The sequence below is a fragment of the Budorcas taxicolor genome, chromosome 1 (genome assembly GCF_023091745.1).
Source record: "Budorcas taxicolor isolate Tak-1 chromosome 1, Takin1.1, whole genome shotgun sequence".
Classification (NCBI taxonomy): domain Eukaryota; kingdom Metazoa; phylum Chordata; class Mammalia; order Artiodactyla; family Bovidae; genus Budorcas; species Budorcas taxicolor.
In genome coordinates this window covers 120,713,376-120,785,464 of record NC_068910.1, presented here as the reverse complement: position 1 = coordinate 120,785,464, position 72,089 = coordinate 120,713,376, and positions in this window count along the sequence as shown.

Sequence of the window (72,089 nt, the reverse complement as noted above, 5' to 3'; positions counted from 1 at the left end):
TTTAAAGGAAGGAGAATAGAGTGTGCAGAAGAGGATTTGCTGGTAGTTTATCTGAGCCTGAGCAATAGAGAAAGCAGTTTTTATACTTGCTGGCTTTCATTTCCACAAGGCCTGGTTACAGTGGTTCCCATCCTCAGGTCCCTACGTGAGCTCTGTATCCTTACAATGCCCTCCCACCTTTACTTGATCTGATCTGACTGGGTCTTTGTGCCTTGAAAATGAGGCAGCCCTGACTGAACAGGAATGAAATGCAAACATCCCAAGTGTACAGCTGGAGAATCCAATTTACAGAATGGGACTTGAATTAAGAACACAGAGAGCTATATTTAGCACTAGCAACTGAAACCCTTCTAATCTCCATTTTTGTTGTTATTCATTTGTTCAGTCATGTCTGACTCTTTGTGACCCCAAGGACTGCAGCAGGCTAGACTTCCCTGTCCTTCACCATCTCCCAGAGCTTGCTCAAACTCGTGTCCATTTAGTTGGTGATGCCATCCAACCATCTAGTCCTCTGTCGTCCCCTTCTCCCCCATTTTAGTTCTATTTTATATGGGCTAATTTCAGTTACAGAGATTGTTTTGTATACTTTTATGCATAAAAAAGGAAGAGATCAAATTAAAAGAGATTAACTATGGCTCTATTCAGCCTGTGTGGTTCAGAGAGCAAGTATCTGCATATAAAGAATTCAGTGCACTTCACACCACAGATCATCCCCAGGAACTTGGTCTATTTCACAGTAAGATGCTGGTTCAACATGCAACTTGTCCCTGTTTCATACTCAGGATGAGCAGCAGTTTAGACTAATGTTAGGAAGCCCCGCTTCACATGAACAGAATCACAGAGCATATGGAAACATACTCGGGAAATCCTCCTCACACACCTCTCATCTGTGGATGGGCTGGAATTCTAGGAGGATAGATGGTGCCTGATTGAGGGACAGTGGGGCAAATGAGGGACAGAACTGGCTTTGACTACTGGGAGGGGAAGCTATAGATGACATTGGAGAATCACTGGTTTGGAACATGATTCATAGTATTTTCCAAAAGGGAGTTCGTACCACATAGTGCACAATTTTACACCATGCAATATGTATTCATCTTCCCTTCCTTCTCCATTCTATTACAGACTTTTAATGAGTCATTCTTGACACACGTTGTATTGTTTCAGACACCAGGTATTTTGGAAAACAGTGTGGAATAAAATGCTTTCTCATTACTTCATCCCTAGGAGCTATTGGTTATTTCATTTGGTTTGTAATATTTCTTTTTTTGGTTCATAAAATAAATCATTCAGTGAAGCCCCAAGGTAATCATGCATGAAAATAAAAACATTTGACAGCAAAAATTCACCTCACAAAATTCTTATTTTATTTATGCCCAAGTGCAGTTTTTTGGGAATTATAGGAGGAAGTAAAAAGTGGGAGAGAAAAAGACAAAGACTTCATAGTTAAAGTGATTTCTAACAGGCACAGGATTAAAAAAAAAAAAAAAAGGCAGAAATTACATTCAGCCACCAAAGCAAAAAGGCAGAGCGAAATGAATCGCAGAAACGTCTGCTCAGAATCTGAAAATTAAAATATTGCTCTGAATAAAACAGATATGATTCCCAATTGAACAATGAGCTGAAATCCAGGAAGCTTTCAAAAATAAATAGAAGGTAATCACAGTGAAGAATAAAGATAAGTGCACCTTCTCATTTACATAAGCGGACAGTAGTTCCACAGACACTTGCTTATTAAAATGGATTGTTACCCAGACTGCAAGGAGCAAAGTGAAATGGATCATAAAGTTGCTCATTTTAATGCTACAATCTCTCAATGAAAATGTATTTTCAAATTAAGATATAATATACAAGATGAAATCTCAACATCTGAGTGATCAAAGAATCACTGAGAGGGATTTTGAATTAACCAACATGTACTGTTCGGGGCAAAGAGAATTTTTGTCTAAGTGACCCACCCATCATTATAATTCAAGGGCTTGTTAGGGGATTTCCATATATCCTTCTCTCATAGACAATTACTATTCTTACCTTTCCTGGATAGTTGTATCACTGCCCTTGTTGTTGCAGAGTGACTGGGTCAGCCATGAAGTTACTTATCTAGGCACCAGGATATAAGCCCTACCTTCAGTGAGTTTACATATCTGTGAATAAGTTATTTCTTGCTATTTAACAATCTATTCCAAACTTAACGACTTAATTTACTGATTTATGATTCTACAATTTTAGCTCGACTCAGCTGGGCAGTTCTTTGCTCATCTTTCTGAGTGGTGGATGATCTGAAGTGGCCTTATTTAACTAGATCTGTGGTTCTCAGTTCTCTTCCACATGACCTTTCCATGTTTCTAACATAAAGGAAACAGCTGTCCACAACAGCCTCCAAATACTCAAGTACATACCAAACCTCTGTCTGCATCATTTTTATCGATGTTCCACTGGCCAAAATCACATGGCAAGCGACACAGCCAACCCCAGAACCAATGTGGGAGAGAAATCACACCAAATCCTGAAATTCTAAAAGTCACTATTCATAGGGCTATTAATGCAACAATACATTAAAACTCCTATTTTCGCTTGAGCATAGAATAAAGTACAAAGTACTTAGCCTGACATTTCTACATATTGTTACCCCAAATCACCTTTTCTTGTCCCATAGAAATGTTACAGTAGCAAAAATAACCACAGGTTTCCACATAAAGACAAATGCCATACCCAGAATCTGTCCTTTTGAGTGCTGAAATACACTATTATGGTCTCCACTCTCTCTGCCCAGGTCCTTCCATCTACTGAGAATCCTGGCCATCCTTCAAGGTCCAGATTAGAGGTTGCCCATTCTGTGAACACTTCCATCATTGTTCCTACAAATGAGTAATTTCTCCCTTCTCTGAACTCAGTATCAAGATGGCACCACGTAGTGCAAATGACCGACTTTGGAATCAGACATACTTACTTCCAAACCCCAGTTCTTCTAGTTATTAGTTTGTGATTATGATCATATTACTTCAGCTTCCTGCTTTACTTTATATCCTCTTATTTTGAGAACCTGTCAAATAATGTGAATCTTTAAAGACACAAATAAGTATCAACACCTTTTTATTGCCCCAGTCTACCTCCCAGTCTACAGTCTACCCCCTGTACACAGGTCAGGAAGCAACAGTTAGAACTGGACAAGGAACAAATAGGAAATAGGGGTACATCAAGGCTGTGTATTGTCACCCTGCTTATTTAGCTTATATGCAGAGTACATCATGAGAAACTCTGGGCTGGAAGAAGCATAAGCTGGAATCAAGATTGCCGGGAGAAATATCAATAACCTCAGATATGCAGATGACACCACCCTTATGGCAGAAAGTGAAGAGGAGCTAAAGAGCCTCTTGATGTAGTGAAAGAAGAGAGTGAAAAAGTTGGCTTAAAGCTCAACATTCAGAAAACGAAGATCATGGCATCTGGTCTCATCACTTCATGGCAAATAGATGGGGAAACAGTGGGAACAGTGGCTGACTTTATTTTTCTGGGCTCCAAAATCACTGTAGATGGTGATTGCAGCCATGAAATTAAAAGACACTTGCTTCTTGGAAGGAAAGTTACGACCAACCTAGACAGTGTATTAAAAAGCAGAGACATTACTTTGCCGACAAAGGTCTGTCTAGTCAAGGCTATGGTTTTTCCAGTGGTCATGTATGGATGTGAGAGTTGGACTATAAAGAAAGCTGAGCGCCGAAGAACTGATGCTTTTGAACTGTGGTGTTGGAGAAGACTCTTGAGAGTCCCTTGGACAGCAAGGAGATCCAACCAGTCCATCCTAAAGGAGATCAGTCCTGGGTGTTCATTGGAGGGACTGATGTTGAAGCTGAAACTCCAATACTTTGGCCACCTCATTCAGAGAGCTGACTCATTTGAAAAGACCGTGATGCTGGGAAAGATTGAGGGCAGGAGGAGACAACAGAGGATGAGATGATTGGATGGCATCACCGACACAATGCACATGGGTTTGGGTGGACTTTGGGAGTTGGTGCTGGACAGGGAGGCCTGGTGTACTGCGGTTCATGGGGTCGGTTCATGGGGTTGCAAAGAGTCAGACAAAACTGAGTAACTGAACTGAACTGAACTGAACCTCCCAGTCACTTCTGTATGTAGTGTTTATTCAATGTTAGCTGAAGGCAGAAAAAGAAGAAAGAAGGAAAAATAGAGAGGGAAGGATGGTATACATTACTTCTTAAAGCAAATGGTGTCAGTTGTAGTACCTCTCTTTGTGAAGGGCAAAGTTGCTGATCATCACTGGTAATTATTCAAACTGCTAAACTGCTAAGACATACTAAATTTCACTGTAGAAAAACATTTTTCTAACCATAATAGGTCTATTTGATAAGTAAAAATATCATGGATTTATAGACCTAGAATAGATGCTAAGAAATTGTTTAACCTAGCTTCTATCTTCAAACAGAACTGCCCCCAATTTATAAAGACAAAGGTGAAGCTTGTCCTCACACTGGAGGAAAGGAAAGACTCTGCTGAAAGGAGGTGTGGCAGGCCTATCACGTAACCAGGCTCCCACTGCTGAGATACCCTGAGGAAGATGCTGATGGTGGATATGTAATTTCTAGCAAGTCACTATTAAAACAATTTACTTTTTCCCAGTCACAAGGGTGTGTCTATGAGCCTGGTTTAGAGCAGTGTAAGAAAGTCACTGGAGAGATAATGGGAGACAGTGAAGATGACATTCAGGGAAACTTAGGACAATGTGATTTGAGTCAAATAAAGAGAAACGAGTAAATGATTTTAAATGTTGCCATCAGAAGAAAGGAGTTGTCAAGAGTTAGGGATGGGGTGAGGAGGAAGTCAATGTAGCTATAAGGGGTAGCTGGAGGGATCTTCATAACAGAACTGCTTTTTATCTTGACTGTGTCAATATTGATACCCTGGTCATTATATTGTACCATAATTTGCAAGATATCATTGGGAAAACTGGATAAGTGGAATATAGAAATCTTCTCTGTATTATTTCTTAACAACTGCACATGAATCTACCTGTATTCAAAATTAAATGTGTGATTTAAGAAAACTTCTAGAGATGCAAATAAATCAGTTGAGTTGAGAATCAAGTATAGAATACAGAGTTTGTTGTCAGAACAAGTTTTCAGTCCCAAGTCCATCCTTAGTAGTTGTTTGATCTTGGCCAATGTCTTAATCACACTGAACCAGAAAACTCTTGTCCTTTGAATAGGCTTAGTATTAATATTAGCACCTCTCTCAGAGGGATATGCAAGAATTTAATGAGTTAAGATATAGAAAGTCTTATCCCAGAGCCAGGCACATGGTAAGTACTCCATAGATGCCATTTCTAATTATTACTTCACATTTCCTCTCTCTCAATACAGTCCATATCATTTTAGGAACACAGGAGAAATAATAAGATACAAAAATAGGAAGACTTGGTTTTTATTACACTGAAGCTGGGTAAAGACTTAGTGTGAATATCTCAAATGCATAAATTATAATGAGACACAAAATGCAGTTATAATTAAACTAAGCAATTTTTATGAACTAGAAACAAAGTCACTGCCCAGGTTTATGCATCTCCTTTTTCTTTTTTTATGAAACAGAGAACCAATTAAACAGCCTGTGTGGAATTTCTGAATTAGCATTAAACAGAGGCACAAAAGTGATAAAGATAATTCCTTGCTAGTTTCCCAAATTACTAGCAATAATAACTAAAATCAATTAAAGTTTCCCTAAGATCTTTCCCTGAGAAAAAAATTTCTGAGATGTTCACACTTCTATGAATTCAATTACCTGTTTTTGTGCTTTTTCCTTTAAGGAATATTCTTTTCAAAATCAGGAGAGGTTGTAAGGACATGTGGGCCCTCTCTTTTCCAGAACAGTGGTGGATGGGGATAATACAGGCAATCGAAGTCCCTTGGAAAAAAATCTAGATTTGTGATACTAACTATTTTGGTCTTCTTCTCTAATAAGCAGGTAACCATCAACCATATGGACTAACTAGCATTTTTGGTTGACCTGATCACCAGTTGCTAAAAAAGAGAGGAAAAGAAACACTCAAGGTCAGAATAAAATATAAGCAGTCTATAGAGTTGAGGATATGGGTTTCCCTGGTGATTCAGTGGTAAAGAATTCACCTGTAATCCTGGAAACATGGGTTCAATCTCTGGGTTGAGAAGATTCCCTGGAGAAGGAAGTGGCACCCCACACCAGTATCCTTGCCTGGGAAATCCCATGGACAGAGAAGCATGGCAGACCACAGTCCATGGGGTCAAAAAAGAGTTAGACACGACCTAGCAACTAAACAATAATAAGAGCCAAGGATACCATGCAACCTTGGCACTTTAAATCACCATGGATTCAAGATTTCATAGAAGACAAAAACTGAACTATGAAATAGAAAACAAAAGAATTCAGCAGAACATGGAAAATATGATTTTCCTAACAAGGTTTCACTATGAAATGATGAATCTATCACCCTGGTGAAATGGACAGAACACACACACTGAAATAAGCTAAACTTTAGTCAAAACCCAAGGTCCAATGATTACTTGCTGTGGGACTTTAGACAAGTTACTAATGTCTTCAAGCTGCAACTTTTTCATTTGTAAAACTGGAGTTATAGTAGCTGTCTTGCTGGTGGCTCTGGACCCAAATGAGAGCACGTTCATGACATGCACATCTCAGTGCGTGGTGCAACAGGAGCTGAGGGTAGTATTAGATCCCTTCCTTCTTTGCTCTTGTATCTTCTGTTTCTCTTGCTATTGCGGCTTATTCTTGGATTCAAGTTACTCCCCACTACTGATTATGAAACTGTTCCTTAAGGACAAACCCTGACTCCTCAAGGCAACACTGAAGATAGATATCTTGACTGTCAAGTCTGGATATTCCATTCCAGGTTGTTACTGACAAGTAAATCCTTCTGAATCAACTGCAATACACACATACTAAAAAAAAGCTCACATACAGTTATTCTTTGGAATATTAAAAAGGAAAGAGAAATAGGTAAATGGAATGGGGCTTGGAGAAGAGCTCAATTCCAACGACAGGGGACACTTCATAGATCCATGGGTTCATTCTCATAATCTTGCAGAATGGTCTCACCCATCACCTTAAGCAAAGGCCCCTGACTCATGCAGAGAAGCTTGAAGGCCTGTGTCTAACGCAGTTTCAGTCACTAAAACATCAGAAAACTGATAAAGTGGTTGTCTCTTGAGAGAGAGAAGTTAGGTGGGTCTCTCATGGGCCAAGAAGCAGGAATCTAGGTTTAAGCAAAGGTTGAAGTCTCCTTTGATTACTTATCCATTATGCCTTCACTTCACTTATGCCTTAATTTTTTCCTAATTGAATAGAAGAAATGTACCATTGTAAGATGTATTCTGACATGAAAAAATGTTAGTAATAGTGTGCATGAAATAGTACAGGGTTAGACAACTCTGATCCTTTTATATATTTCTAGTTGCCTATGATAGATTGCTACAATAATGGCTCCAATGAATGACGCTCTCCTGTATCAACTTCCCTTTGCAGTGTGACCTGCGACTCCTCCTACCAAGTAGAATCTATTTCCCCATCATGTGAATGTAAGCTGGGCTTGTGACTTTCTTGGACCAAGAGAATGTGGTAAAGTGATAGTGTGTGACTTCCAAGGCTAAGCCTGAAAATGCTTTGCAGCTTGTGGAGAGGCCCCATCGAGAGCCAACACCAACCATCAGTCAAGTGAATGAGGTCATCCATGAATGCCCCCGCCCCGAGTTCACCAACCAACACTCTGAGAACATGTGAAGGAGTCCAGCCAACCCTAGAGGAGCAAGAGGGTTTCCCAGCTGAGTCTAGCCCTATGACACTATGATTCATCATAAGAAACTGGTTGTGCCTCATGTTTCTGGTCGTTGTTTAGTCTGCTGAATCATAATGTTTCTGGTACAGAACTCCTAAAGCCCTTGGAATTTCCTAAGTGATAAAAGTAATAGGGGTGTCTTTCATCATGTTAGTGAGGCCGTAATGGAATTGCACCTAAAGGTCGAGACTGGTTGTCAGGAAAATCAAACAGTTTGGTTAGAGGATTGAAAGCTTTCAGTTCCACCCTTCTGGTTTCCCAGGAGTGAAAAAGGGCTGGAGGTTGAGTCAGTTGCCTGTTGCCAATGGCCAGTGATTTAGTCAATTTTGCTTGTGTAATGAAGCCTCCATAAATATCCAAAAGGATAGGGTTTAAAGAGCTTACAGGCCATGAAGACATGAAGGTGTGGGGAGAATGGTCTGCTGGAGATGGCATAGAAGCTCCATACCTCTCCCCCACACCTTGCCCTAAGCATCTCTTACAGCGTTGCTGAGCTATAGTCTTTCATAATAAACCGGTATTTCTCTGAGATCTGTGAACTACTCCAACAAATTGATCACACCCAAGGAGAAGGCTGTTGGAACCTTCAGCCTATAAGTGGCCCAACAAGTGCTCAGGTGATAAACTGGACACGTGACTGGCGTCTCAAGGGGGGGCCTGCAGCTTTACAGGACTGAGAACATGACACCATCTCCAGGCACACAGTGTCAGAATCTAGTTAGACTGTAGGACACTCAGCTGGTGTCAGAGAACTGCTTTGTGGTGTGGGGAAAAAACCCACACATTGTAAATGGGTATAGAATCATAAGCCCAGACTGTTCATGCACGGAACTGTGACCAAATACACAGCTTCGTTTTAAGCTACTAATTTCTGGCTTGGATTCTTATCCAGTAACGGATAACCAAAACACAAGGTAAAAGGACCTAGAGAGGCAAACTCCTGACACAAAATAAAAATGAAGCTCAGAAAACTAGTCACCGCACCTCCCATTTTTTTACATCCAGTTGCCTGCTTTTCATTCTTTTTTTCCCCTTGGTACTTCTGCAGCTTTTAAGATGTCTAGCCACCCTTTTGGGAGATGTCTCCGTAATTCCCTTCACAGCTTTCCTGGGCGTTACACAACCTCCTCCCTCTCCATCGCCTTTTCCAGCTTCTTTTCCTCTAGACTCAGCATCCCAGTTCTTGACTTCCTGTTCTTATCTCCCACCCACTCATGTAGCTTTCTCCTGCAAATAATCTCCTCTATTCTGATGATATGCAAGCGTTTAACTGTTGCCTTGATCTCTCTATACCTTTCAATAAGTCCCTGCAATATGGTTTTCACATGGTTTCATATGGAGAAAAATACACACGCTGACTGTGACTCTCAGAGTTACATTTGACAACACCAAAAGCATCTGAAAATCTATTTGTTGTTTTCAGTCACTAAGTTGGATCCCAGCCCTTTGCAACTTTTAAAGGGTTCTGATTTCAAGAGACAATTTCCCACCTGACTGTGAAAATCTGCTGTATTATATTGGGGTCAAAATATTTCCCATCCTAAATGAGGATGACAAAAAAAAAAAGCCAGTAGGAGTTCAACTCTTATTGTACACCCAAAGACACAAGATGAATGAAAGATTCAAGTATTAAATACTCACATGTCACTGCGGCTTAAATACCTTCAGCATTCAAAGATGCTTCTGACAGTTCCAAATAGGAATCCACATGTAGCTCTGGGCTTCAAAGAATGAAACAAAACAATAATTTCAATTTCTAAGTCCTCAGAGTGAAAACAACTGAGAATGTAGCCTTTTTCTGGCTGTTGTGTGTTCCAATCCCTGCTGGCCAATTAAGTTATTTCAAAGCCCCAGCAAGGGCTTGAAGGTTAATTAAAATGTGTGATTTAGGGAAAAAGAGAAAAACCAAACTAAGGATGCTGTAAAGGCACACACTCTACCAGCTGCTTTGGAAGCGACATTTAATTAACTAGCAGTGAAGCGAAGCGCCTGCACCGTCCATCTCAGCACAGACACCGTGGCTGCAGGGGCCAAGGTCTCGGTAGGTGATGTTTGCAAAGACGGCAAACAGGATGTCTCTCCATTCCCCACCCCCAACTCTGTCCCCTCCTCTTATAGACAGGGATCCTGCTTTTTATTGTCTTTATCATCAAAACTGTATAAGACTCCCTCCCACAAATCTTTCCCCAATGACTCTCCTCTAAAGCCCCACAGAGAAAATTTTCTCATCTCTTCTGTTCTCCCCTCTACACACAACTTGCCCATCTATTTTCTGCTCTTCAGAGTGGCAACTACTTGGTTAAGTAACTAATGACCTGTTAATATGTTAACCTGCTCTGGAAACACATACGTCTTAAATGAAGGACCCACAGGGCTTGAAAGACTATCACTGGAAAGGGGTGGCCAGCCTCAGAGACACCCCCAATGACCTCTGCCTCTTGGTATGCACACATCCCCTCCCACATTTTACCAGGGTTGGTCTGAGTGATCAATAACATATAACCATAGTAATACTATGTCATTTCCAAAAGCAGGTTATGAAAAAAAGAAAAACTTCCATCTTAGGTTTTCTCTCTCTTACTAGTTCCTTTGGGGGAAACACAGAGTAAGAGCCCTGTGAAGAGACCTTCACAGCAAGGAAATGAAGAGTCACATGAGTGAGCTTGGCAGTGGTCCCTTCAGCCCCAGTGAAGCCTCAGAGACTGCAGGCTTGATGGATTGCTTGACTGTGACTTCATGAGAGATATTGGTCTAGGGCCACCCAGCTAAGTTGCTCCCAGATTCCTAACCCACAGAAACTGCGACATACCCCATGGACTCTAGCCTGTCAGACTTCTCTTTCCATGCAATTTTCCAGGCAAGAACTCTAGAGTGGGGTGCATTTCCTACTCCAGGGGATTTTCCTGACCCGGGGATCAAACCCACATCTCTTTTTGTCTCCTGCTTTGGCAGATGGGTTCTTTACCACTAGCGCCATCTGGGAAGCCCCAGAAGGAACTTATCTCAAAACAGTAAAGGCCACAGTTAACATCATGGTAAAAACGGAAAGCTTTTCCACTAAGTTCAGCAGCAAGCTAAGGATGTATACTCTCACTACTTCTATTCAACATAGTTCAGGAAGTCCTAGCCACTACAATCAGTCAAGAAAAAGAAATGAGTTCAAATTGGAAAAGAGAAAGTAAAGTTATCTCTGTTTACAGATGACATGATCCTGTATCTAGATAACTTTAGACTCCACACACACACACACACACACACACACACACACACACACACACACATACACACACACACGTATTAGAACTAATAAATTAATTCAGTAGAATTTTAAGATACAAAATTAATATAACAGCTGCATTTCTATGGCTTTCAAGCATGATAGATGAGTGGCAGTGGGTTGCTTTGATTAGTGGAAGATGTCACTGGACTGAACCTCAGATAAAGAAAGGCTGCCTCCCACCTCTGGTATTTTATAACTGGTATTGGGTGCAGGTCTTGTTTTTGGGGGAGAGGTGCAGGTGTTTTAAATAAAGCATTGGGTGATAGAAAGAGCATGGACTTCACTGTCAGGCAGACCTGAGTTGAAGTTCTCTTCCTAGCACTCCATAGTTTCTGACTGTGAGAAAGCTATTTTGTCTCCTTTGCTTCTCATCTGTAAAATGAGACTATTAATATTTACTTACAGACTTGTCAAAATGAGATATGATATGGTGTATATGAATATAGAATGCTTAAAATTTAGTTAAGTTCCATAAAATTTTGCTGTGAATGGTGGCAATAGGAGAATAAGTAGTCACAGTAAAATCAAAAGTATTTATCAAGCGCTCAAACCTTATATAAGAATTCGTCCCTCTGAATGCCCAGACTTTTGAGACACTACTCCTTTCTCAAATTTCTCAGAAGCTCTAAACAGAAGAGAGGGTGTGAGTATTTCAGTGTAGAGAGGGGAACACAGGTAACAAATACATCTACTCCCCATGGTACTCTTGAACTTGGCCAAAGCCATGGTAGCTTCCACGGTTTGTGACCGAGAAGCAATATGGAAGAGTTGAAAATGCGTGTTTTGGCACCAGATGCCTCTGGGGTCTAATGTATTCTCTGCAGCTTACCAGTGGTGTCAGGTGGGTAATTCCTCTGAGCCCTGGATCACTCATCTATAGAATGGGAATGATGTCTAGCTCATTAGCGTATTGGAAATGAGATAATATACATAGGTCTCCAAACACAGTTCCAGGAATCTGGAGAATGTTCACCAAATACTAATGTCCCTTCTTTCCAGTCTCTCATCTGAATCATTCAGAGCAACTCTAATAACTCCCAAGGATTTAAAAAGAACTCTGGGGTCTATTTCATGAGTCAAGAGAAATGAGAGGTGTATTATAATTCTTATGAACGTGCAATCACTTTTGAAGAAAGAGGAAATCATATGTATGCCTTAATTTTCAGGTTATTTTTGTTCCACCTCCAGATAATACTTAAAATACACGATTCAAATAAATTTACAAAATTATTCAAACCACAGATGAAGCAAATGTGAATATTTAACTGTTATTGATAGGCCAAGGACTAGCTCTATGAAAAAGATTTCAAGATGAAAGGGGACTTAGAGCACATGCAGGCTAAGTGCATACTCCACAGGGAAGTCCCACCTAGAACACCTTTAGAGACAGAACAGTACTGGAATACCTGGATTCAAACCCCAGCTCTGCCACTCATTAGCCGTGTGACCATGGGCAACAAACTCTCTGAGCCTTGGTCTCCTAATCTCTAGAATGGGAATAATTGTAATACTTGACTTTTAGGGTTATTGTGAGAATTAATTATATCTATTATATATACATATATCAACAGTGGGCTGCCCTGGCGATTCAGATGGTAAAGAATCTTCCTGTAATACAGGAGACTTGAGTTTGATCCCTGAGTTGGGAAGATCCCCTGGAAAAAGGAATGGCTACCCAATCCAGTATTCTTGCCTAAAGAAGTCCATCGACAGAGGAGCCTGGTGGGCTGTAGTCCCATAGGGTCGCGAAGAGTTGGACACAACTAAGTGACTAACACTTTCATGCCAACAGTGCCTATTTATACTAATACCTGGTAATGACTAAATATAAGTGGTCACTGCCATTTTCAAGCAGCTATTGAGCTCTAGCTTGAACTTCAGGAAAACTCAGGAAACTTAGCCCCTGATAAGGCAGATCTTCCACTGTTTGATAGCACTGGTTCCATGTTCTGGGACAGAATAAAGCAAGGCTACTCTATCCAGACAGGCCAGCCTCCTGATACTCAGGGGCAGCTAGGGCCACGCTCTTCACTGTGTCTCCCGTCATGAAGGATTTCCAGATCGTCCAGTCCCTGGGTGGCCTCTTCTAACTGCCCCCAGTTTGTCAGTGATCTTTCTGGAGTGTGTCATGTAGAATTAACTCAGTACTACAGATATGATTAGCATCAATAAAATGGGACTAAGATTTCCATTAACAAAGACTAACTCTGTACCTTTACTAAAACAGAATCACATTATGCTAGGGTTTTTTGTCTGTTTATTTTTGTTGTAGTATTATAAGATAAAGCTTGTGTTCTGTGTTCAGTTGCTTCAGTCATGTCCAGCTGTTTGTGGCCCATGGACTGTAGCCGACCAGGGTCCTCTGTCCACGGAATTTTTCAGGCAAGAATACTGGAGTGGGTTTTCATTTCCTTCTCCAGGGGATCTTCCCTACCCAGGGACTGAACCTGTGTCTCTTGCCTCTCCTACACTGGCAAGCGGATTCTTTACCACTAGCGCCACCTGGGAAGCCCCAAATCAAGCTTGTTTAGTACTGAATATAGGTCTTTATCTGCTGGATTTTACCTTATTACTGTGATTCCAGTATTCTAGCTATTCTAGTCTAGTACTAGCACTTTGAATTCTTTCTGTTTTTCCCACTTTTGTAGCTTTGTCAGCTACAAAGCTACAAACTGACAAGAAGCCTTCACCCAAGTGAAGGAAAAGGGTTTTTTCTTATACAGCTGCTAGTAAGCAAGGAGCACTCCCCTGTCTCAGAGTGTGAAACAGGGTAACGCGATGGGCGTCTCTTGGATCCAACGTGACCGTGGATGGTGTGGCCTCGAGGGTGGTGTGGCCTCCAAGCTTTGCAAGGAGACAAAAGCTACTAAACACAGCAAAATCAATCAATCAATAGATCATTAAGGAGAGGCCCAGAAGAAGAAAAATCCAGACCAAAATTCACATTGAGCAAGACATGACCAATATTAGATACTCTGGAGAAAAAATAATTTTTTTGAGAAAGGTAACTGTATTCCTAAACAGGGTAGGAAAATAAGTTATTCAAAAGAAGAAACATTCAGAGACTTCCCTGTGGTCCAGTGGCTAAGATTCTGCCCTCCCAATAGAGGAGGCCCTGGTTCTATCCCTGGTCAGGAACTAGATTCCACCTTATGCAACTAAGAGTTTACATGCTGCAATTAAAAAAATAAGATCTTGAACGCTGCAAAGAAGATCAAAGACCCCCATGCTGCAACTAAGACCCGCCCAGCCAAGTAAATAAATACTTAGAAAGAAGAGCTATTCAATAGAAACTTCAGTTAGTTCATAAAACAAGCAGACTCTCTTTCCTAGAAATTTTGAGGCAAAAGGCTTTCTTGTCTCAGTAAAGCCTTTCAGATCACATGATTTACACCTTTCACAAATGCAAATAACAAATAACTAAGAGATACAAAGGACACAAACTCCTTAACCTGAGGAATTTGCTTTAGAATTAGAAGAGTGAATGAAAACTTGTAAAGAGAACATAGCAATATTAAACAGCAACAAGAAGCTATGGGAAAAAATGAAAAGAAAATGTAAAGTAAACCAAAACATTTTTGAGAGCCTACTCTATCCCAAGTGCTTTCCACACATGATCTCTTTCATTCCTTCCCAAGACTCCTTAGTGTAAATAATCCATCGTTTTTTTAATAGATGAGAGAAGTAATTTTCTCAAGACTTTCAGGTAATAAGAAGCCAAATGTGACTCAAACCAGATTTGCTAGACTAAACTATGCTCCCTCAGTGCAACACATTGCCTCCTTGGGTTTTAGTCTATTTGGGGGAAAGTAGATAAATACAAATCGAAGAAAACAAATTATGCCAATGATCACTGAATTGATCGTTGACAATATTGATAACTTTTGTAGCATGGATTAGAACTTGTTTTGAAGTTTGAAAGCAAAGAAAACCTAAGAAATCTAGACAGGACAGAGAAGGAGGCTTCATAGGAAGGTTGACCCTTAAAGGGTGAGTATAGAACTTGAGTGGTTGTGGGGAGAGGGGAAAGGCAACAGAAGACGTCGTAGGAAGATAAGGAGAGCCATTTCTTAAGAAAATGTGTTAGGACCTAGCGTGGCACGTGATATGGAGTGTGAAGGATAGAGAAGAAAAAATGACAACTGCAAAGTGTAACGGTGGTCCCACTGACAAGGGTCAAAAGAAAGTAAAGAGAAAAGACGCTTTTAGATGAAAGAAGATAAATTCTTTTCAGGATTGCTGAATTTAAGATGACAGAGAAGCACACAAACTAAAATCTGAGTAGAGGAAACGGACTAAAACTAGTGAGAAAATTGGGCTTGAAATACATATCTGAAGGGTACTTTACCATTGAGGTGATAATTGCATTTAAAGATATTATTAATGAAGACCAGACCACAGTCGGAGAAGAGACTGGAGAAGGCAATGGCACCCCACTCCAGTACTCTTGCCTGGAAAACCCCATGGATGGAGGAGCCTGGTAGGCTACAGTCCATGGGGTCGCTAAGAGTTGGACACGACTGAGTGACTTCACTTTCACTTTTCACTTTTATGCACTGGAGAAGGAAATGGCAACCCACTCCAGTGTTCTTGCCTGGAGAATCCCATGGACGGGGGAGCCTGATGGGCTGCCGTCTGTGGGGTCGCACAGAGTCGGACACGACTGAAGTGACTCAGCAGCAGCAGCAGCAGCAGACCACAGTACAAGCAACAAGGGTATTGCTGAAAATCCATAGTTACACACAGAGGATCCAGTGAAAGGTCACTGGAGTTCAGAACAGTATAGAGTCACAAAAGCCAGAGTGGAAGAGAGTCTCGGGCATGGTACCCTGAATGACTGGCTTCAATTCCCTGCATGCAGCCTCTGCAGCGGCCTCACTAGAAGCGAATGTACCATTCCTGCCCATGACTTTGGGTTTACCCAAATGACTTGTTCTGAGCAACAGTGGGAAAAAGTGACATGGTTCCAGCTCCAAGACTCTAAGAAGATTTCCATGTTTCCACTTAGCGTTTCTTCCCTGGTAGCTCAGATGGTAAAGCGTCCACTCACAATGCGGAAGACCCGGGTTCGATCCCTGGGTTGAGAAGATCCCCTGGAGAAGGAAATGGCAACCCACTCCAGTATTCTTGCCTGGAGAATCCCATGGACAGAGGACCCTGATAGGCTACAGTCCGTGGGGTCACAAAGAGTCGGACACGAGGGAGCGACTTCACTTTCAGCTTGCTCACTGATCATGGGAAGAGGATAGGAGAAACATGGGAAAGAGCCTCCCTGGCTGAACCTAAGTGTACAGCAGGGCTATGCCAGCAGCCATAGCCCAAAGCAAGAGACACCAGCCAAAGCCATCCTCTATCAGACAAATGCCTAACAACCTGCAAACCTGTATGAGCAATAACATCTGATGGTTGTTTTAGATCAATGAATTTGGGGTTGGTTTGTTATGCAGCTATGGCTAAGCATCAGGATTGCTGACCTGAGCAAATATGTCAGAGATGATAAAGAGAAAAGGACTACCGAGCCTGGAAACAGGGCAGCCCATAGCGATTTTTAAGAATAAATGATGTTGTAGTTGTAATATTTCTCTGACTATGAAACACAATTGCAGTAGGCTGGCAGTGTATGAAGACTAGCTTTTGAGAAGGACAAGGAGCTGAATCTGAATATATCATCAGATTCTGAACCTATTGCCGGCTGAATACAAATTGTTGTTGCAGGCTGGATTACCTGATGACAGAGCTTTCTTAATAAGCTCTCTTGAATAAAAAGTGTATGTTCTCCTGAATCAGTGCTGTAGGTACAGAATTATTTAGACATGCAGAAATGTTATCATTTAAGAGCATATGGTCTGAAATGACTCTAAAGGAACATCCTGTGATGGGCAATGAAAATGTGTGTGACTCTCAAAAAAAAAAAAAAAAAAGATGTTTCAGGAGAACTGCAAGTGCCAAAACTAGATTTCAAGGAATAAATAACAGTGGGAAGGATTGGGAAACGCACTTATAAGTAGAGATCACTTAGCTGAGAAGCTTTAAGGTTAAAGTAAAAAGGAGAACTATTAGCAAGATACTCAAATATCATATCCCAAAGTGACTTGTACATATCTGGAAGCACAGGGAAGGAATCTGTGAAGGTGGGTTGGTGTGGGTGGGGGGGAGGGGGAAGGAGGCTGATGATTGTGGAGGATGAGAGCCTCATTGTGGAAGGAAGGGTCCCCAGAAATCAGAGGGAATGGTGAACAGCACAGAGTGTAAAATGATTCCGCACTCTCCAAGGTGACATGATGAAGGAACTGAAGTCAGGTCCTGAATCAATAGACCACAGAGAGGAGGAGTATATTTTCAGTGAAATTCTTAGATTGTAACTTGATAGCAATGATGAGGATGTGAAAAAGTATTGCACACTTGCTTGTGAAATTTATTTTCTTTGTATTGAATAGGATTCTGTAGAGTCAAATATCTAATCAAGAGATACATCCAAAGAGTTCTTCAGTTTCTGAAGAGAGAGTTTGACCCTACATAAAATTCAAGTGCATGGCTTTGAGCGTCTTTAGGTACTTCATAGTGAACAATCATGGTGTCAAATGGGGAAGAGGAAGTTCGCGGGATCACTATCTGAGGAGGGAAGCATGTTGTCTTGGAGGGAAGTATGATGCACTGATGCTCCAAGAAGTCACTGGATCATTCTAGGCTAATGAGAGTACTGCTACCTTCGTGTTCCTATGACCCAGGAGGTCATGAGATTTCCTTTCACTGTCCTGACTTCCCAATCTCCAGCCAAATAAATGAATGTATCTGTCTAAAGGCCTTTCAAATTGACATAATAAGGCTACAAAAAAAGGTCTGAGAGCAATTCATGGATGAGGATGGTTCTATTTTTGAACACTAGTTTGTAGCAGTGTGCCCCAAACTAGCTGAGACCAACATGCCAGAGCCACTTGAGTGAGCAAAATGGAATAGGACCTATTCCTGGCATGGCAGCTGCTGACTCGCCAGGAGAGGTAGTGAGCGCCCCAGCAACTGTGCCGTCGCTGTACGCTGTCTGCCTCATTGCTGCTCTAATGGTGAGGCAGAATGATATTTACTCTGCCTGCTCTGACCCCAGTGGAGTGTCATCAAGGCTGCCCTCCCTCTCAGGCTGCGTCTGGACTGTCAGGGAAACTCTGAGGCCTACATACTCAGAGCCACTGGCCTACTGGCTGCAGGCACACCAGAAAGCAACCAAAGCCAAGGTTATTCCAGGGCACCTGTCAGAGGTTAGGAGCACTGGCAGGAAAGGATTAGTACAAGAAGGTGGAGGGAAGCATCTTCTGGGTCTTCCAGCGAAGGAAAAACAAGTGAACGGTACTCTGAGGAAAAGGGCACCCAGCATCTGGCCTGCTCCAAGACACTCAGTCTGGAGCCACGTCTGGAAATGCTACGTGAAGCAAGGAAAATGCAGACAGGGTGGATCTAGGGACATTATCCAGGACACTCCCTACTCCCCTAGGTTCAGATTTTAAAGTTGGCCATTACAGTATGTCAGGAGACTTATGATCAGTGCGATAGACTCTGCCCACCATAAGCTCCTCATCAGTGAACAAACTGTGCTAGATATTGTTGGTTGAAAATCAGACCCTTTCTACCTGTCTAAGCTCTCCTCTGTACTGCAGGGAGGAGAAGCTCAAATCCCACAGTTTCCAAGCTCCCTGGCCAGGAGACCCAGTTAGGTTTGGCCAGCATTTTGAGATTTTGAGGACAGAAGAGAAGAGCCAGTTGTTCCCCAAGCAGCAGCTGCAGACCAAGATGTGGGTATCAGTAGATGACACACATGGCAAGGATTTTACCCTAGGCTTCCACGCATCCTCCTGGGAGCCATCCACTTCTCCATGTGAGGCCGTGGTGATGGCTTCTTGTGAGCCTGTTCTTCCTGGTTCCTGTGTTGAAATTTTGCTTGCCTTTACTCCCCCAGCCTCCCAACTGAAGGCTCCAGTTATGCCAACTCCAGTTCTTCTTATTCAGCTTCTTCCTACTTCAGATACCTGGGGTGTCTTCTGTTTTACTGATGAACCCTGACTCATACACTCATAAAATCATATACACTCATTCATATACTCATTAGAATCTGCACGCTTCTAATTGAAGAAGGCTTGCACATATTGACATCTCTGGCTTTTTTTGACCAAAACTAATGGCAACCCCCTCCAGTACTCTTGCCTGGAAAATCCCATGGACGGAGGAGCCTGGTAGGCTGCAGTCCATGGGGTCGCTGAGGGTCGGACACGACTGAGCCACTTCACTTTCACTTTTCACTTTCATGTATTGGAGAAGGAAATGGCAACCCACTCCAGTGTTCTTTCCTGGAGAATCCCAGGGAGTGTGGAGCCTGCTGGGCTGCTGTCTATGGGGTCGCACAGCATCAGACACGACTGAAGCGACTTAGCAGCAGTAGCAGCAAGCCCCAGGAAGCCACACCCTCATCTGAGTTGTAAAACACAGAATGAGATGGGAAACTGCTAGCTAGTTTTGAGCATGTGTGGCTTCTATGCTGAGGAGAAAAGAAAACTTGTTTTTAAAACAATAGAACTTTAATAGGTACTCCACCAAAGAAGATATACAGATGTCAGATAAGCCTATGAAAAGATGCCCCACATCATATGCCATTAGGGAAACCCAAATTAAAACAAGATACCATCCCACGTATTAGAATGACAAAATTCAGAATCATGACAACACCAAATGCTGGTAAGGATGCAAGGCAACAGGAACTCTCATTCACTGAAGACGGAAATGCAAAATGATACAGCCACTTCAGAAGACAGTGGTCATTTGTTACAAACCCAAACATATGGTCCAGCATTCATATTCTTTAGTATTTACTAGAAGGAGTTGAAAACTCATATCCACATTAAAATATGAATACAGATGTTTATAGCAGCTTTATTCAAATTTGCCAAAACTTGGAAGCAACCAAGATGTTGTACAGTAGGTGAAATGATAAACTATGAGATATCCAGACAATGAAATGTTATTTGCTATTAAAAAAGAAACAAGCTACAAAGACATAGAAAGCCATGGAGGAACCTTAAAGGCATAAGTGAAAGAAGCTAGTGTGAAAACAATAATCTGTATGATTCCAACTATATGACATTCTGGAAAAAGCAGAACTATCAATACAATAAAAAAATCAATGGGTTGCCAGGGGTTGTGGGGAGGGAGGAATGAATGAGCAAAGCAGAAAAGACTTTTAGGCCAGTGAAAATACTCTGTATGATACTATAATGGTGGACATATGTCTTTGTATACAATTTTTTGAAACCCATAGAATGTACAGGACCAAGAATGAAACTTGACATAAACTATAGACTTTGGATAATAATGATGCATCAATATAGGTTCATCAATTGTAAAAATATACCACTCTGGTGGGGCATGCTGGTGATGGAGGGGTGAGCTATGTATAGGTGGGGCCAAGGTGTAAATGGAAACCTCAGAACCTTCTACTCAATACTGCTGTAAACCTAGCATCACTCTTAAAAATAAAGACTATTAAAATATAGAGCTTGAGAAAAGACAGACACAGCATTCATTCTCTCCCTGAAAGCCACAGTGCCCTGTTTCCCACTGGCCAACTGCTCCTCACATATAACCTATTGACTTCTTGCCTTTGGTTTGTAAACACCATTTGCAACCTGGCTTATAAAATGATTATGAGTTCTACACCAAGCTCTTATCAGAGTTTTCTGCAAACTGCAAAATAAGGGCATAGTTCCCCAGATGATGACAAGATGCTGTTGAATTGAATGAGAGGGAAGAGGCTAAAAAATAATAATAACTGAAAGCTAAGAGAGAAAACACATGTACTTTGGCTGAGATGGTTTTCCTGGGAAGAACAGCCACTAGATCCTGGAGAATGTCTCATGGAGGGGGCCCCAGCACAAGGAGACCGTGAGAGTTCCCGGCGCTGTGCTCCAGACCCTGCGAGCTGAAGAAGACGTCAAGACAGAGGCTCTCTGTTCCCAGAGCCACTCTTTTTTTTCTCCCCACCGATTTGTTTATTCATCTTTATTTTTTAAAATTTATTTTAATTGGAGGCTAATTACTTTACAATATCGCATTGGTTTTGCCATACATCAACATGAATCCGCCACGGGTGTACTCATGTTCCCCATCCTGAATCCTCCTCCCACCTCCCTCCCCATCTCATCCCTCTGGGTCGTCCCAGTGCACCAGCCCCGAGCATCCTGTATCATGCATTGAACCTGGACTGGTGATTCATTTCACATATATTATACATGTTTCAATGCCATTCTCCCAAATCATCCCACCCTCTCCCTCTCCCACAGAGTCCAAAAGACTGTTCTGTACATCTGTGTCTCTTTTGCTGTCTCACATACAGGGTTATCTTTACCATCTTTCTAAATTCATATATATGTGTTAGCATACTGTATTGGTGTTTTTCTTTCTGGCTTACTTCACTCTGTATAATAGGTTCCAGTTTCATCCACCTCATTAGAACTGATTCAAATGCATTCTCTTTAATGTCTGAGTAATACTCCATTGTGTATATGTACCACTGCTTTCTTATCCATTCATCTGCTGATGGATATCTAGGTTGCTTCCATGTCCTGGCTATTATAAACAGTGCTGCAATGAACATTGGGGTACACGTGTCTCTTTCAATTCTGGTTTCCTCAATGTGTATGCCCAGCAGTGGGATTGCCGGGTCATAAGGCAGTTTTATTTCTAGTTTTTAAAGGAATCTCCACACTGTTCTCCATAGTGGCTGTCCTAGTCTGCATTCCCACCAACAGTGTAAGAGGGTTCCCTTTTCTCCACACCCTCTCCAGCATTTATTGCTTGTAGACTTTTGGCAGAGCTGCACACAAACACCGCACTGAGACAGCTTCATCCAAACCAGCTGCCAGCACAAAACAAACAGTTGAAACCCGAAGGAGATGGTAAGGAAAAGATGAGAAGGGGATAGAGCGGAGGGGAGAGGGAAGGGGAAAAAAGGAAAGGGAAAGGAGACGTAGGCTAGCTATGCCATGTACTACTCGGGGGCTGTGAGGAAGAAAAATCCCCAACAAAACACTGGGAAACGAAAGGGCAAAATTATCTGAATTTCATTAAATAAACTTAGCCAGGACTAACACAAACAGGAATTCCAACCTGACTTCAGAAACACTTTTAAACTGAAAGGATAAGAGTGGTTATTACAGATTTTATTTGCTGTTTGGTTCCACAAAATCTTTTCCTTGATAAGCTTCTCATCTAAAGCCTCATTTAGGAAAATATCACATTGTCATTTAAAATAAAATCTTCTAGCTCTATGTAGATATGAAAAATGTACAGCAGAATTCACAGGGCTGTTAACACACCAACACCCTAAATTTTGGAAAGACACTCCTGGCTCTAACAGCTCAGTTTGTCAAGCCCCTCCTCTCCACCCCCAAGCTACCCCCTGCTATATACACACAACGCACACACAAGGCACACCACACCCCTTTCACTCCTCCCATGGCTCCGGGCATCACATATTTAAACATCCACACACAGGCTTCTTACCCTCAGCTACTTCTATGGTGGACACACATCAAATGGGTTGTTAAGTATGGGGGCAATCTTGGCCTCAGCTATTGTGTTCAGGGCCTGATTTGAGAAGCACTGAAAGCCCCCTGTGCAGAAGTGTGGCCTGCTCATCTTCTAAGTTTCTTGCTTTTCAGGTAGGAGCATGGACCACGGCCTCAGCATCACCTGTTGTTGTTTGGTCACTAAGTCGCATCAGACTCTTCTGTAACCCCACGGACTGTAGTGCACCAGGCTCCTCTGTCCATGGGATTTCCCAGGCAAGAATACCGGAGTGCGTTGCCATTCCCTTTTCCTGGGGTTCTTCCCAACCCAGGGATCAAATGTGAGTCTCCTGTATTGCAGGCAGATTCTTTACCATCTGAGCCAGCAGGGAAGCCCCTGTGAACACACCTTATACACTCTAAATGCAGTCATCCAGATGGATCAGGAATGTGCCTGTAATGCAGGAGACCCCAGTTCAATTCTTGGGTTGGGAAGATTCTCTGGAGAAGGGATAGGCTACCCTATCCAGTATTCATGGGCTTCCCGTGTGGCTCAGCTGGTAAAGAATCTGACTGCAGTGTGAGAAACCTGGGTTCAGTCCCTGGGTTGGGAAGATCCCCTGGAGAAGAGTACGGCTACCCACTCTAGTACTCTGGCCTGGAGAATTCCATGGACTGTAAGTCTACGGGGTTGCAAAGAGTTGGACATGACTTTCACTTTCAGATGGAACTCAGTAAGTCTGAAGATCACCTGAGTCTGTCATGTATTATGTCAACAATCATGGGTTCTATTTCCCTGTAGTACTTTCCTCTACGACAGTGAGTATGGACAGGACGCTCTGCCACATGCAATTGTATTTGCTGCTGCAGTTGCGGTCACGTGGAAGAAGCACAGAATGTGCAGTCAGGATGCATAGGGTTGAGGTTTTCACCCACATCTCAGCCGTACAACTAAGTCCAATTTCACTTTTCAGCCTCAGATTCCTTTACTGTAAAAATAGTAGCTCTTTTATGTATACCACAAAAAATCGTGAGGATATGTGAATATAAGGTAAGGTGTAGGTGGAATATAAGGTGTAGGTGTAAACTATGACATACTATAAATGCTGGAGGCTGTCATTCTTGTATCTATTAAACATTGTATGCCCTCACATAGTTTTTGATTGGGTACTAGGAACATAGATAATTATAGAGTTTTCAGTTTTGAAATAAATTCCCTATTGATTGCCTCCTCTAGGGCAGAACAATTTTTAAGGTTTGGTGAGCAGAGCTGTACTGTCAGGTATCAAGTGTAATATATATAAATGCCCTTCTGCTGGAGAAGGTGTGTGGACTGTTTGCAGTGGGAAAAGGCTGATGAAGGCAAATTCAGATTAGAGCCAAGTTAAGAACATGACTCTGGGGACAGAAGTCCACGTGAGATTATTTGGCCTGCTACTCTGTTTTTCTTCTTGAACCCCAGTTTCTGCATCTGTGAAATAAACTACTGCCTGGAACTGTTGTGAGGCTTCCAAGAGAAGATGCACATGGTTAGCACTATAGTTGATCCACAGTCTACCCTCATTAATCCGTAACCATTTCCATCATCATCTCAGCTCAGCAGAAGCCTGCCTCATCATCCTGGGAGAGGCAGCAGCTTTGGTGAAGTTTCAAAGCGACCTGGCCATTCATCTTGTTTGGGGGGTCTGTGTGGAGGCTGTTGGCAGGTTTGTTTAGCAGGGACAGGCCCTCGGCTGGCACTCCGTTTGATAACTTCAAGCCATTTAGTCACATTCTGCTGGACAGAGCATTATTGCTGATGAGCAAGAGAAGCGGCTCACAAGATTGATGGCTCTTTCCAGTCCGGGCAGCTCCCGTGGGGCTTCCCTCTCAGAGTCTGCCCTCCCAGGGAGAACCTTTCTGCTTCATCGACTTGGGTAGATTGAGTCCCGCCTCATGAGTTCCCATCCCTGACGGGCACTCTATGAGCTTATGATAGCCAGTGTCGTTATTCCAGCTGGGTATTCATAAGAAACCCTATCAGCCCAGCAGATCTCAAATTACTTTCTATAACTTCTGCTCTTCTGAGAAGCCTTTTCTTGGAATGATGTGATCCCTGGGTGACAGGGGAAACACCGAAGGGGATGGCACAGGGCCAGAGCAGTGACAGCGAGCTGGTATTTATAGTTGTAACTGACTGTGCCTTGGACGGCAGAGGCCAGAGGACCAACTGTCTCGGTTTATTGGAGACTACGGGGTAGTCTTGGATGCAGAACTTTAGCCAAATTATTGAGAAAGGGAAAGCATCAGTCAGTCAGTCGTGTCCGACTCTTTGCAACCCTCTGTCCATGGGATTCTCCAGGCAAGAATACTGGAGTGGGTTGCCATTTCCTTCTCCAGGGGATCTTTTCAACCCAGGGATCGAACCTGGATCTCCTGCATTGCAGGCAGATGCTTTACCATCTGAGCCATCAGGTAAACCCATTTTCAGGAAAAGTTTCAGAAAAACCCGAAACACCAGGATAACTATTTGATTATTGAGAAGTCTAGACAATAGATCTCATTCTTGGACCAAAAAGGTAGAATAGTGCTTCTCAAATTTTAATGCGCATGGAGTCGCCTGGGGATCTTGATAAAATGAAGGTTCTGGTTCAGCAGGTCTGAGGTGGGACCTAACAGTCTTCATGTCTAAGAAGCTCCTGGGTGATAGTGATGCTGTCAATTCTTGGACCACTCCTTAGTGGACCTCTAGGAGGCTTGGGAAAGGCTTGGCTTGGCCACCTGGACACATCTCTTCTCAGACATTATTCTTTGAACTTCACTTTCCTTGTATGCTCGAATCCTATCCCCCTGCAGATAAAACTCACTGTCCAGGTTACTCATTATTCTGTAATCTTCTGTAATCTTCAGCCCCTTCTATTTACCAACTCATCTTTTCCTATTTATGCCAGTGCTCACAGCCTCCAGCAGGGGGCACAAAGTCATACTCAACAGATGCCAGTTTCCTCTCCCCACTCCTCATACCTTCATTACTGCTGACTCTAAGCCTCATTAAAACCCTTCTCCTCCCCTCAACTTTATCCATTCCATCCATTTCACCCATTCCAATGTAAATGTGGATGATTTGGGCCTGGGTGTGCCTAAGGACATTTAGTCACAAACGTTCCCCTTCTAGCTCAGGCTTCCCAACTATGGTAGGCAGAAATCTAAGATGGTAGAGAGGATTCCTGTCCCTTGGTGTATGTATATCAGTATACCATCTCCCAGTAATTCAAACAAATGCTAATCTAGGTGCTGCTATGAATGGATTTCGCAGATGTATGACTCAATGGACATGAGTTTGAGCAAACTCCAGGAGATGGTGAAGGACAGGGAAGCCTGGCACGCTGCAGTCCCTGGGGTCACAAAGAGTCGGACACAACTGAATGACTGAGCAGCAAACAACACATTAGTTTCCCTAACCTGTTGACTTTTGAGATAGGAAGGTGATTCTTGGCAGGCCAGACCTAATTAGATAAACTCTTCAAAGACTGGACCCTCCTTGGTGTGAGAGATTAGAACTGTGAGAGTGATCCGATATGGGGAAAGATTCTCCCTTGTTGGATAGAGGGTGCCATATGAGAGGGGGACTACAGGGGACTCTAGAAGCTGAGAGTGGGTGACAGTCAGCAAGGGAATAAAGATCTCAGTCCTTCAGTGGCAAGGAATAACATTTGGCCAACCACCTGAATGCGCTTACCATCAGATTCTACCCCCAAAGCCTCCAAGCAAGAACCTAGACCAGTCAACACCTTGATTTAGCTTGTGAAACCATTGAGCAGAGGAGCCAGTTAATCTATGCCTGGACTTGTGACTCACAGAAATTACAGGTGATAAATAGCATTACTTTAAGACATCACATTTGTGGCTATTTGTTTTGTGACAATAGAAAATGTATAGCCTAACATACCCTCTCACATTACCATAGCAGAAGAACAACTGACCACCAGTCCAGCTGGCTGACCTTTCTCTTCCCCCAGGAATCGGAGCAAGTCTAAGTGAAGTGACAGGCACACAGTATCTAAACGAAATGCTTACTGAAGTTGAGAACCATGATTTCTCTGATTTCTCTCTGCATTATTTCCCTCATTTCCCCTATTCTAGCCATACTGGCCTCTTTGCTTTTCCTCAAATACATTAAGTGTGTATCTGCCTCAGGGCCTTTGCACATGCAGATCCCTCTGCCTACGTCACTCTCCTCCAGGTGGCTCCACGACTCCTTCCCTCACGTGCTGCAGGTCTCCATTCACATGCCTCCTTATCACCCCTGTTTATCGTGTGCATGATTCATCCCCAATACTACTTAACATAGCCACAGGGCTTCCCCCACAGCTCACTGGTAAAGAACTTGCTGCCAGTGCAGGAGATAGAGGAGATGCAGGTTCAATTCCTGGGCTGGGAAGATCCCTGGGGTCGCAAAAGAGTTGGGCACAATTTAGCAACTGAACAACAATGACCACCATCTTTCCTCATCAATACCAACATTCACACACACTCCCTATGCATACCCCCCTGTTTTATCATTTCTCCCTGCTTTTTTGTCTCTTCCAAGTAGCTATTAACATCTACGTAATTTATTTCTTTATATCTTGCATCCCTTCACTGGACCATAAATTCTGAGAAAGCACAGAATTTGCCTATTTGTTCATTCTTACAGTTCCAGTGCCAAGCAGATAGCTGACATGTAGTAGGCATCAAGAAATACTAATAAATAAGTGGCTATTGTAAATTGTGACATAGCAAAACCTTCTATATAAGAAAATAACCACGATCAGCCAGATAAATGCACAAACAGACTACAAAGCATAAAGCATTCTGACTTCAAATCCCTTTATAAATTCCTTCTATAATATTTATCATTTGAGTTTATGTACCTAAAAATGCATAGGTGTCTATGGACTGTCACATGTATTTGTGGGCACACATTCATACACAGTCACACACAAATATGCACACACACAAAGCTTAATAAGGGGTACAAATAGTGTGCACCAGAATTGTGTTTTGAGGGGAGGGAGTTAATTCCCTGTGAACCCTGAATAGCATGGCACCACTGCTTGAGCACAAAGTGCAAGGCTCTTCTCCTGCAAGGACAGCGGTCCTAGTAACCATGTTTCTAAAATATCCACCTGACCAACTCAGCAGAACTTGATGAACCGACCAAATCTCTGTCGTCAAGCAGAAAGACAAAGAATAAGGCATATTGCACCTAAAAGGTGTCTTAACTGTTTCACAATGGCCTAACTTTATTGCTAATGGCTTACTTTCCAGGTTGCACATCCTCACTCCTTAAATTGGACTTAGCGTAACTGATGCCAGGTTAATCACTGTGCCAGCCAAGGGAAGTGTCCACAGGGCAGGAGCCACATGCTGTTCTACCTGTGCTTAAAAAATGTCACGGCTCTCTGAAGAAACAATGCTGTCTGAAAATAGTACAGAGTCTCAAATGAGACCTTAGGGAAAAAGAAAGCATGAAGCAGAAAGGGGGAAAGAGACAAAACTCACCACTGTCTAAGAATTAAGATGAATATTAACATGTTTATTTTTTCTTCTTTATATCGTTAACTTCTGAAAATAGAATGATGTATATTATTTTATAACTACTGACACTGTAGTATTATGTAAAAAATGTATTATATGGAAAGTACTCCCAATTTTAATCGGGACTTAGTCTATTTGGGCCACTATAACAGATAACCATAGACTGGGTGGCTTAAAAGCAATAGGAATTTGTTTCTCGCAATTCTGATTTTCAAGAATTTCAAGATGAAGGCATTAGCAGAATTGGACTTTGTGAGGATCAGTTTCCCAGTTCAAAACTGGCTTGCTCTCACTGGGTCCTCACACAATGGGACGGGGGAGTTCTGTGGGTTTTCTATTATAAGGACACTAACCCCATTCATGAGGACTCTGCCCTCTTGATCCAATCACCCTCAAAGGTCTTACCTCCTAGTACCATCACATTGGGGTAGACTTCAACATATAAATGTTGTAGGGACACAGACATTCAGTGGGGCAGGACTAGAGAGAACTGGAAGGTTCCAATGATGCACGCACTATGCTCAGTCTTGACCAACTCTCTGCGACCCTATGGACTGCAGCCCTCCAGGATTCTCTGTCCAAGGGATTCTCCAGGCAAGAATACTGAAGTGGGTTGCCATGACCTTTTCCAGGGGACCTTCCTGACCCAGGGATCGAACCTATGTCTCTTAGGTCTCTGGCATCAGCAGGCAGGTTCTTTACCACCAGCCACCTGCGAAGTCCCCCCAAGAACGCATACTGAAATGTTAACAGTAGATACCGCTAAACAGTGAGATTAGTGTTAAATCTTATTCCTGCCTCCTCTCCTTTTTATTATTTTCTTAATTTTTGACAGTGAGCATCAGCTGCCTTTCTAATTTAAAACCAAGTGGGTTAATTTTCTTAAAATTACTACCATCCTGTTTCTGTAATAACTAAGCATTTATCTGCTTGCCTTGAAAAGTGAGTTAGTTGCACAGTTGTGTCTGACTCTTTGCGATCCCATGGACTGTAGCCCACCAGGTTCTTCTGTCCATGGAATTCTTCAGGCAAGAGTACTGGAGTGGGTTGCCATTTCCTTCTCCAGGGGATATTCCCAACCCGGAGACTGAACCCAGGTCTCCTGCATTGCAGGCAGATTCTTTACCAGCTGAGCTACAGGGAAGCCATGTTTGCCTTGGGTTCATCTTAAACAGATTCCATCTCAGATTCCTGGTGTAGGGAACAAGGTATAAAGAAGGTTGAGAAGTGCTTGCAAACGAGACTCTCAACCAGGGCTGAACATTCTTGCAAACGAGATGTTCTGCCCAGTGTAGGGAACTAGGTTTAAGGAAGGTTGAGAAGTGCTTGCAAACGAGACTCTCAACCAGGGCTGAACATTCTTGCAAACGAGATGTTCAGCTAAGAATCCTGTTTGTTCCCGTGGGAAAAGAACATTTCTTGCACACAAGGATGTTTCTCTGATTCCTCAAAAGGAACAGACCCTGGGACAAAACGGATTCTAAGTTGATAAGGAAGTTCCCCAAAACACAGTCTTAGCTGCAGTAAATAAGTCAAGGTAAAGGTTATCTCGCCCTGCGCCTGCGCACTGTATAGTCTCTGAATCATAGTGCTTGGCAGCTTGTCCTGTAGCTTGTTGTGCTAGGGATATAAAATAAAGTAGCTGTAAGAAGCAAGTGTTAAAATATAAAGATTAAAACCACTCTGCAGTGTTGGTGTTTCATTCCGTCCCCAGCATCTGGCGCCCAACGTGGGGCACGATGGAACCGAAAGGGTAAGCACCCTGGGGCAAAAGGCTGAAAGGGGGACTTTCGGGAAATAGAAAAGAAAAAGAGAAAAGAATAAAAATCCGAAAGGGAGAGCACCCCGGAGCGAAATGCTGAAAGGGGGACTTTCGAGAAAATAAGAAAAATAAGAGAAAAGAAAAAGAAAAAACTATGGGGAATTCCCCGTCTTTAAAGTCACAATATATGGAGCTGGTTAAGGGGCTCCTGCATTCTATAGGAATTAAAACGTCTACTCGCCGCTTGAGTGAGTTATTCTGTCTTATAGAGCAGCATTGTTATTGGTTTCAATATCAAACAGAAGTACAGCTGAATTTGAAGGAATGGAAAGTGGTACAGAAAGAGTTAAGAAGGCAGCATCAAAAAGGAAATGTGATTCCTTTAAGGCTGTGGACTCTATGTAACGCTATAACACAGGCTTTAAAATTAATGGCTGCCAATAGTGAGGCCGCCTCATGTTCTCTTGAGGAGGGGGCTTCACCTCGGCCTCCGCCCAAACCTCCGGATGATAGTACAGATTCATCCACTGAGCCAGATAGAGATGTGAGTTCTGGGGAGGATTCAGATTCTGTAGAAGCAATGACTGCTGCCTTTTAAAAGGTTTTATTAAATAAAAAACAAACTTCCAAGGCTGTTAAGCCTTCTGCACCACCTTACGCATCCCTATTTCTAGTAGCTGCCGACAAGGCTGAGGTAGGGAGAGAGAATCAATAGTTTTGGAAGTAAGGGAAAAAATATATTTTAGGAAATGCTTATTAATGACTCTCGTCCTTTAATGTCACTGATTATTGAAGGTAAACAGTTTGAAAGATTAGTGGATACAGGAGCAGATGTTTCGGTTATTTCTCTCCAGCAATGGCCTAATGACTGGAAAAAAGAAAAAATTCCTCTTGTTTTAACAGGCTTAGGATCAATAGCAGATGTGTGGAGAAGCGCTCAACCTTTGTCATGCCAATTGTCTAATGGAAAGAAAGTATTTATTTCTTTTTACATTGTTAATATACCTATTAATATCTGGGGAAGAGATCTTTTCTTTTCTTTAGGAACAACGCTTACCATCTCGTCGGAAAACTTGTAGCCACTGCTCAAATTCCTCGAGCTCTCCCATTGAAATGGTTAACTGATGTCCCTAAATGGGCTGAGCAGTGGCCGCTTCCAAAAGTGAAGCTCGAGGCTTTAGAACAATTAGTAAAAGAACAGCTTCAATCTGGCCATATTGAACCTTCTACGTCTCCTTGGAATTCTCCTGTTTTTGTCATTAAAAAAAAATCTGGTAAATGGAGAATGTTGACTGATTTAAGGGAAGTTAACAAATGTATAGAACCTATGGGAGCTTTGCAATTAGGTCTCCCTTCTCCTGCTTTGATTCCACAGGATTGGTCTTTGACGGTTTTAGATTTGAAGGATTGTTTTTTTAATATTCCTTTGCAAATAAAAGATAGAAATAAATTTGCTTTTACTATTCCAGTGTATAATCATGGGCAGCCAGTAAAACGTTATCAATGGACAGTGTTGCCTCAAGGAATGATTAATAGCCCTACACTTGGTCAGGAGTTTGTTGATCGTGCTCTTATTACTGTGAGACAACAATTTTCTAATTGTCTTCTCTATCATTATATGGATGATCTTCTATTGGCAGCTCCTAGTAAAGAGGAACGAGATACATTTTTTATTCATGTAAAAAAGGCTTTAAGTGATTTTAATCTTCAAATTGCTCCTGAAAAAATTCAAACTGAATTTCCTATTTCATATTTAGGTGCTATTTTGGAACGACAAAGAATAAAACCTCAAAAAGTCCAAATTAGACGAGATAATTTGAAAACTCTTAATGATTTTCAGAAGCCTTTGGGTGATATTAACTGGTTACGTCCCATGTTAGGGATTCCTACACATCAATTGCGTCATTTATTTTCTACTTTAGAGGGTGATACTGCTCTTAACAGTCCTCGATCTCTTACTTCTCAAGCAAAAGAGAAATTACACTTTGTAGAGCAACGGTTAAATGAAGGGTTTCTTACTTATCTACAACAGGATCAACCTATATATTTCATAGTGTTCCATACTCCCTATTCTCCTACTGGAGTTACTGCTCAATCTGCAGGGTTGATTGAGTGGGTATTTTTACCCAATAACTATACAAAAAAGCTTACTACTTATATGGATAGAATTGCTTTCCTTATTTTGAAAGGTCGAGGCCGTATTACTCAGTTAATTGGAAGTGACCCTCAAACAATTATTACTCAACTTACTTCCACCCAAATTTTTAATTGCTTACAGTTTAATGAAAATTGGCAGATAGCTCTTGCATCTCATTCAGGGACTTTTTCTAATCAATATCCTCAATCTAAAATGATAGATTTTCTTCGACATACATCAATGGTTTATAAATCTCCTATATCTAATATTCCAGTTGAAGGAAAAACTATTTTTACAGATGCCAATAAAAATACTGCTGGTTATTGGACTGATACTACTTCTAAAGTTGTTCCACATTCCTTTTCTTCTGTGCAGCCTGCTGAACTTTGGGCCATTTGTTTGGCATTACAGGATTTTATTGATATTCCTATTAATATTGTTTCTGATTCTAAATATGCAGTCTTTTCATGTATTTATCTTCCTGAAGCCACTCTACCGGTAACTTTAAAAACTAATATTGATAAATTATTTTTTCAGGTTCAACAATTATTAATTAGGCGAACTAACCCTGTCTTTTTTACTCATATTCGAGCTCATTCTTCTCTCCCCGGACCATTATCTCAAGGAAATGAAACTGTAAAATGGCAACATTCTGCATTGGTTCCACCTCAATTACAAATGGATGGGCACCTTCAATTACAAGGAGATATATGGAAATTATGGGCAGTGTCAGGTGACCTTACTATATGGACGGGAAACTTTACTTTAAATATTAATGATCCTAAGGGGCCATTTCAAGTTCATTTGCATATTAATAAATCTTACTCTGCTATAGCATGTGTAAAATTTCCTTATTCTTTACTGTATGGGCAATGGATTTGGAATGAAATTTTGGGAGTTATATCATGTTCTGATTGTAACTTGACTCAATTGTATAAATCGTTCCTGGTGGGAAAATGTTGAAAACAAGATGGTCCATTCCAGTAATTATTCTTTGGTCATTGTGAAAGCACGGACTGAACTTTGGTTGCCTGTTAATCTTACTCGACCTTGGTCGGACTCTTTTGCTGTCACTCATCTTGTGAATGCTGTACAAACTTCTCCATCGATCTCGAAGAATGCTTGGCATTGTCATCGCATCAATTCTCGCCGTGGCTTCAGTAACAGCAACAGCAACTGTAGCAGGTCTTGCTTTGCATCAAGGCATACAGACTGCTGATTTTGTCAGGGAATGGCATAAAGATGCTCATTTATTGTGGCAACAACAGCATGATTTGGACTCTCAATTGGCTACTGATGTATTGAATTTACAACATACTGTTTCCTGGTTAGGAGATCAAGTGACTGTGTTAGCTACAAAGAGTGTGTTAAAATGTGATTGGAACTCATCTCACCTATGTGTAACCTCTGTTCCCTTTAATATGAGTGAGGGTTAGAAAAAGGTGAAAAGGTCTTTAGTGGGACACCAAAATGTAACTGCTGAAATTATGGAATTGGAACAAACTATATTGTCAACTTTTAGTAAGACGCTGCCTAATATTCTTGGTTCTGATATACTGAAGAGTCTTCAAGAAGGATTAGATAACCTTAATCCTTTAGGGCATGTATCTACATTGTTAACAACATCCTTTGTGAATACTTTGTTAATTGTTGCTTTATGTTTTATTGCTTTTATAGTCTACCGGTGCTGGCGAAAAGGGAAACAATTAAAAGAAGAAGCTTTGCGTATTCAAGCACTTATTCAGCATCTACAAGAAAAGAAAGGGGGAGATGTAGGGAACAAGGTATAAAGAAGGTTGAGAAGTGCTTGCAAACGAGACTCTCAACCAGGGCTGAACATTCTTGCAAACGAGATGTTCTGCCCAGTGTAGGGAACTAGGTTTAAGGAAGGTTGAGAAGTGCTTGCAAACGAGACTCTCAACCAGGGCTAAACATTCTTGCAAACGAGATGTTCAGCTAAGAATCCTGTTTGTTCCCGTGGGAAAAGAACATTTCTTGCACACAAGGATGTTTCTCTGATTCCTCAAAAGGAACAGACCCTGGGACAAAACGGATTCTAAGTTGATAAGGAAGTTCCCCAAAACACAGTCTTAGCTGCAGTAAATAAGTCAAGGTAAAGGTTATCTCGCCCTGCGCCTGCGCACTGTATAGTCTCTGAATCATAGTGCTTGGCAGCTTGTCCTGTAGCTTGTTGTGCTAGGGATATAAAATAAAGTAGCTGTAAGAAGCAAGTGTTAAAATATAAAGATTAAAACCACTCTGCAGTGTTGGTGTTTCATTCCGTCCCCAGCACCTGGCATTATATATATTAAGAAGCAGAAAGGCTTTGTCTTGAAAAGGTAAAGAGAGTGTTTTCTGTAAGGTGTCACCTCTTAGAAGGAATCTTGGCATCTTGCCTTTCCCTAAGATTTCCCTTTCTCTAGTGGAAGCAGGGGAATTAAGGGGAGCTGCTCTCCTGGGCTTACCCTCATTTGAATGCAGAGCCTAGTGGCCTTGGAAGTCATCAACCACCACCCTCTGCTTTCAAGAGTTCCTGAAAGCGGAAAGGGCTTACTCAAGATCACAACATGTTGGTGACATTATAGCAAACCCAGGTCTGGAACTCAGTGAGAACCTGTGTTCTCTCTGCTCTCTACTTATTCCCTGGACTCAGATATAGGATTCTTGAGAATTCTCAGCATGGTGCCTTGCATAGACCCCAACAAATGAAGGTTGGAAGAATAGAAAAATTAATTTTAAAAGTTTGGAACGTTAACGATCAATACTTAACATGGAGAAAAAAAAAAAGAGGTTCTGAAAACAAATACCAGTTCCTTTTCTTAACTTGACAGGAGAAAAGAAAAATCAGAGACAAAATTGCCTTAAAAGTAGAACATCCACCCTCTGGGCCACCCATGGTGGCAGCAGGTGTCTAGATCTGTCCCCAGAGAGAAAGTTAAGATGACTCTGGAGATGGAAATGCACAGGGAGGCCTGCACGCTTCTGTCTTTGGGTTTAAGAGGTCCCAAGACCTCAGGAGAAAATGTAAAAATGTATACCTCTTCCTGATGGGGAAAGAGAAAGCCTCACCCAGCGGCCACAAGGGAGTTCTGGTAAGTGCTTGATCGAGAAGCCTCCAAAACCCAATGGGACATCACTCCGCTCAGCAAAACCGATGTGGCCCACACATGACAAACTTCAGGTATTAAAGGGAGGTTTAAATGCACCCTGGAGGCAGCAAAAGGAACAGGAAGAACATTTAGTCCCCAGAGTAGGGACAGTTTTAGAAGCGAAGAGAACATTTCCAGGATTTAGTACGGCTTACCAATAAGGATGCACAGGCTTCTCCAATGACAGGCTGCACATAAAATGCAGGGCTGGCTTTTCTTCTGCCATCCTCCTGTCATTTGAACCAGCTAGAGTCTCCTCAGTAGCTTGGCTTACTCTGAGACACAGTCATTTCATACGACTCAGTAAACCACACCACTCTCAGAACGGCAGGTACCAGAGTTGATGGAAATTTCTCTATCATCTCCATTTTGAGGGTTTCTAATGCTAATTTTCGTATTTTCCCATCTAGAGATGCTTTCTGTGAAGATTTCAAACTGTCTTAAAAAATTGTTTTACTTATCTATTCATTTTTGGCTGGGCGGGGTCTTCGTTGCTGTGGGCTTTCTCCAGTTGCAGTGAGCAAGTGTGGTGCATCGCAGTGGCTTCTCTCGTTGTGGAGCGTGGGCTCTAAAGCACAGGCTTCAACAGTTGTGGCACATGCGCTTAGCTGCTCCACAGTATACAGGATCCTTCCAGACCAGGGACTGAACCCGTGTCTCCTGCTTTGGCAGGCAGATTACTTACCATTGAGACACCAGAGAAGTCCTCCAGATTGTCTTTTCAACCCCAGTCTTTGGCTCAGGTGAACCATGATGCAAACATGATAACCATGGTATGCTAGGCATACCTTCATAGAATGTTTTCTCACCCAGTTCTGAGATTAGGGATTCAAACTGTCGTGACGGGGTGAGAAAACAGCAGGTCAGTGCAGACGAGAATGCGGCATTGCTCTCCTGTGTATCGTGAGGCGGGGGCAGTGGGCAAAGATATGCACACAGCTCTCAGGGAGCTTCAGTTTACTCAGATGCTCCCCTTATTGGAAGATAATCTCCACTTCTTTTCATTTACTAAAACCATTAACTATCAACTAGAGTTAGTTGGTAAAAACATGGCTTTCCATAAGGAGTTGTCCAGCCTGAAAGGAAATTTATCATGGGCTCTCAGCTTTAGAAAAGAGGCTTCCATACAGAAGTTCCTTAATATGCATTCATTTATTTATTACTAAATAAACTGCGGAAGGCAGAATAATGACCTTAAAGATGCCTATGTTCTAATCCCTGCGGCTTGTAAAAATGTCACCTTACATTGTAAAAAGGACTTTGCAGGTGTGATTAAGTTAAGGATCCTGTGATAGGGAAATTACTCTGTTTTCTCATAGGTACAATGTGATCACAAGGCAGGAAGGTCAGAGTAGAAGGAAGCTGGAAGACACTCCACTGCTGGCTTTGAAGAGGAGGAAGGGCCACAAGCCAAGGAAGGCAGAGAGCCCTTCGAAAGCAGAGAAGGAAAGGAAATGAATGCTTCCCGAAAGCCCTCAGAGGGCATACAGCTCTGTTGACACCTTAATTTTAGCCCAGTCAGACCCAGTCCATACTCTGACCTCCAGAATTATAAAATACTAAATTCTGTGTCATTTTCAGCCACTCGGTTTGCGGTAATGGGTTACAGCACTAATAGGAAGCTACTACAAAACCCAAGTGAAAAGGCACATTTGAGAATTACCCAAACTATCCCTCACCCCTTTCTAGAAAGAGATGATTAATAGACAGGAAAACAACTCCAGAGACTTCCAGTGCAGATTCTTCCACCAGCCTGTCTCAGCAAAACTGCCACGGTGACCTACAAACATGAGCACACAAAAGCACGGCCACCCTCGCTGTGGCTAATATGCATTTCACAAAGTCATCTGCAATCAGAACAATCACTTCTAAATAACAGAGCTTTTTGCTCTGCAAATCAGCTCTCTGGCCTTCTTTTTACTCCAGATTATAACAAACTCAAATACCTCAGTACCGCATGAAACAAAGACACAAAGACATTGCCTAATGTGTAATTTGGGAGGGAATTTAATGATACATCTGTCTGTTTTGACAAAGCACAGTCTTGAAGTGTCTACTTAAAATAAAATCAGCAGATTGGCAGCGATTAAAAATGAAAGGCTATAAAAAGTTTAGGGAGAAAAAGCATTAAAGTCTAATAGCTTTTGGTTTATGTGCCAGTACTATAGTAAATATTTCCAGCACCAAATTTCTCTCCTGAAATCTCAAGTGTTAGCTACTGCAAAAAATACCACCACTAAACACATACCAGAAAAAAAAAAATCCATTCTTTATAAAGTTTAGGCAGTGAATCTACCTGGGATACAGTAAGACTCGGTATGCACAATGTTTTAAGATATTTTATTGAACATTGCTGAACTCCATCTTTCAAACCAGAAAAGTAGGAACAATATCCTGTTATTTTGTGTAAATGTTGCCCTGCAATCTTTTTGACACTAACTGAACAATCTATTAAGGAATTTTGGAAATGTGTGAATTTACGGTATTCTAAATGATCATTTGGAAATATAATAACCATATAATATATTGATATCTGCTCTCAAAAACTCTAATATAGTCTATAACTTAAAGCAATAATGTAATGACAACCAGAGAAACCTATTATGAAAATGAAGTTTTTAAATAAAGTTAGTCATAAAATCACAGGAATTACCATGATAGAATGACACCTATAAGAACACTAAGGGTAAAATCTACTGCACATTTAACAGTCCTGGACACAGAGCCCACCCTGAACCACACCCCAACACAGACCTCAGTTCTTTCCGGCTCCAGTCATACTTAATGTCTCCTTAGGGCACCTGCTTCCTTTCCTCTACTTAGCTTATTAAATCATTGGAGATTTGTGAGAATCTAGTCCTAATCTAATAGATCTCTTATCCAGTACAGATTCTCTTACACAAGCTTCTTATTTCATGGAGAAGCTTTATATGCAATAACTCTTCCAAGAACTACAAAATAATTCTACAGCTTTTAAAAAGCTAGTTAATGGTGTAAGTGGCTAAGGATGATTTACAGTATAGCATCAGTTCAGTTCAGTTCATTTCAGTCGGTCAGTCATGTCATAGGACTGTACAAATGTGGAACTTTGATACTTTTATTATTGTAACTACTTCCTTAGTATAAACCTGGCCAAAGCTTCTCTAAGAAGAAAGAAAATGTGGGAAAGAATATGATCAAGGAAATCATGCTTATTCACTTATTTAATAAATATTAAATTTTTTATCTACTATATGGTAGGTCTTGTGCTGAGGGTTGAAAATACAATGGGAGATAAGACGGTCATAGTTGTGGTCTTTTCCTTCAAGGTCTAAGATGACTGCTAAAGCTCCAGCTATCACAAATGCATTTCAGGTATTTGGATGTAGGAAGGGATAAAGAAGATAATGTCTTTTCCATTTAAGGGAGGAATTTTTCACACTGTCACTTGAGTCTCATTAACAAATACTTAGCCCCATGTTCATAGTAAGCTGTAAGGGAGCTAAGGAAAATAGATTCTTAGGTGTCTGATCTGTGCCCAGCTTAAAATTAGTGTTCTTATTTCTAAGGAAAGAGAAATAGATCTGCAAAGTTAACTAGCATATTCTGACACAGTATCTATTTTTTTTATATCCAACAACATGTAGTCTGACTTAAAGCATAGGAAATTCATTTAATTTGAATAATAATCAAGTGTGACAATATAAGAAACAGCTCTTTGTAATCTCTGAAGTGCCACATACATGTAAAATACTATCAGTTCAGTTCAGTTCAGTCGCTCAGTAGTGTCTGACTCTTTGCGACTCCATGAACTGCAACACGCCAGGCCTCTCTGTCCATCACCAATTCCTGGAGTTCATCCAAACCCATGTCCATCGAGTCGGTGATGCCATCCAACCATCTCATCCTCTGTCGTCCCCTTCTCCTTCTGCCCCCAATCCCTCCCAGCATCAGGGGCTTTTCAAATGAGTCAGCTCTTTGCATCAGGTGGCCAAAGGATTGGAGTTTCAGCTTCAACATCAGTCCTTCCAATGAATACCCAGGACTGATCTCCTTTAGGATGGACTGGTTGGATCTCCTTGCAGTCCAAGGGACTCTCAAGAGTCTTCTCCAACACCACAGTTCAAAAGCATCAATTCTTCAACTCTCAGTTTTCTTTATAGTCCAACTCTCACATCCATACATGACCACTGGAAAAACCATAGCCTTGACTAGATGGGCCTTTGTTGGCAAAGTAATGTCTCTGCTTTTTAATATGCTGTCTAGTTTGGTTATAACTTTCCAAGGAGTAAGCATCTTTTAGTTTCATGGCTGCAATCACCATCTTCAGTGATTTTGGAGCCCAGAAAAATAAAGTCAGCTGCTGTTTCCACTGTTTCCCCATCTATTTGCCATGAAGTGATAGGACCGGATGCCATGATCTTAGTTTTCTGAATGTTGAGCTTTAAGCCAAATTTTTCGCTCTCCTCTTTCACTTTCACTGAAGATAAAATTCAACTAGCTGTTAATTCAGGAAATTGGTACTTTCAAAACCCAGAGCCTGAGAGGTGTTACAGGACAAGACAAAGATCAGTCCCATAAAATACTGAATTCTTTTCCATTAAATTGAGTTATTTCATTTCATATATTTAGTTGCTAATTTTTATAGTTATTTCTATTCATACATTATTTTCGTGTTCAAAATATTTAAATATCATTCTTGTATAAAACATCTGTTCTCAGCTTTTTTTCCAGAATGCAGTGCATGCTCCTGATTTATTGAAATGATTCAGAACTAAATTCACTCATCAACGTATGTCTATTAAATGCCTACTGTGTAGCAGGCACTGTTCTTAGTTCCAGATGATAGAACATAGGTTTTTTTGTTTTTTTTTTAATCCTTTCAGAGAGCTTATATTCTAGCAGAAGAAGAGAGAAAACAGCCAAGAAAATCTGTTTAGTTTTGCAATTTCTGTGAGTGACACAAAATCAAAGAAACAATGGCGTTTGATGCCCCCTTACCTTTATAATGATAAAATAAGCATGTGCTGTGTGTTGAGTTGCTCCAGTTGCATCAGACTCTTTGTGACCCTGCCAGTCTCCTCTGTCAATGGGATTCTCCAAGCAAGATTCCTAGAGTGGGTTGCCATTTCCTCCTCTAGGGGATCTTCCCCATCCAGGGATTGAACCCCAGTCTCTTGTGTCTCCTGCATTGGCAGGAGGATTCTTTACCACTGGCGCCATCTAGGAAGCCCTAAAACAAACATAACCTGGTCGTAAAATAAAGATGGTGGGGGGCGGGGAGGTGGGTGTGTGGAGGGAGGCAGAATAAGAGGGAGAGAGATTGAGAGGTTCATTCATCTGCAGGGCTGAATGAACCAATTGAAGCTGAAAGAGATTTTCTAGTAAGGGTGGCTCAGTGGTAAAGAATCTGCCTGCCAATGTAGGAGATGTGGGTTCAATCTGTGGCTCTGGAAAATGTCCTGGAGTAGGGAATGGCAACCCACTCCAGTCTTCTTGCTTGGAACATTCCATGAACAAAGGAGCCTGGTGGGCTACAGCCCATGGGGGCTCAAAAAGTCAGACACGACTGAGTGCACACACACACACACACACACACACACACACACACACACACACAGGAATAACAGTCGAAAAGAAAAAAGTTGGTAATTGTAAACGAAAGAAATAAATTCCCCCTACCTTGAAACATGCCCCATAGACCTAACAGAAACTGGTGACTAACAGAATTTCTTGAGCTCCTCTTACACAACAGTGGATGAGCTAATTAATGACCTCTCAGCTAATGATGCAACAAAACAGCCTAAAACTGGATGGAACCGATGTGGCCGATCAGAGTCTGTGCAGAACAAACTCGCTTGTCCAACGGGTAAGCTTTTGACATCACAGCCCAAATTTTCCCCACCTGTTTCATGCCAGCCCACCTAGAACTTGCCCACAGGATCCACAAAGAGACAGAAAGCCTGCTTGTGCCTGTGCATAACAAATTTAGCAAGTCGGTAAACTTTGTAACCAACCTCTCGTCCCGTTTTTCTTTCTCACCTGGAGAACCCTAACCTTTACACACCCATCTCACCTTGCCATGGGGAGACAGAGTTGACCCTTGCCTCCTGCCAGCTTGCTTGATCGACCTGCAATAAAGCCTTTTCTTTTCTCAGAAGCCAGCAGCATGTTGTCTGACTTCCAAGGTTGGTGTGCATCGGGCAAGGAGCGCTTCACTCCATTAACAGCCTTCCTGCTTACCAATGGTGACAGTGCAGAGTGCTCTGCTGATGTGAGTACAATTTGGGATGGTGTTGGTTCGAAACCTCATGAGTCTCCTGGGTGAAGTCTGAAATTGACCCTCGCACCACTGGCCAGCCTCTGAAACGTTTACACAAAGGTCTTACCTGGGTTCAGTCACATCTGCCATCCAGATGCTCTCCATGCCAGCTTGATTTCTCAAGTCTTCATCCTTGAAACGGCTCCAGCTATGGGAAAGGTGGGCAGAATGTACACTGCAAGGAACAACAGGAACAGGGGTAAAGATTCTCCGACTGCCTGATCCAGTTTGTGGGTCAGCTGGCAATCACGTCCTCCCCGGTGACATCATCTAACAGATGAGGATGGTTGGAAAGGCAATAGCTTCTTTTGCCCTGTTGCATCTTAACAGACTGGAATGCTCGTGCCCCAGATGAGCAGAGGAAGGGCCACCTCAGTGCAAAAGGAGGTGAATTTCTCCATTCATTCATTGCACTGCCGGGACTAGGCAGGGCAAAATAGACCCAGCTCCTGCCCTCAAGTGGTGTCCAGTCTAGGACAGACAGTAAATAGGAACAAAAATAAACATATATTCCTATATCATATATAGTACTCTGAAGTAAGGACTGTGGTGAAAAATTACCACATATGGTCCTGTGATAAATTGTGGGGGTGGGGGCGTGGGGGGACACAGGTCAGTGGAAACTAAGAAAGAGACATCTGAGCAGGACAAAAGGAATGAATAGAGGTCAGCTGGGGGAAGTGTGGGCTACATCCCAGGAAAGTATTAAACATTAGAGGTTACTGGTGAGAAAAATAGATTTTGGAGATTAAAAATCACTCAAAAACTCTGTGTCCATGTGCATGCAGATGACTCATTTGAATTTAGATATATAGTAAAACATTTTCCATTAATAAAATATAGTATATCCCTAAAACTGGTTTTGGAGAAGGCAATGGCAACCCACTCCAGTACTCTTGCCTGGAGAATCCCATGGAGGGAGGAGCCTGGTAGGCTGCAGTCCATGGGGTTGTTAAGAGTTGGACATGACTGAGCGACTTCACTTTCACTTTTCACTTTCATGCATTGGAGAAGGAAATGGCAACCCACTCCAATATTCTTGCCTGGAGAATCCCAGGGACAGAGGAGCCTGTCGGGCTGCCATCTATGGGGTCGCACAGAGTCGGACACGCCTGACACGACTTAGCAGCAGCAGCAACACTGTTTTGCTGCAGCTACCTTATACTGGCTCACTGGAGCCTATTCTAAGCATCTCTTCCTGAGTCTGCATTTGGTGATCTCAAAATGGGAGCTTGAAATTGGCAGTGGTCAGAGTCTTTAAATCATGGAAATTGGCAAAGGTGACACAGTAGGTCTCGTTTTTTTTTCCTTCCAGAAAACTTGTTAAACCTTTACCAGTACATCATTGTCCTTATGTCAACTAATGACAGGATGGCTAGGCAAGAAATACCCAGAGAAAGGCAATAAAAACCAGTAATTTAAGTCATTCTAATAAAATCTGATACAATATTTTAATATTTCTCTAATGGTTTAATGTCTCCATAGAGGAAGTATCAAGTTTGTTTTGGGAACAAAACGGAATAATCATATATTTGCTGTATCTGTAGTAAGTTGCTTAATTACAATGGCTCAAGAATTTACTCAGGTGCGATAACATCACTCCTAAAGAATGTGGATAATTTTCTGAAAACTGCAACATATTTCATTGATCCTTATTTCTGTTTATTCCACTTTAAACATTCAAAAGCCTATTTTCTGATTACTAATTATTGTGCCAAGCTTGGCAGCGGAAATGCCAAATGAAAATAACAATCCTAGGACTCAGAAAGCTTTCAGTGTAGAACAAATGAGGAGAAATATTAAAAAATTGAAGGCTACAAATGTTAATGACTAGTAAGATGAAGACAGATACACATAGGTTAAAATGATAGGAAGGGAAGACATCACTGAGAGCTTGAATTGATCTGGGCTATCAAAGATGTGTAAGACATAATAATCTAACATATTGCTGGTTGGAATGTAAAATAGTCTAGTCAGTCTGAAAAAGAGTATGGATGTTTCTTAGAAAACTAAGCAGGTACTTACCATAAAACCTAGCCATTGTACTTCTGAGCATTTATCTCAGAAAAATGAAAATTTGTGTTCACCCAAAAAGCCTTATACATATGTTCATAGTAGCTTTATTCATAATAACTTCAAACTAGAAAAGAAAAATCAGTTTGTCTAACCATTTATCCTTCAATGGAATGAATGACCCCAAAAGTGTAGTATATCTACACCATGAAATCCAACTTGGAGAAACCTCAAGGGAATTATGCTGTGTTTAAAAGCCAATCTCAAAAGGTTACATACTGCGTGATACAATTCCGTTTATATAGCACTCTTGAAATGACAAAAGTATAGAGACCGAGAACAGGTTAGTGGTTATGAGGGTTTAGGAGGGAGAAAGAGGGAGGGAGTTGGCTAGGGCTATAAGAGGACATTAGAGAGATCCTTATGTGGAATTGTTTTGTATCTTAGCTATAGCGGTGGCCATACAAATCTATACACATGGTAAAATTGTGTAGAACTAAAGGCATACACACACGCATGCCTGCAGCCACCATAATGAGTGCATGCAAAACGAGTGGAACAGGAATAATGCCCATTAATTGTACCCAAGTCAATTTCTTATTTGTGACATTTTATATAGTTTTTTATTTTTTCAAGATTTTATCACTAGGGGAAACTAGGTGAAAAACATACAGGGGACCCTCTATGTTGTTTCTTCCAACTACATGTAAATCTATAATTATCTCAAAATTAAATGTTGACTTTAAAATTATAACACAATAGTGAACAGGAACGAGAAAATAATCTCCATAATGCCGTCACACCTTTATAATAATAATGGCCATTTCTTTTATTCTTGTGGGTAGTAGTTGGATAAAGACACAGGAGGGGATTTATTAGAATACCTCAAATCATAATGTATGACTCTAATAAGACAAAAATCAGTCTTACTTATTCTCTGTGAATATTAAATAGGAGAAGAAAACAGTACAGAACTGCATTACAGAGTTCAGTCTCTATCTTTCTTATTCATCCTATTCCACCTTTGGTAAGTATGTCATCCAAAGACGCCTTCATCATCCTTGGCCCTCCTGAGAGGACTAATGTACAAAGTCACAGCTGCAACATCAGATTACAATTTAGGGAAACATCGCTATAAAAACTGAGTACCTCTTTTCTGTACCCTTTTCTTGATTTTTCAAGATACAGTGACAGTAACTTAATCGTAGAGTAGATATCAGAGTCTTGGCCTGCAGTTGTGTTGGAAGATAAAACTTTAGGCTTAGAATGGCAGTGAGGTGTAATTTTCACCTGATAAAGCACAAACCCATGCATGAACCTATCTGTTTAGTTGTAAGCAGAATCATAGATTTTGGATCTCAATGCTCAGTACTCCCAGCACCACTACGTGTGTGTGTGCTAAGTCATTTCAGTCGTGTCTGCCTCTTTGCGACCCTATGGACTGTAGCCCACCAAGCTCCTCTGTCCATGGGAATCTCCAGGCAAGAATACTGGAGTGGGTTGCAATGCCCTCCTCCAGGGGATCTTTCCAACCCAGGGACTGAACACACATCTCCTGCAGCTCCTGCATTGAAGGCAGATTCTTTGCCACTGAGCCACCAAGGAAGCCCCCGACACCACCACACATATACTCAAAATGTATACATGTTTTAAGTTCATCTCATAAATGACTATAGAAAATTATGTAGAACTGATGAAACTAAGCCATAAATTTGACATTTGAATGCTCTCATAGCCCCAGGTAACATCCAAAAGCCATAATTTAATTTTAGACCCAGAGTGAAAGGTTTATGACCATGTTATTCAAACAAACACATGTTGCTGTGAAATGCCACTCTAGTCAGACCATCTGTTTATCTGGGCGAATTCATTTAGTACACAGATCTGAAGGATAAATCAGCTGTTTTTTGGCATAAAGGGGTCTGCAAAGAAGGCCAAAGTTGGGAACTCAGTTTCTGCTCATCTATGATCAAGCTCGAAGCCCTAATCAGAGTCTAGTGGAAAAGGGCTGATTTGAAATGGCAGCCTCTGAGCTGTTTCTAATGTCTCTCTTTCTAGAAGGTGCTTAAGATCTTAGGTCAAAACGGAATGATTACTGTTAACTGACCATTGGGAAAGACCCTGATGCTGGGAGGGATTGGGGGCAGGAGGGGAAGGGGACGACCGAGGATGAGATGGCTGGATGGCCTCACCGACTAGATGGACATGAGTTTGGGTAAATTTCGGGAGTTGGTGATGGACAGGGAGGCCTGGCGTGCTGCAATTCATGGGGTCGCAAAGAGTCGGACATGACTGAGCGAATGAACTGAACTGACCATTGTTATATTGCTCAATAAAAATCTCATTTGGTAAATTTAATAATTATGCATTTTTTGTTTTGCTTTGTAAAGTGCATCTTTTTTTATTATAGTTAATTCACAACATTGTATTATTTTCAGGTGTGCAGCAAAATTCTTTTTCAGATTCTTTTCTATTATAGCTTATTACAAGATATTGAAATAAAGTTCCATGTGCTATATAGTAGGTCCTTATTGGGTGTCTGTTTTATATATAGTAGTGTGTGGGTTTCCCAGGTGACTCAGTAGTAAAGAAACTGCTTGCCGATGCAGGAGAGGTGGGTTCGATCCCTGGTTTGGGAAGATCTCCTGGAGAAGGGAATGGGTACCCACTCTAGTATTCACGCCTGGAAAATCCCATGGACAGAGAAGCCTGGCGGGCTACAGTCCATGGAGTTGCAAAGAGTCGGACATGATGAGCGACTGAGGATACATGCACAAATATAATAGTGTGTACGTGTTAATCCCCGTTTCCTGATTCATCCATCCACCTCCTTTTCCCCTTAGGTAACCAGAAGTTTGTTTTCTATGTCGGTGGGTCTAGTCCCGTTTTTTATATAATTATGTATTTTTAAAACCAAAAATCAGTGAGGAAAACAATTTCAAATATTGGTTTGTCCACACTTCTCAGTGGAAGGAATAAAAATTTGAAATCAAACAGACATCTTTTGAATGTTTGCTCTTTTTATTGACCAGCTGTAACTTGGGCAAGTTACATCAACTCTCTGAATCTGTTTCCTAATTTGTAAAACAGGGATAAGAAAAACTACCCCTCACATTTCATGAGAATTGACTCAATAATTGGCACACAATAGACGCTGGATAAATTCTTTCGTCTTTTATTGAGATTTTCTTAAGTAACACATTTCTTTGAATTGTTATGCTGCTGCTGCTGCTAAGTCACTTCAGTCGTGTCCGACTCTGTGTGACCCCATAGATGGCAGCCCACCAGGCTCCTCCGTCCCTGGGATTCTCCAGGCAAGAACATTGGAGTGAGTTGCCATTTCCTTCTCCAATGCATAAAAGTGAAAAGTGAAAGCAAAGTTGCTCAGTCGTGTCTGACTCTTTGCAGCCCCATGGACTGCAGCCCATCAGGCTCCTCCGTCCATGGGGTTTTCCAGGCAAGAGTACTGGAATGGGGTGCCATTGCCTTCTCCGTGAATTGTTATGAGAACTGACCAAATAATTAAGTACGGCTCACTGAATGCTTGTTCTAGTCCTTTACTGAGATTTTTCCATAACAGAGTTAACATTAATTCAAGGCAGTATGTGTAAGTGGTGAAAAGTGCAGATCCTGAACCAGACTGCCAAGCTATGAAGACCAACTGTAGCACTTTCTACTTAGAAATACTTGGACAAGTTAATTCATCTCTGTTCCCCAGTGTCCTTATCTGTAAAGTGTGGATAATGACAGGATCCTCATAAGGACTAAATGAGTTAACATAAAGCATGCTGAGCAATACCTGGGGCCTGGCAAGTGCTAGATAAGGGTTAACTATCAGTATTATTATTACCAGTTCAGTTCACTTCAGTTCAGTCTCTCAGTCGTGTCCGACTCTTTGCAACCCCATGAATCGCAGCACGCCAGGCCTCCCTGTCCATCACCAACTCCCAGAGTTCACTCAGACTCACGTCCATTGAGTCAGTGATGCCATCCAGCCGTCTCATCCTCTGTCATCCCCTTCTCCTCCTGCCCCCAATCCCTCCCAGCATCAGAGTCTTTTCCAATGAGTCAACTCTTCGCATGACGTGGCCAAAGTACTGGAGTTTCAGCTTTAGTATTATTCCTTCCAAAGAAATCCCAGAGCTGATCTCCTTCAGAATGGACTGGTTGGATCTCCTTGCAGTCCAAGGGATTCTCAAGAGTCTTCGGCAACACCACAGTTCAAAAGCATCAATTCATCAGCACTCAGCTTTCTTCACAGTCCAACTCTCACATCCATACATGGCTACTGGAAAAACCATAGCTTGAACTAGATGGACCTTTGTTGGCAAAGTAATATCTCTGTTTTTGAATATGCTATCTAGGTTGGTCATAACTATTCTCCCAAGGAGTAAGCGTCTTTTAATTTCATGGCTGGAATCACCATCTGCAGTGATTTTGGAGCCCCAAAAATAAAATCTGACCCTGTTTCCACTGTTTCCCCATCTATTTCCCATGAAGTGATGGGACCAGATGCCATGATCTTCGTTTTCTGAATGTTGAGCTTTAAGCCAACTTTTTCATTCTCCTCTTTCACTTTCATCAAGAGGCTTTTGAGCTCCTCTTCACTTTCTTCCATAAGGGTGGTGTCATCTGCATATCTGAGATTATTGATATTTCTCCCAGCAATCTTGATTCCAGCTGGTGCTTCTTCCAGCCCAGCGTTTCTCATGATGTACCCTGCATAGAAGTTAAATAAGCAGGGTGACAATATACAGCCCTGACGTACTCCTTTTCCTATTTGGAACCAGTCTGTTGTTCCATGTCCAGTTCTACCTGTTGCTTCCTGACCTGCATACAGGTTTCTCAAGCGGTAGGTCAGGTGGTCTGGTATTCCCATCTCTTTCAGAATTTTCCACAGTTAATCGTGATCAACACAGTCAAAGGCTTTGGCATAGTCAATAAAGCAGAAATAGATGTTTTTCTGGAACTCTCTTGCTTTTTCCATGATCCAGCAGATGTTGGCAATTTGATCTCTGGTTCCTCTGCCTTTTCTAAAACCAGCTTGAACATCAGGGAGTTCATGGTACATGTATTGCTGAAGCCTGGCTTGGAGAATTTTGAGCATTACTTTACTAGCGTGTGAGATGAGTGCAATTGTGCAGTAGTTTGAGCATTCTTTGGTATTGCCTTTCTTTGGGATTGGAATGAAAACTGACCTTTTCCAGTCCTGTGGCCACTGCTGAGTTTTCCAAATTTGCTGGCATATTGAGTGCAGCACTTTCACAGCATCATCTATCAGGATTTGAAATAGCTCAACTGGAATTCCATCACCTCCACTAGCTTTGTTTGTAGTGATGCTTTCTAAGGCCCACTTGACTTCACATTCCAGGATGTCTGGCTCTAGATTAGTGATCACACCATCATGATTATCTGGGTCATGAAGATCTTTTTTGTACAGTTCTTCTGTGTATTCTTGCCACCTCTTCTTAATATCTTCTGCTTCTATTAGGTCCATACCATTTCTGTCCTTTATTGAGCCCATCTTTGCATGAAATGTTCCCTTGGTATCTCTAATTTTCTTGAAGAGATCTTAAGTCTTTCCCATTCTGTTGTTTTCCTCTATTTCTTTGCATTGATCGCTGAAGAAGGCTTTCTTATCTCTCCTTGCAATTCTTTGGAACTCTGCATTCAGATGCTTATATCTTTCCTTTTCTCCTTTGCTTTTGACTTCTCTTCTTTTCACAGCTATTTGTAAGGCCTCCCCAGACAGCCATTTTGCTTTTTTGCATTTCTTTTCCATAGGGATGGTCTTAATTCTTGTCTCCTGAACAATGTCATGAACCTCAGTCCATAGCTCATCAGGCACTCTATCAGATCTAGTCCCTTAAATCTATTTCTCACTTCCACTGTATAATCATAAGGGATTTGATTTAGGCCATACCTGAATGGTCTAGCGGTTTTCCCTCCTTTCTTCAATTTATGTCTGAATTTGGCAACAAGGAGTTCATGATCTGAGCCACAGTCAGCTCCTGGTCTTGTTTTTGTTGACTGTATAGAGCTTCTCCATCTTTGGCTGCAAAGAATATAATCAATCTGATTTCAGTGTTGACCATCTGGTGATGTCCATGTGTAGAGTTTTCTCTTGTGTTGTTGGAAGAGGGTGTTTGCTATGACCAGTACATTTTCTTGGCAAAATTATCAGTCTTTGCCCTGCTTCATTTTGTATTCCAAGGCCAAATTTTCCTGTTACTCCAGGTGTTTCTTGACTTCCTACTTTTGCATTCCAGTCCTCTATAATGAAAAGGACATCTTTTGGGGGTGTTAGTTCTAAAATGTCATGTAAGTCTTCATAGAACCATTCAACGTCAGCTTCTTCAGCATTACTGGTTGGGGCATAGACTTGGATTATTGTGATATTGAATGGTTTGCCTTGGAAATGAACAGAGATCATTCTGTCGTTTTTGAGATTGGATCCAAGTACTGCATTTTGAACTCTTTTGTTGACCATGATGGCTACTCCATTTCTCCTAAGGGATTCCTGCCCACAGTAGTAGATATAATGGTCATCTGAGTTAAATTCACCCATTCCAGTCCATTTTAGTTGGCTGATTCCTAGAATTTCGACATTCGCTCTTGCCATTTCTTGTTTGACCACTTCCAATTTGCCTTGATTTATGGACCTGACATTCCAGGTTCCTATACAATATTGCTCTTTACAGCATCGGACTTTACTTCCATCAGCAGTCACATTCACAACTTGGTGTTGTTTTTGCTTTGGCTCCATCCCTTCATTCTTTCTGGAGTTATTTCTCCACTGATTTCCAGTAGCATATTGGGCACCTACTGAGCAGGGGAGTTCCTCTTTCAGTATCCTATCATTTTGCCTTTTCATACTGCTCATGGGGTTCTCAAGGCAAGAATACTGAAGTGGTTTGCCATTCCCTTCTCCAGTGGACCACATTCTGTCAGACCTCTCCACCATGACCCACCCATTTTGGATGGCCCCATGGGCATGGCTTAGTTTCACTGAGTTAGACAAGGCTGTGGTCCTAGTGTGATTAGATTGACTAGTTTTCTGTGATCATGGTTTCAGTGTGTCTGCCCTCTGATGCCCTCTTGCAACACCTACCATCTTACTTGGGTTTCTCTTACCTTGGACGTGGGGTATCTCTTCACAGCTGCTCCAGCAAAGCACAGCCGCTGCTCCTTACCTTGGATGAGGGGTATCTCCTCACCATCGCCCCTCCTGACCTTGAACGTGAATTATTATGAAGTGTTGTTTAAAAACTTATATTTCATGGCTTGCATCTATTACATTCAAAGATGTTTTTTTCTCTAGATCACTTAGTAAAACAATTTCTTTTCCATTGTTTCATACTAAAAATAGGTAAATCTTGTTCTCTTCCTTCCTGCCTCGTCAAGTCGTCCCAGATGATACTATACTTCAAATGAGGGATCAATGACCTTTATAAGTCTTTCCCAGGAGGTGGAGCCAGCTCTAAGTTTCTTTGAATGTCTGAAAAAAATTTTTTTGTTTTTTTCTTCTGGTAAATCTGCCCTGAGGCTTGACATTCTCTAGGGTTTCTTCCTGCATTAAAATTCTGCGAAGAAATCCTTTTCCACTCATGGAGATGATTAGGGAGAAAGAAACAAGTTTACTGAATCTCTGTGGGAAAGAATTGAATAATAAAAATGGAACTAAGACATCCTTATTCTCTCCTCTTCTTCAATGATGAGTCCATTAATACATTTCAAGGCCATTCTATCACAATAGCTCTATAAAAACTTACTTTTTGCTTTTCATCTTTATAAAACACCATATTTAATTGTATTAAATAAAAATTTCCACAACCCTAAATAATAGCAACAGTCTCCTTTGCAAAGAGAAAGGCGCCACCGCTGTTCTCCAAGGACAGGACAAGTCTTTTGGGTGAATTCACATTGGAGTGATGTCTGTTACATTGGAGTGATGTCAGTCTTCTTGAATACTCTTATGCTCTTCTCCTCTTTGACCAGGATAAGATGGTGCCCCAGGTTGGGAACATGGGTTTTTCCCACAGCCATGGCACAAAGTGCCGCTGCCAGGCTAAACTCTGAAGCCTAAATTGGTGTGCCAGTTCTGTGCTCTATTGACCAGCTGAAGATTTAACATCAGCATTAGCCAAAGAGGGCAGAAGTGGCAGTTAATCTCATTCAGTTTGGCTCTCCTAAAATAAAGGGTCCTTAAAAGAACATCCTGAATATTTTCTCTTTCTTCCCTCAGAAAAAATCCCAGGCTCTCATCCTATTTCAGATCGTGGGTCACATCGCAACACCCATGAGGCATTAGAAGTCTCCCAGGGCTCATGAGAGACCATACTCACTTCAACAAAAGAGATCTTTCTTGGCAGTATATCTGACTTTATACAGAAGGAGTGTTCACCCACCCAGTGTGGCTCTAGGGGCTATGAGAAGCCCCCTGAAGTTCCTCCTTCCCTGCCTGCCTACACTCCCATCAGAAGTGATTATTCAGATAATTATTTGGGGCAAATAATTTGTAATCTAAGGTAAATTGTTTCTGTCTTTCATTGACCTTTGAAAAAATGAATCTATCACAGCAAAATAGGAGAGGATGGATCTGATTTTTACACTACTTATCAGATATCTAGGCTGTGTGAAAGCTTAGTATTCTTGCCTGGAGAATCCCCACGGACAAAGGAGCCTGGCAGGCTAGAGTTGAACTCTACTGAGCAACTAAACACACACACACACACACACACACACACACACACACACACACCAAGCTATGTGGGGCTCCCCAGGTGGCACAGCTGGTAAAGAAACCGCCTGCCAATGGAGGAGACATAAGAGACTGGGATTCGATCCCTGGGTGGGGTAGAAGATCCTCCTGAGGAGGAGGCACAGCAACCCACTCCAGAGCGCCCTCAAGGTACTTGAAGCCAGAAGTACAGTGACCATAAAAAACCAAAATGTGCTGGGACAGCTCAGTTTCATGCGTTTTTGTTTTTTTTTTTCTTCAAAAGAGGCTTTTTGCTAAATATAACTAGAGATGATCCAATGTTCACATTGGAAAGACTTTTCCAAGACAACTTGCGGGAATGTGTCCATTATCCCACATGTTCTTGTTTGAGGTTAGGCAAATACAGCCTTTATCATAAGGAATGCATAAGTCAGAGCTGGGTGACTTGGTGATGTGAGAAGGGGTGTCTGGCTGAGCTCAAGCCAAGTCTGTGCAGGAGGCTGGGGCAGAGCCCCACCCCAATGCTGGGAGGGAAAGGCTAGGAGCGCACAAAATCTGCCCCCACGTGGGCAGGTCTGCTGCAGTGGGAGGAAGGTGGCTGTTTTACAAAACCTCAGCCACAGGTGGGCCAGCAGTGGAAGGCGGCTGATGTTTGAGTCTGTCCTTACTGTCTTACTGTCTCCACTGGATTCTAGCCTCTCCCTCCTCACACAAAGGACTTGCTGCAAGTTTCTCTAGGAAGTTACTCATAGTCTGTTTCAGGGGAAAAAAAAATTTTTTTTTTAAATAGAAGATACCCATTGTTCTAGGAATTCAAAATTACTTTCAGTCTTCCTACGTATGTTCTGAGTGTATTAGCACTTCCTTCAGTGAACTCCCCAGAGCTGATGCTGACTTTTTTGATCTGGGGAGGAGCCCCACACTAAGCGAACCTGCACACGCCCCTCTCTGTGGCTTTGGCAGAGCCCCCAGGACACAGCGGTCAGTTCGCAGCTCAGTTTAAGTTCCAGCGTTTGTGCTGAATGGGGTTAGTCTCAACAAACACAGATTTATACCATTATGATTGTTGAGCTCCACCCCTTAATTGTTCCTCTTGAACATGAGAAAGTATGAGTTGCAGACGTCAGTTCAGAAGCTGAAAGGATGTAATTTCTCAAGCAGTGTGACAGGCAAACTCAATGACATGCACATCACTGTTGCTTGAATGTCCCTCCTCTTGACAAGTAGAGGATCCAGGCAGTGGCCCAGGTTGATAGAAATGTTTCACTTGAACTCGTCAAACTACCTATGTGTTTTCAATATTGTTTTGTGATTATAAAACTAATATGTATTTACTGAAATGTAGGCTATCTGACAAAACACAAAAACATAAAGATAAAAATCTATTTTAACCTCATAAAGGGGTGCTATCAATGTTTTAATGTATTTATCTCAATGTTATTTATACAATACACACATACACAAGCACATTTGCGTGCCTTACCACTTGTGACATAACTGAGATTACAGAATATAGTATTTTGAATTATACTGCTTTCAACTTATATATCATTAATATTGTCCCATCATGTAAAATATTCCTTGAAAACATTTCAATGGCTGCATAATGTTCCATAGAACAAATGTACCATTATGTATTAACTTTTCTCTATTAATGAGTTTTTTTATTTTTACAAATATTTGCTCTTTCAAATAATAATTTAATAAACATCTTGATACAAGAATCTTTGTCTGATTGTTTTACTATATCCATACAGTAGATTGCTAAATGGGAAATTACTGAGTATATGGACTTTCTTTTTAGAAAGATGTATTAGTTTATATTTCTAGAAGCAGTGTAAGAGAATATTATTTTAATATCTTGTTTTCAATACTGAATAGTATGACTTAAAAGTTCTTTATCGCTATAAGCAGAGAAAAACAGCCACTTCATTACTGTTTCAAGCCTCATAGTTTGTTTTTTTTTTTTTAAGCCTCATAGTTTTTAAGAGGCTTCATTTTTCTAGGTAAAGGGCGTCTTTGTATGTATAGCACATTTTCTTCACCATGTCTACAGACCATCCTTAATTTTCACAAATGCAATTGCTTGGTGGTAACTATGATATTCTCACTGTAGGGTTTTAAGGAAAACTCACCAGTCTCTGAGGCTGTGCCTGTGGAATCACCTCACTAGAGCACTGGCTGCAGAAAAGGGAGGAAAAGGGGATGGAGTTGAGAAGCGGGCTCTTCTCAAGGCTGGAGCCAACCCTGAGGGATAGTCCTGTCAGAGCTGCTACAGCAGGAGGACTCTGGACACTGGGAAAGGAGGTGCTGGGTAACAGAAAAGAGTCTTGGGATACAAAGGTATCGGGACAAGCAGTGAATAGCTGGTCTTACTGAGGACGTTCCTGAGAGGAAGCCTCAGGAGGATGCTGGAATGACGGAAGTCATTAACCACTCCTACAGCCACGGGTGTCAGACGGAGCTGCTCACCAGAAACGGGACAGGTCAGACCTGCCCATCTGGTGGGAAGTACTCAACAGGAAAACATCCAGCTAGGAAGGCAGAGTGTGGTGCCCCAAGTATAAGGTGACAAGCAGACGGATTGCTGCGGTCCAAGATGACGGCACTTGGCACTGGAAGTTCCTTGCTGGGCTTCCCTGACCTTGAAGGGGCATGGAGAGCTAAACATATTGTCAGCCCGAACACAAGGCTAGACAAAAGTGTCGCAACAGGCAAAGACAGATCCCAGCCCTTAAGTGTGGTTTGGGGAAGGACCCGCAAAGGTAAGGTGAGCCTGGATGATCTGATGATCTGGACAAGTTAGATCAGATCTTTAAGCCTAGACATCCAGACAAGAGGCCAGGTTTCTAGAGCTCATGAGTAAGAACTGGGCTGGGCATGGAGATCCTCAAGAGACTCCATGCGTTCTTGTGGTGACGCCTAGGACTGAGGCCAGACTTTGCCTCTGGATGGAGCTGTGAGGTCTCGGCTATGGAGACTGGCAGGCTGAGATGGCACAGAGCCAGGGATGTCATCAGAAAAAACAAGCAGAAAGCCCTTGAGGACACCCCCAAATGAACATTGCATTTTGTTCTCGCCATGCATGCTCATGAACGACTGGATGCTTCAAATGATAAACTGCAAGAGATTTATGGATGAACGGGGAAAAAAATCTATTTGTAGAGGTCTGGTGGGGAATGAACAAAAACCGCAACTGTTAAAGTAGGAATGAAATAGCAACCAAAATGAAATGTGTTGTGACACTAGCGAGAGGGGGCTAAAAAGCAGAAGGATTTGTAGGGATGCATTTTTTTTAAAGCCAGCTTGTAAATCAAGAGCATGAGATTAATGATGACTTTGAAATGGTCAAGGTATTGAACTGATTTCTTAATCGGTCTTTAACAAGAGAAATGGAAGCAAGCGGCTGTTTCAATTAGGAGGTAATAGGGAGTTTGCAAAAACATCCACAGTTGGTAAGAAAAATCTGGTGACCATATAAATATGCTGCTCAGCAGGTTCTAATGAGATTCACCCTTGAAGCGATGTCTGCAAATAATCCTCACAATGGGGGGAAGAGGTAGAGTGGGAAGGGGTCAGGAGACTGGAGAAAAGATGGAGGGGAAGCCAGCCTGTTGGGAGAGTGCCCTGTAAGCAGGCTGGTGGAGATGTTTATTAGAAGAGAGGTCTGTGAGAAATCCCCAGTACTGTGTTGGGAGGCAGACATTCGAGCAAGCAAGTCACCACTCCAGGAAATACGCCTTAGGATAAAGTAGTTAGGAACAGAGGGAAGGAATGCAGGTGGTGGTCAACATCACCATGATTTCCCACATGTCTTTATGCATTAAAAACATAAAGACAGTTTGCCAGATCACTATGAAAGACTTTTTTGAAAGAGCTTTTGATAAAAAGCATCAACACTGAAGAATTGATGCTTTTGAGATGTGGAGTTGGAGAAGACTCTTGAGAGTCCCTTGGACTGCAAGGAGATCCAACCAGTCCATTCTGAAGGAGATCAGCCCTGGGTGTTCTTTGGAAGGAATGATGCTAAAGCTGAAACTCCAGTATTTTGGCCACCTCATGTGAAGAGTTGACTCATTGGAAAAGACTCTGATGCTGGGAGGGATTGGGGTCAGGAGGAGAAGGGGACGACAGAGGATGAGATGGCTGGATGGCATCACTGACTCGAAGGATGTGAGTTTGAGTGAACTCCGGGAGTTGGTGATGGACAGGGAGGCCTGGCGTGCTGCAATTCATGGGGTCGCAATGAGTCGGACATGACTGAGCGACTGAACTGAACTGACCCTAGTTTTGAAGAATGTAGGTTACATTTTGTTCAATCCAGTAAATATTTGCCCAAGACATATTACATGCCTCATCTGTGTTGGAGGGGGTGGAGAAGACAAAAAACCAAAAACCAAGAAGTTACATGAAGTCCCTGCCTTTGTAGAGCTCATGAACTCCTGGAAGTACCCAAACCAAATGAGAAAATAGTGCACAGTGGTGTAAGCTAACTTGTCAGCATGGGAGGTGCAGGCTCTGATGGTCAGGCCCAGGGACAGAGCTGCTCACATGGATTGTCCCTGACATGACATTCCTTCATGACATGACTTCCCTTCATGTCAGGGAGGACATGCAGAAGAGGGCACCTGAAATGGGCTTTAAGAGGAGGGGAGGGAAGGATCTAGGCAAAGAAAAGGATGTGGGTTCCCCTGCAGAGGTTAGCAGGTTGTCTGTGATGGGAGAACAGTAAAGAAGCTGATGAGAATAGAGAGCTCAGCTGGGAGGTGGGAGGTGCTCAAGTAGACAGGAAGAATGGCAAGTTGCAAAGTGTTGCTGCTGCTGCTGCTAAGTCGCTTCAGTCGTGTCCGACTCTGTGCGACCCAATAGATGGCAGCCTGCCAGGCTCCTCCGTCCCTGGGATTCTCCAGGCAAGAACACTGGAGTGGGTTGCCATTTCCTTCTCCAATGCATGAATCTGAAAAGTGAAAGTGAAGTCGCTCAGTCATGTCTGACTCTTAGCGACTCCATGGACTGCAGCCTACCAGGCTCCTCCGTCCATGGGATTTTCTAAGCAAGAGTACTAGAGTGGGGTTAGAGTCCTCCAAAAAAAAAAAAAAAAAAAAAAAGGCAGAGAATATGATCTGGTCAAACACAAGGAGTTATTTTGGTGTTCTTGAGTTGAGAAAGTGATGTGAGAAGAGTAAACTTACAGAAAAGGACCAAGAAAGAATTAATTCCACCCTGGAAAGGGAGGAGGGTTAACTAGGAAAGCTAGAGACGAATGGGAGTTTTGCAGTTTGAGAAATGGTGAAAAGGCTGTCCTGGTCAGACCATACACAGACACAGTATTATGGAAGTAGGTGTAAAGCTCCAGAAAGTCAGTCAGAGACAACTATTATACCAGTGGAGTACGTAGGGGGAGTGGCAGATGAGATAAGAAAGGTTACCTGGGGCCAGATTATGGAAGCTGACTATCCAGCCAGAGAGCAGACTTTCCTCCAGGCAATGAGCGGCTACTGAGCAACTTCTAGAGAAAGGAGTGACAAGACCAGAGTTATGTAGCATTGTGCAGGGCAGGATGAAGGAAGGAAAACCATATCCAACTAGAAAATAAAAGCTCACTTCAGGTTATTATTCTGTAACTACCCTTTAGCCAATTTGAAATTAAGATAATTAAAATATAACTGAAATGTATGTTACTAATAAATTTTACTATATATTTTTAAAAAAAAAGAAAGTAAGAGGTCCAGCCTTGCAGAACACAGGGAAGATTAGAGCAAAGAAGATGTTTAGGAGGTTATGTCTACAATATGAACATCACATTTCCTGCCCAAACCCTGATCTAACTACCACGGTCTCTCGGCTAAATGCTTGAACGGTTATCTGAATTAGACACCCTACAGGGGTCCTCTTCTGCTTTGGACATTTCCATCATGCCAGCCAGAGTGATCCTGTTAATGTATAAGCAAAGTATATCACTCCTTTGTTGAGAACTCTCCAATGACTCCAAAACCATGCAAGAAGCACAGTCCTCATAATACCTGACAAAGGATTACCTGATTCAGTCAGTGCCTACCTCCCTTTCCTTCTTAGATCTCTTCTACTTACTCACTGATAGTCCTCAGATGTGTTGGCCACACTCCTGCCACAGGGCCTTTGCACCTGCTGCTCCCACTGCCTGGATAGTTCTTTCCCCAGATGATATCCCCTATCCCTTCCCACTTTCCCCTAAACATCACCTTCTCAGCAAGGCCTTCCCTGGACACTCTACCTAAAGTTATAAACCCCAACATTTTCTAACTCCTTTCCCCACTTTGTTTATCATTCATATGCATCACTTTCTAACATACAACTTATTAAGCTGCTTCCTGTCTCTCTTACCCTCTCCACCCACAAGGCAGAGATTGTTGTTTGTTTTGTCCATTGCCATAGTCTCAGTATCTGCAGCAGACCTTGGTAGGCACTCAATCACGCATATCAGATAAATGGATGAATGAATAAATAAATATCACAGAAAGTTGAGAAGGGTTGAGAGTAAAATGGCCGAGAGCTCCAAGATGGAGAACTGGGTGATAAGTCGGACATGACTGAAGCGACTTAGCTGCAGCTTGGGTGATAAGTCGGACATGACTGAAGCGACTTAGCTGCAGCAGCAGCATGGGGAGCTGTGCAAAGGTGTCAGAGCCAAGGAGGAAACAAGGCATGCACACCCTCTCCCCAGAAGCCCTGCTCTTAACTCTCCTTATCGGCCCTGTCTGAAACACGAGGCTGGGTTTTACAGGAGGGAATGGAATGTTCCCTTCTATGAAATGTGCAGAAGGCTGCACACTTTATAGAAGGGAATCATCTTTGAAGCATGATGTACAACTGATTGAGATCCATTAAGTGACCTGCTAGGACTTCCCCAGTAGCTCAGTTGAGAAAAATCTGCCTGTAATGCAAGAGAACTTGGTTTGATTCCTGGGTTGGGAAGATCACCTGGAGAAGGGACAGGGTACCCACTCCAGTATTCTTTGGCTTCCCTGGTGACTTAGTTGGTAAAGAATCCACCTGCAATGTGGGAGACCTCAGTTCGATCCCTGTTGTTGGGAAGATCCCCTGGAGAAAGGCATGGAAACCCACTCCAGTATCCTTGCCTGGAGAATCCCCACGGACAGAGGAGCCTGGGGGGGCTACAGTTCATGGGGTGGCAAAGAGTCGGACATGACTGAGCGACTTTCACACTTCACAAGTGACCTGCTCTATGAAAAAATCTCAACCTTTTCTTTCCAGGATATTCCTGATGAGGTTTTCAAACATGTACTTCCCCTCTTCTATCTTTAATTCTCCTTGATATTACTGAAAATAAAATCCATTTTTAATACTGGTCAGAAATCAATATTAGTATGTTCTGTTCACTTTAAAAGTTTATTAAAAAAAGAGTCTTTTGAGGTTTCTTATGACAAATATTATAATCTACTGTTTTACAATTAGAAATCTCAAAGAAGCTCAGATATGAGGAAACTGAAAATAAGGAATAAAAGATATGAGATGAGTGATATAAAGGACAGGAATGTGAATGCGAGAGAGAAAAACGAGGATAAAACCAGAAATGGGTGGAGTCAAGTTTTCACTAAAGTGCTATTATAAAGAAATACTGGTAGGATTAGAGTTGAGTTTAGATCAATGCAAGAATAAACCAATGGCAGGAATAACTGACACACAGACATAGAGAACAGAATTGTACTGCGGTGGAGGGGACGAGGAGGTTGGGATGAACCGGGAGAACAGCACTGACAGATACACACTGCCATGTGTAAAGAGCCGACTCATCGGAAAAGACCCTGATGCTGGGAAAGACTGAAGGCAGAAGAGGATGACACAGGATGAGATGGTTGGATGACAACACCAATTCAATGGACATGAGTTTGAGCAAACTCTGGGAGATAGTGAAGGACAGGGTAGCCTGGTATGCTGCAGTCCATGGGGTCACAGAGTCAGACATAATTGAGCGATGGAACAAGAAGAATGTGTAAAACAGATAGCTAGTGGGAAGCTGCTGTATAACACGGGGAGCTCAGCTCAGTGCTCTGTGATGACCCAGAGGGATGGGCTGGTGGGGTAGAAGGCTCAAGAGGGGGGACATATATGCATACATATCACTGATGCACATTGGAGTACAGAGGAAACGAACACAACACTGCACACCAATTATACTCAAATAATCTTTTTAAAAATGAACAAACCAGTGGAGTTGGGGTGGAAGACAGGATGGGGCTGCTCCTGTCCAGAGAGGAGGCTTTGCAAAAGTGCTCAACATCTCTGCATCCGTCTGGTAATATGTGGTCCAGATAATAAGTGTGTGTGGAAGGAACTGGGAGGCTGAAAGGACATTAGCAATTACCAGTGCTGGGGAATGGAGAGACTGACATGATGGTCTTCCACATGAGTGAAGCAGGTAAGAATCAGTCTTTACACACAAGACTACAATCAATATCACACCTCTTTTCTTCTAGTCAGCTTTTTCTAAAACCATGTTTCTACCCCAACAGGTGAGATTGGAAATTCAAAGCTATTCCTGTAACATTCTTCTCTTACCTTTTCTGTTTCAAGGTTATTTCAAAGTCCTGGGGTCTGACACAGTGGTGAGGAGGGGTGGTGTCTCTTCAGGTTCACCCCCCCTAGCGCCCTTCTCAGCTGAGACTAGGACAATGAAGAGTCTCACCGTGCATATTTACTGGGGAATTGTTCCCTCTGAGGCCCTTCTAAATACACAAACATACCCGAAACTCTGTATCTCTTGTGACACCGACCATCCTAGAGCATCTTTTTTTAGTTTGAGAGAAATTGCCTTTCTCTTCAAACTCTGTTCTCAGAACAATGGGTTTAGGCTTCTGGGAAAAAATACAGAAAAGAATAAAACCTCCCCTGAGATGAAGAAAGTACTCCCTTGAAAGGGGAAGGAGATAGGGGAAGAATATAGAGAGAAAGTATGATAATTAAACATTATCTTGCCACTTACAAAGCCTCCCTAGTCCAAGAATAAATTAATAGTAATGAATCTAATGAAAGTAATCAGCTTACTTCAGTTTCTCTCTTGGTGTGGTTAGTGGAAAGGCACTGCCCACATCCCCTTTCAGAAAAGGACTTGCCCCAGCTCTCAGCTTGATCCTGTTGCAAAGGGCCCCTGCACCCAAGAACATGCCTTTTCTGGGCAGCCTGCATCCAGTGATGGAGGGGGGCAGGGCATGGACAGGAGCCATTTCAGCTCAACATGGGATATGCGTGCTCCAGACCTCCCTGTGGATGGATCGATGCTTCACAGACCTTCCTCACAGTTCTAATGTCTTTCTGCCGTATTTTGCTTCAGCCCCTTACCTTCCACAGGTGTTTGTCTAAAAAAAAAAAAAAGATAGCCTGCACACTCAAATCCATCTCATCATCTGCTTCCAAGAAGCCAACCTACAAAGTGCATCCAGGAGTGGTCCTAGAAAGTACATCAACAACACGGGACTTGGGGCCCAAATCCCTAGTCACCCGATAGGCAATGAGGACCCAGCTTGTGTTAGAGGGAGCAGGGGCACCCTCTGGCCCAAGGTGAAAGTCCTAAGGGACACGTAAGAATTGTAAGGACAATGGGATTGTGTGAATTTTGCTAAGAGCCACTGATACACCAAGGCTTCCCTGGTGGTTCAGACAGTAAAGAATCTGTCTACAATGTAGGAGCCCTGGGTTCGATCTCTGGGTGGGAAGATTCCCTGGAAAAGTGGCAACCCACTCTAGTATTCTTGCCTGGAGAATTCCATGGACAGAGGAACCTGGTGGGCTACAGTCCATGGGGTTGGGAAGAGTTGTACATGACTGAGCAGCTAATACTTTCAATGATACACAAAGTATAATAAAAAGCTGTAGGCAATTATTAGGCCGTAGAAAAGTCAAATATAAAAATCAGAGGATCTCCCTGATAGTTAATAAATAGGCTTGCATCTCCTGCAGCTGAGGCCAAACTCAGGAGTAAACCTAGTGCTGATCTCCAGAAACAGTTAAACACCTCACCAGGCAGACCTGTTACTAGTTGGGGGAAAGGAGACGCTGACACTTGGGATGGGAATATCTGGGAAGATTCCCCTGAAAATGCTGAATCCTGGGGTGACCAACTGTCCTGATTCTCAGTGACTGAGTGGTTTCCTGGGAGGTGGGACTTTCTGTGCTAAAAGTTCGACAGTCCCGGGCTAATCTTTGTCCTCTGTGCTGCTGTGCTTTGTCTCTTGGTCATGTCTGACTCTTTGCAACTCCCCTGAATTCTCTGCTAGGACTTCCCTCTTGCTTGGAATCAATATAGACACCACTGCCATCTTCAAGATAGCATATGCCCTACTCAGGATCTACCCACACCTCTCCTCCTGGCTACTAGGCTTCTAAGTAGGATTAAGTCACAGCACAATCACCCTGGGACATGCTGGGCCTGATAAGGAATACAGGGACTTCACTCCAAAGAAGCTGCAAGGCCCAGCCAACACCCACTGGCAGATGCAAGGCAGTACCAGTTGGCCTGGGTTCTGAGGCTGTGTGAATGAGCAGAGCTGGAACATAAGATCAGATGAGGGAGAGTTTATTGATCTGGGAGCATACTTCAGAGATACAGGATTTACAACCTGTCAAGAACCCTAGGAGATGATGTCTAGCATGGTACCTAGAAGCATGAAAAAGCAATGGCCTATCTATTGAGTGGAGCTGGAATGCCAGAATGTCCTGGAATATAGAGGAGCAAAGAATTAAAGGGCTTAGGGATATGGACATATCAAACACAACATAATTCTATATTATGTGAGGCCTGAAAACTAAGTAAAAAGGCAATACCATGTATGGAGGTGATGCTACTGAGGCATGGCCTCATTATCTGCTAGGAGTATGGTAATGAGGAGCTTTGGCATCACCAGCGCTCAGCAGTGATGAAAGTACCACCAATGGAGTACCAGAGTACCCTCCGCCCCATGATAGAATCCCACATTCTCTTGTTGTTCAGTCACGAAGTCATACCCAACTCTGTGACCACATGGATCACAGCACATCAGGTTCCTTTGTCCTCCACTGTGTCCCAACGTTTGCTCAAATTCATGTCCACTGAGTTGTTGATGTTATCTAATCATCTCATCCTCTGCTGCCCCCTTCTCCTCTTCAATCTTTCCCAACATAAGGGTCTTTTCTAATGATTTGGCTTTCTGCATCAGGTGGCCAAAGTATTTAAGCTTCGGCATCATCTTTCCAGTGAATATTCAGGGTTGATTTCCTTGCTGTCTAAGGGACTCTCAAGACTCTCCTCCAGCACCAGTTTGAAAGCATCTGTTCTTTGGCACTCAGCCTTCTTTATGGCCCAGCTCTCACACGTGTACATGACTACTGGAAAAATCAAAGCTTTGACTATAAGACCTTTGTCAAGAAAGTGATGTCTCTGCCTTTTAATATGCTGTTTGGTTTGTCATAACTTTCCAAGGAGCAAGCATCTTTTAATTTCGCTACAGTCACCATCCACAGGGATTTGGGAGCCCGAGAAAATGAAAGCTGTCACTACTTCCACTTTTTCCCCTTCTATTTTCCATAAAGTGATGGGACCGGATGTCATGATCTCAGTTTTTTGAATGTTGAGTTTCAAGCACCTTTTCCACTCTCCTCTTTCACCCTTATCATTATGTGAGAATCCTACATAATACAGGCCAAGTGTGTAAATGCTTAGCAAGCCAGGTGGATGAAGTCACCCTAATGAACAGCCAGGTAAGAGTAGCAGCCAGGGGGCCTGCAGAGTGTTATGGACTAACAGGATCACCAGTGGCAGCATGTCCTGGGAACCTCTTAGAAATGGGATTCCTCAGGTCTCTTCCCTGACCGACTGAATCAGAAACTCTGCATGCGGGACCCAGAAATCTGAGTTTTAACTAACTCTCTGGGTGATTATAATGCAAGCTGAAGTTTGAGAACATCTGAGTTAACAGAACACAGGTAAGTCAAGACCAACTTTGAAAGCAGGGCTATGCCTGAAAACCCAGAAAGTCGGCATGTGCTAGAAAGTCCTTTACATTTGAGAAAAGGCTTTGTTTCCTCTTTAGCCAATACAACAATGGGAGAGTTTATAGAGAAGCCACAGCTTAAGTCTCTATGCCCTGCACATTTCTACTTAGAAAATCCAAATTTTAGGGAATTAGCAACTGTGAGCACTGAGCAATTGAACAGTTCTGCCCATCTGCTGCACTGAGCAAGGTAACATTCTTCTGCCCAGCAAAGCAGCTTTTTGGTTTGCTTTGAGTTGAGAAATGCAGGTCAAAAGCATCAATCCCACACTGCACCTCTGGGCTTTACCATCAGTAAGTAGGAGGAGAAGTGTTTAGAAGCAGGGAGGCAGATTGTGGACAAAAAGGTTGGGATGTTCTTAATCACGATTCATGAACTAAAGCCAACTTGGAAACCCAGGTGGTGCTGGTGGTTAAGAATCTGAATGCAAATACAAGAGATGCGAGGTAGATCCCTGAGCTGGGAAGATCCCCTGGAGGAGAAAATAGCGCACCACTTCCGTACTTTTGCCTGGAAAATTCCACGGGCAGAGAAGCCTAGCCGGCTATAGTCCATAGGGCCTCAAAAAGTCGAACATGACTGAGTGTGTGCACGCACACACATACACAGACACACACACATTAGACTAGAATTTCAAGGGCTAAAGTTTGAGATATGAATTAATTATTTTCTGGACGATTTTCCATCTGATTTCTCTAGAGCTTTTTTTGCAGCAATTTCAGGTTGTAGAGGGATTTTTTTTCCCCCCCATGTTTTACTTCTTGGTGAAAGCATAAATCTCAAGGCTTTACCCAGAACCTCTGGGGAGAAGAAATTCAGAGGCAAAAATATCTGATTGCAAGAGTTCATGATTCTGTTATCTAAACATGAACAAACATCATACCCGATTTTTTTGACTCCTAATTTGAATTCTTCTCCAAACCAACTATTTGTGTAGAGTATGTCTGCTCTTTTGTTTACTGGCTATTTCCTATCCATTCAACACTCAGCTAAAATATAACATGTTCACCATTGTTGTTCTGACTTCATTCCAATCTGTTTTGACCTTCTGGGAAGTGTGCGGGCATGTACTTATCTTGTGGCAATATGGCCATGATTTCAGAGAATGAAGGCTGAGAAAGACCCATAGTCTATTCGGGAGTCTAACAATATAATGGAAGGACAGACAGGAGTGGAGGTGAAGACCAATGACAGTCAGGAAGATGGTAGCTCTAGTTTCTGATGACTCTGTGTCACATGTGCAGTTAGAGACGGTCTACGTCAACACTGTACTAGTCAGGTAGCACCAGCTTGCAGGGGCCAATTGTGTATGTCCCTTCCCAACTGAGTTTTCCAATCCATGAGCATGGTAAGTTTCTCTGTTTATTTAGGTTTTCTTTGATGTCTTTCATGAGCATTTTGTAATTTTCATCACTGAGACCCTATATAGGTTTTATTTAATTTATACCTAAGTATTTCATTTTCTTTGGCACAATGGCTCATGCTTTCCTCTACACTGCTGAACGTAGACAGTGTATTTATAATACTGGTTTAATGATCTTTCTTTATCCTCTAGGTCAGAGGTTAGCTAACTATGGGTCAAATCCAGCCTGCAATATGACCCATGAGCTAAGAATGACTTTACATTTTTAAAGGACTGTAGAAAACAAAACAAGACAAAAAAAAAAAAAAAAAAAAAAAAAAAAACAAACCCATCAGCAGCAGTCAGCGAAATGATGAAACAGTGAGATAGCTCTTCATATCTACTAGGATGGCTATAATCAAAAAGAGCAGATAACAACAAGCATTGGTAAGAATGTGGAGAAACTGAAACCCTCAAACACTGTTGGTAGGAATGTAAAATGGTGAAGCAGCTTTGGCAAACAGTCTGGCAGTTCCTCCAAAGGTTCAGTCAGAGTTTCCACATGATCTAGCAACTCCACTCCTGGGTATATATGGAAGAAAAATAAACACATATGTTCGCACAAAAGCATAATTCTTTCCAGAAAGTAGGAACAACCCAAATGTTCAACTGAGGAATGGATAAATGTGGGATATCCATACAATGGAATATTATTCAGCAATAAAGAGAAATGAATGATAAATGCTGCAGCATGGTTGAATCTTGAACACATTATGCCAAGTGAAAGAAACCTACATATTATGTGATTCTATTTACATGTGATGTCCACAATAGGCTAATTCACAGAGATAGAAAGTAGACTGGTGTTGCCAGGGGCTGGGAAGGGGAAGAGGGATGGAGGCAAGGAGCAAATAGGAGTGGGCTTCTTTCTGGGGCAATGAAAATATTCTAATTGACTTTGGTGATGATGATAAAATTCTCTCAATAACTAAAAAGCATTGACTTGTAGAATTTAAGAGGATGAAAATTATGGTATCTCAATAAAATGTTTCTTTTAAAGTGGTTCCTATTTTGAGATTTAACAGATCAGTAAAGCATCCATCCCTAAAAAAATTCAGGAATGCCAACTTAAAAAATATAAGAACATATTAAAATTTATCATCTAGCACTAATATCATTTCATAAAAGAAGGGACATTTTAATACCTAAAGACTAATCAGCAATGAAGAACAGTTTTTACATGGAATAAATTCAGTTTCATTTGAAAAGTATTAAGTAATTTTCACAAGCAATTACAATAATATGTAACTTGTCACATGTTTTAAAAAATATTTACAATATTGCTTGAAGTATAAAAGTATTCCTGTTACTATTGTTAAAATCATTTTTTAAAAAGGACTCCAGTATAGAAATTTACTACTTCTATGAAAGATGTTCTTTAAATCTTGAATTTTATAGTCATGTAATTAGGCTATTAATCTTTATATGTATTTTAATCATACTTGATTTATCAATAATGAAAATGAAAAAGTTTAGTTGATAAAAACTTTATTCAAAACATATCAAGAACCACATAGTTCAAAACTGCAAAAATAAAAGACAATTTCTGGTAACTTAAAAATAAACAGTATCTATAAACAACCACATTAACACCTACTATTTATAATACAATCTCAAAACCAAAGCTAATCTCCATATTTCTGTATCTCAATACGTTTGAGCTAGAATCCTCCTCCTTACCTCACTCTATTATTATGCAACCCCTTCAGTTTTAACAATTAAAATATAACTTGGGTATTTTCTGTATACTATTGATCTCTTCCATACTGAAAAATTAAAACAGTTCAAATGATTAGAAACTAATCTTTACTTAAAAAAAAGAACAGGTTAATAAAACATTTCTTTTGAAAACAATGGGTAGATTAGCATTCTGAATTGAGCTACACAAAAACACATTTCTACTTGAGGACTCTCCAGATTATTCACTATGCATATATATATAGTATAAGACATTTGAAAAAAGCTTTTCATCTTTTTTTTTTTTTTGGTCAAGATTCACACCACCCAGGTGCTGTGAAACAGCAGAATTAACCCCAGTTTATAAAGGGAAAACAAAGGCACCATAGTGAGATCTCACCAGGGCCAGAGTGAGGCCACATTTATTTTCTGACTTATGTCCACAGCCAGATTCTCTTTCTGGAGGACATTAATTTGTTCAGTGACGGACGTAAGCAATGTGGGATTTATTGTGGGAGAACTAGTTTTGGCTCTGTAGGTAAAAAGTTCACAGCGTGGACAAGGTAGAAAGGACAATTTCAGTGTGTAACGGGTTAATGAGAAGAAAGTTAAAACCGGGTACACGCTCTATTCAGACAGAGATCATTTTTCAGACATATAAATAGCAAAACAAGGATAGGAAAAAATAATAGCTATAGAGTTTCTCATTTCTAAACCAAGGGGCTTTTACAAAATCACTTTAAAAGTAGGAGCTCTCTTGAAGACAACCCTTAAGCATCTTATTCTCCCCACGCTCCATAAAACTCCTGTGAGGTGTAGAGTACTAACTTTTTACTAGGGATCAAAGTGAGAAGTAACGAAGTTAAGAGGCTAAGACCACATGGAGAATGAATACGCTGGAGCAGATGTAATGTCTTAAAGCTTTGGCTTAGAAATAGAAACAGAAGGTAAAGGATAAACAGGAACTTTTCTGGATGGACAAGTGGAATAATCCAGGGATCCAGTAACACCACCACCTACTTAACATTTTTCTACAAAGAACTTGGAATTTCAAGTACAGAGTGAAACCTAAGATGACAGATGTTCTTCTGGGTATTGAAATGCTCAGTTGAAGGGAATATAGTTGTAAGTTCTCATAAGAACACATGAAAAAACAGGCGTTAGTAAGCCACAGTGTGGATAAGTGCAAACTAAGGCATTTAGGACAAAATAATGCTGCCTGTAGCTAAAATACGATGGACATGGAGCCAGCAACATGACTTCGGAGAGGATTTAATTTAGCCTGATCAATGAGTTAGGGTGGATTAAAGAAAAAAAAAAAAGAAACAGAAAAGCTGGTCATTATTGGCAAGAATAATGAAAGCTAAAACAATGGTGCCCATACATTTGGGAATCAATGGAACTCTGGGCTTTATAAACCCACTGCGAGTTATTAAGGGACATTACAAATGCTTGAAATACATTCTTAACCTCTGGAGGAGACACATAAGACATTTTTTCATGGCTGTCAGACATATTTGTAGCAGGACAGGCCCCAGTTCTAAGCCAGTGTAGCAAATCTAATGTTCTGGATTCCCAAGGGGTTTTCCCCTGCGGTCTTCTCCAATCAACTTTACAGTTCAATCCTGTACCACAATAATAAATACAACCAGTTCAGGCCATGAAATCAGGGGTCCTGCTGGGCCACATGGAATCTGATCATAAAATCTTTAAGTGGTAATGCTGGGAAAGACCTCAAGAAGGGAACTGTTCAGTCTCCTACCTCTAGATGGAGTAAAACATTGAAACATCTCAGAAAGCAGGTTTTTGTTTGTTGAAGATTGTTTGGGATCGCAGTTGTAATCTAGTAATAATTTCGAGTCCATTAGTCTATCTCCTTGGAGAAGGCCATGGCAACCCACTCCAGTACTCTTGCCTAGAAAATCCCATGGGCAGAGGAGCCTGGTAGGCTGCAGTCCATGGGGTTGCGAAGAGTTGGACATGACTGAGCGACTTCACTTTCACTTTTCGCTTTCATGCATTGGAGAAGGAAATGGCAACCCACTCCAGTGTTCTGGCCTGGAGAGTCCCAGGGATGGGGGAGCCTGGTGGGCTGCCGTCTATGGCGTCACACAGAGTCAGACACGACTGAAGTGACTTAGCAGCAGCAGCAGCAGCAGCAGCCTTCTATCTCCTTGGGTCTAAACGACCTGTGTGTGCGTATGTGTATGTGTGCTGTGCACTCAGTAAATGATATGCTTCCTGTATAAACTGTATGCAAGTGGCAACTGTAAACACAGCTCTAGAATGGGAGTCCTTAGAGGATAGGGCCCGGCTGACTTATAATTCATGGAGGTGCTGCTGTTTTCCATAAATATTCACAACATCTGAAACTTAGGCATTTATCCTTATACCTCACAGCTAGAGGTGACAGACACTGCATATAACTAGAACTTTTTTGATCACAACAAACTGTGGAAAATTCTTAAAGAGATGGGAATACCAGACCACCTGACCTGCCTCCTGAGAAACCTGTATGCAGGTCAAGAAGCAACAGTTAGAACTGGAGATGGAACAGACTGGTTCCAAATCGGGAAAGCAGTATGTCAAGGCTGTATATTGTCACCCTGCTTATTGAACTTACATGCACAGTACATCATGCAAAATGCTGGGATGGATGAAGCACAAGCTGGAATCAAGATTGGTGGGAGAAATATGAATAACCTCAGATATGCAGAAAGAAAAGAAGAGAAAGCCTCTTGATGAAAATGAAAGACGAGAGTAAAAAAGTTGGCTTAAAACTAAACATTCAGAAAACTAAGATGATGGCATCTGGTCCCACCACCTTCATGGCAAATAGATGGGGAAACAGTGGAAACAGTGTCAGACTTTATCTTTTTGGGGCTCCAAAATCACTGCATATGGTGACTGCAGCCATGAAATTAAAAGACGCTTGCTCCTTGGAAGAAAAGTTATGACCAACCTAGATAGCACATTAAAAACCAGAGACATTAATTTGCCAACAAAGGTCCATCTAGTCAAGGCTATGGTTTTTCCAGTAGGCATGTATGGATGTGAGAGCTGGACTATAAAGAAAGCTGAGCACCAAAGAATTGATGCTTTTGAACTGTGGCGTTGGAGAAGGCTCTTGAGAGTCCCTTGGACTGCAAGGAGATCCAACCAGTCCAACCTAAAGGAAATCAGTCCTGAATATTTATTGGAAGGACTGATGCTGAAGCTGAAACTCTAATATTTTGGCCACCTGATGTGAAGAACTGACTCACTGGAAAAGACCCTGATGCTGGGAGAGATTGAAAGTGGGAGAAGGAGATGACAGAGGATGAGATGGTTGGATGGCATTACTGACTCGATGGGCATGAGTCTGAGTAAGCTCTGTGAGTTGGTGATGAACAGGGAAGCTTGCTGTACTGCAGTGCACGGGGTTGCAAAGAGTCGGACATGACTTTTGGTGAGGACAGTATGTAGGTATGTAATTTGATACACATCATGGCCTTATCCCCCAAACACTGACTGGAATTTTCTGGAGGAATGGACCAATGAAAGGGATTTATTCCCATCTATGGAATGGAGAATCCTTTTCTTTGTCAATGGTGGTTTCCGTTCTCCTTGAAACTTCAACATCATAGTCTCAACTGATCATGTTTGATAAAGAGATGTTTAGTGTCATCTGAATTGCTGACATTCTCTTTATTCTAGTCTACTCGTAGTTCCAAATTTCCACAATCAAACAAACATGACTAGATAATACCTATCCTAATAAATGGAAATACAGTAGAAATAAACCTAATACTTTATATATTTTGGCCATTGAGGCAAAAAGGCTTCTGAACCCAATTCTAACCTTTTTGCAGAAATAATGCTAAAGTATTATAAAAAAAAATGCTGATGCAAGATAATAAAATGGGCCTGAAATAGATGTTTGTAGATGTGAGGGTTTTCTTGCATGTGTGAACTCCAACTTTTTTTTCAACTGTGAATTTTAAGTGGGCTTCTCTCCCCTCTGTCTTTCTCTCTCTCTGATGCATACACACATACACACACACCCACACACACACACCCATCCTAAGAAGGAAAAGGCTGTCACTAAGGAGAAATGCCAGCAGGTGGTTGACTTTAGAGAGGTGAATATAGTGTGAAGGTATGGTAACAACAATTCCTTAAGAAAATCTGTTATGTTGAATGTAATTTAAATTATTTTGGCGCTTGTTAAATGGTCTTACCACATACACCCTAGAAGCGTTTAGTTAACATTTGAAATTTCCTAGTTGGGAATATACCCTCCAAAAGTTGTTAGTTAGCATTCGAAAAGCTCACTTCAGAGGCTACTACCACAAGAGTTCAGCACCAGAGACTTCGTTAATAGGTGATTATTTTCAGTGGTCAAATGAATGGTGTTAAAGGTATGTGGACTGGCAAAAATACTACAGGGCACTCCACTCTTTCACAAACAGGGCATACAGTGCTAGCAAGCCCACTAGCTCTAGGATTCCTAGATTACTAACCTGCTCTGTGTCTAGAAGTTGAACAGAATCAGGCTGCCTGACACTCAATCAGCTGTAATATTACTGGATTCATTTCTAATAACCCTTTTACACAAAACATTGATAGGCTCTCTAAAAGAATGGAGTGGGAACTTTCAAGCTTACATGACAGGTTGACTATTATAGGATG